Raw genomic sequence first — 69,206 nt, 5'->3', positions numbered from 1 at the left:
GGGCGGCGGGGTGCGTTCCCCCGGCTGGCGGCGGCGTGCGTTCCCCCGGCGTTCCCCGGTCTGGCGGCGTCGCCCTCGCGCTGCGTCGCCCCCAGTGCAGCTTCTTGCCACTAGGCCACCAGAGCTCCCCTGTTCTAGCCATTTTTATAAATTATTTTTCAGAAGTATTTTGCTTGCATGTGATGTTAAAGACATTGTTTGATAGTTTCCACACTCTGTAGAATCACTTTTTTGGGGAATGGGAACAAATACAGACCTCTTTCAATCCACTGGCCAGACAGCTATCCTCTAAGTTGCCTAGCACAAACTGGTGAGCACATCCAGGGCTGCATCTGCTAACTGAAACAAGTCAGTTAGCTTTCCATCTATTCCTGGGCCCTTATTTTTTGCCAATGCCTTCAATGCAACTTCCACTTTCTCCATCGTTACCACTGGCTCTTGCTCCTATGATACTTCTTGAAATTTTTCTGTCTGTCAGGTGGTTTTTTTGTTGTTTTGGTTTTTTGTACAGTGACTCCGTATACTCCCTTCATCTTCTTCTGATACTTTCTGGGTCATTTGAGATTGGGATTCCTGGTCTTCTGAATGTTACCATGGTTTATTCTGATCCACACAGGCAAACATCTTTTCACAGTGAGTAAAACACAAACAGACATCCTTCTGGTATTCTCTGCTTTCAGCCAAGATCCATCTGACAGTAGCAATGAAATCAATCCCTCGTTCTCTGGCCTTTTCTGAATACTGTTTGAATTTCTGGAAGTACTCTGTAGATATACTATTCCAGCCATTTTTCAATAATCTTCAATAAGATTTTGTTTGCATGTGATATTAAAGAAATTGCTAAATAATTTCCACATTCTGCTTGATTATATTTTTTTAATTTTTTTAAATTTCCATTCATTCATTTTTGCACACTTTCCTCCCTGCCCACTCCTCATCCCCAGTTAGCTTTTCTCTTTGACAAGTAAAAAAAAAATTCTTTCATTGTTATACAATCCCCCCACCCTTGATTTTATATATATTTTTTTTAAGTGGGAGCAAATATAGATGTCTTCCAGTCAGTTGGCCAGGTAGCTGCATTTCAAATTTCTTAGTAAAAAAATAAATTATTATTTGTCAACTTCTTATTACAGGGTAGTAAGCAGGTCCAGGGCTACATCTGTCTATTGAAACATGTCAATTGGTATTCTATCAATCTCTGTTGTTGCTGTTGTGTGCCATCAAATCAGAACTGCCTCATCGCTGACCCTCCAGCTGGTTTTCAGAGGCAGCTTTAATCTCACGGAAGGAGACTGACTACTCATCCTTCTCCCAAGGAGTATCTGGTAGATTCAAACCCTATGCTTTTGAGATTGTAGCACAGCTTTTTATCACTAGAGACCAGAACCCTCTATCAATTCCTAGAAAGCTGACCCAACAGTGTATGGAAATTATTTAATAATATCATTGATATCACATGCAAGCAAGACTCTACTGAAAATTATCAAAAAATAACTGGAACAGTACATCAACAGAGAACTGCCAGATGTGCAGGATCAGTTTAGAAGAGGCTATGGTATGAGGGATATTATAGCTAATGTTAGATGGATCTTGGCTGAAAGCAGAGAGTACCAGAGGAGTATCCATCTGTGTTTCATTGACTATACAAAGGCATTTGACTGTGTGGATCACAACAAATCATGACCAACTCCGAGAAGACTGTAAATCCCAGAACACTTGATTGTGCTTATGTGAAACCTGTACTTGGATCAGGAAATAGTCATCAGAACAGAGAAGGGAAACACTGTATGTTTCAAAATTGGAAAGGAAGTATATGCCAGAAGTGTGTCCTATCTCCATACCTTTTCAATCTATATGCAGAAGAGATCATCTGGGAGGCTGGGCTCTATGAGGATAACATGGCGCCAGGATTGGAGGAAGACTCATCAACAACCTGCATTATGCAGGTGACACAATTGTGCTTGCTGAAACTGAGGAGGACCTGAAGCACTTTCTGCAGAAGGTCAAGGACTGCAGCCTTAAATATGGATTGAAGCTCAACATCAAGAAAACAAAGATTCTCACCACTGGGGTGATTGGCAGAATCATGATAGATAGTGAAGAGATTGAGAGTGTTAATGCCTTTAGTTTTCTTGGCTCCACAACCAACACTCTTGGGACTAGCAGCCAGAAAATCAAAAGACAAATTGATCAGGAAAGTCTGCGGCCAGGAACCTCTCTACAGTACCGAAGGGCAATGATATAAATCTGGAGACTAATGTGCACCTGGCCCAGGTCATGGTCTTCGCACATACTTGATATTCATCAGAGATCTGTACAATGACTATGCATGACAAAGGATTGATGCCTTTGAGCTGTGGTGCTGGAGAAGAGTATTGAATATATCATGGGCTACTAGGAGAACAGGTTCATCCTGGAGAGGGTTAAACCAGGCTGCTTCTTGGAGGGACAGATTCTGAAGCTCCATCTGACCTACTTTGGGCATGTTGCAAGGAGGGACCAGTCCTTGGAGAGGGACATCATGCTTGGGAGGGGGGAAAGACAGTGCAGGAGAGGAAGACTCTCGATGAGATGGATTAACTCAGTAACTGGGATAATGGGGATTGGTGTTTCAGATACAGTAAGGTTGGCTCAGGATAGAGCAGGGTTCAGAGCTATTGTACATAGGGTTGCTATGAGTTGCAAATGACTCAACAGCATATAACAACAACAATAACCTTCAGTGTGGCTTGAACTTCTCCTTTCATTACCACTGATTCTTGATCATATGCTATTTTCTAAAATAGTTCAGGATCAAACAACTCTTTTGGGCACAGTGACTCTATTCCCTCCATCTTCTTTTGATGTGTCTCATATCATTCAATATTTTGCCCATAAAATCCTTCATTATTGCAATTCCAAGCTTAATTATTTTCCTCCAGTTCTTTCTGCTTGAAAAATGCTGAATGTTCTTCCCTTTTGGTTTTCTAAATCCAGTCCTCTATACATTTCATTATAATATTTTGCTTTATCTTCTCAGTCCAACCTTTGAAATCTCTTCATCTCTCTTCAGCATTTCTTCTTCCCTTCATTTTTGTCTCTTCCTTTTAATTATAGTGCAAGTTTTAGCATCTCTTCTGACATCCATTCCAGTTTCTTCATTCTCCTCTGTCTTTGTAATGCTCTTCTGTTTTCTTTACGATCCTTGATGTCACCCCACATCTCATCTGGACTTTAATCATTAGTGATCAGTATATCAAATCTACTGTCAAGAGGATTTTTTTTTAATTTGGTAGATTCGAGGTCTTGCTTTGATTTTCATGGACTTGTTGTAATAATACTCAGCTTCCATTTGAATATGCACATAAATTATTTTATGTTCCACTGTCAGCCCCTGGCCCGATTTTGACTGCTGGTATTCAGCTTCTCCATCAACTCTTTCCACAGAAGTAATCAACCATGCAGTGTTCCCTTGTTATGTTCAGACAACCGCTCCATGGTCTAGATATAGGTCCTGTATAAGTCCATCAGGTGAGGTCTATGTATATAATCACTGCTTATATATTTTTTTAAAAGGTAGTTGTGCTGAATAAATCATTCATAGCACAAAATTCTATTCTGTCACCAAGGTAATATTTTCTAGCTACTAGCTGTACTTCCAATTTTTAAATTCCATTTACTAATTATTATTATCATAACATCTTGATTATATATTTGATCAATTTCAAACTTCAAGAATTGGTAGGAGTTCCCAATTTCTTTATCTTTGGCTTTAGTGTTTGGTGAACATATCTGAATAATACGTGTATTAACAAGTCTTTCTTGTATGTCCATCAATAGTATCCCATCAGAGTATTGTACTTCAGGATAGACCATGAAGTATTTTTTTTATTATCAATTAGGTATCATTCCTTTTTAATTTGTAATTTCCAGCATAAAAGACCATAAGATTTTCTGACTAAAAATAGGCAGTACCAGCCCATCTCAGCCCATTAATGCCTAGGATGTCAATCTGTATGCACTTCATTTTATTTTTTACAACTGCCAATTTGTCTAGATCCATACTTTGTGCATTTCATGTTCCAATTATTAATAGAGGTTTACAGTTGTTTCTCCTCATCTTTTAGTGCCTTCCAATGGGAGTGGCTTTACTCTCAGTACATTGTCTAAAATTATTCCTCGGTTATTCATAGTGTTTTCAAAGGCCTGTAATTTCAAAAGTGGATATTCAGCACTGCTTCTTATTCTATCTTGATATGGAAGCTCCACTGAAACCAGTTCACCTTGAGTGACTCTGCTGGTATTTGAATACCAGTGGCATAGCTTGCAGCATGTCACCCCAGTATAGCAAACTGACAGAAATTATGTACCCATGAGATCACACTACAAAACAAGCAAACATACAAATATCAAGCAGACTTGCACATTACGAGAAATAGAAAACAAACTGTCTGACCTAGAATAGCATATCTTTTTAGCCCAACAGAAGATTGGAGTTGGAATGTCCTGTCAAGTCAGAGTTTCCGCTCATCTGAGTGGGGACCAAGGCCCATGAAATGAATCAGATCAACAGTAGAACTTCTTCTGGTCTAGTATATGTCATGGGTGTGTCAAGGGGTGGGGCACACAACCTGGGGTAGAGATTCTGCTGGCCTCAGAGGAAACTAGGCTAGTCTACCTGGCTAGAGACGGTGTCTTCGTCATACCAATGTTGGATGCAAGCCAAGCACCCAGTCAGAGATGGGTGCATTAAGAGACTGTCACTGCCAATACAACGTGTCCAATACAGGCAAATGGGCCTGTGGAGTGTGTAGGTAAGGTCGACCAGAAAGAGGGAAGGACCTAGTTAGAAGAGAGGGGGTTGTTCGCAGGTCAGGTGTGGCACAATCAGCAGACTGCAGGAATAGCTCTGAGAGTTTCCGAATGAAGATACAAGATGGCATGGGTGTAGTTTAAGGTCAAGCTGGGCTTGCTGGGGTAGGAGGATGGGGAGAAAGAGAACACTACTTGCCACCTAGTGAGTAGTGGCAGGGGAACACAGGGGACCAGGGGAAGATCAGATCTTTTCAGCTGTGTAGACACCAATGCATCTGCCACTGTGCTGCAGTTCTGGGTTCTCGCACCGTGTGGATTGCTGTTCAAGATGGCTGCACTGTGCTGTTTATGATTCTGTATTTTGCTGCTCTCCTTACTCAGTGTTTCAATTCCATTGCTTCCCTCTTTTCTTTCTAAACTGTGGGTTAAAGAATTAGCCATATTGGCTATCTTTCTTTTCTAGTGTCTTCAGTACAGTGTGTGTGTGTGTGCGCATACATTTTATATGTATGTGTAAAATACATGGTAAGACATTTGTGATTTGTGTGACATATTTAAAATATGTCTATAGATACACACAACACCATTTCTAAAAGTAGTTACTTTGGACAGAATGTCCAGAATAGGGACAATAAGGTACACACACTTTCAATATTGATAATGTGAGCCAGAAGAGTTCACAGCTATTAGCATTATTATGCATCACATATGTCTAGTAGCAAGAAGCTGTGCTGCAATCCCAAAGACATGCAGTTCGAGGCCACCAGTTGCTCTATGGGAGAAGGATGGGCAATTTCTTCCTATGCAATTATCTGCCTCTGAAAACTCACCAGAGCATATCTTTTTAGCCCAATTCAATGGTTCCAATTCAATGGTACACAACACAACATCATATTTGTTATATTATTTAGCATGTAGCAAATATTACATGAAAAGATAATTCAAAGAATTAGGAGAGCAAAATAATTGTGATATAATGTTGTTGTTGTTGTTGTTGTTGTTGTTGTTGTTGTTGTTACGTGCCATCAAGTTGCTTGTGACTCATAGCGACCCTATGTACAACAGCCCAGAGACCTGCTCTACTCGGTGTCAACTTTACTGTCTCAGACACACCTACCCCCATTACCCCAGTCATTGCATCAATCTCTCTAATCGGTGGTCTCCTTCTCTTTCTCCATGCCTCCACCCTTCCAAGCATGATGTCCCTCTATAAGGACCGGCCCTGCCTTGCAATATGCCCAAAATATGTCAGATGAAGCCTCGGAATCCTCGCTTAAAGCAGAATTTGTTGTTAGGAGAAACTGAGTTGCCTTTAATTCATAGTCACCCTATGAAGTGACAATAGATCTGAACTCTGCCCTACCCTATGTCATCATCACCATCGCTGAAACATAGAAATTTCTATGTAGCATGTATCTATTATAAGAAGCTTTGGTGGCAAGAAGCTGCACTGCAATCCTAAACACGTGCAGTTTGATTCCATCTGTTGCTGTGCAGGAGAAGGATGGGCAATAAACTGTCTCTGAAAACCCACTGAAGGGTCAGATATGGGTCAGTTCTGACTTGATGGTACACAGCAACAGATATCTGTTCCATTTTTTAAAAACACATATTTTATACATTAATATCTGTGTTCAGAGAAAAATATTAGATGACACATTAAAATACTATGAATCAATATCTCTGGATACTGGGATGGCAATTTATTTTTCATATGAATGAAGAAAGTTTATTCTTTTCAAATGAATTATAGTACACAGATGTTTATTAATTTTGTTGTTGTTATTGTTAGGTGTCATCAAGTATGACTCATAGAGACTCTGAACCACAGATCTGACCTCTGCCATGTCCTGTGCTATCCTAATCATCTGACACACTTGAGATCATTGCTGCAGAGTCTGTGTCCATCTATCTCATAGAGGGTCTTTCTTCCTCCCATTGACCTTTCAAATCATCATGTCCCTTTCCAAGGGATATCCCCTCTTATCAACATGTCCAAAGTATGTGTGACAAAGCTTAGTTATATTTGCCTTCAAGGAGCATTTGGTTTCACTCTCTCCAAGATATATATTTTGTTCTTTTGGCATTCCATAAAGCATTCAGTACTCTAACATCACAATTCAAAGACATCAAATTATTCTTCTTATTATTCATTGTCTAGTTCTTAGATGCATGATGGGAAAGACCATCACCCAAATCAAGCACACTTTAGTCTTCAAACAGACATCACTGTTCCTCTGTAATTTGGAGAGATTCATGACAGAAGACTTTCCCAGTGTAGTACATCTCCTGATCTCCTGACTGCTGGTATCAAGAGTGTTGACTGTGTATCCAAGGAACATGAAATTACTGACAATTTTTATCTTTTCTCCATCTATCATGATGTTGTTTACCAGTTCAGTGGTGAGGATTTTTGTCATAGAAAGTCTTAAATTTTATAGAAATTAATATTCAGATATTTTAAAATTCCTTTCATGAGCTCTCCTCGTCATGAGAGACAGACACTCACTATTGAAGATGATCTTGCTCCTCCTCTTGTCTATTTAAGAAAAAAATTGTTTTCATCCTTAATTTAAAAAAAATCCTTTTGATTGGCTAGCCAATATTCAGTATGTTTCTATGTGTGAAGTAACTTACAATGTTTTTAAATGAACATATAAAATTAACTACATGAGTGCATGATTGTAGGGTTTGGTATAGTTTTCATTCTTAAGCAGAATGAGGGTGAAACTAGAACAAAATACTCCCTCTTTGACTTTTGATAAACGTTAGGATTATGTCTGGAGCTTTGGTTACATGTAGTTATCCTATTGACTGTACAGCATTTTATTAATTTTCTGGAGGATCCCAAAATGTGATTGTAGTACCAAATGAAGCTGCCTCAAAATATGTGGAAGAAACAGTTCCCTCTGGCTCCAAAAAAAAATCTAATTTTATAGTTCTATTTTGTTAAGAAATTTTTTTTTCAACAATGAACCACTATTCTGAACATTTCTAATTTTCCATTTATTTAATATTTATTAATACATCAAAATTACCTTTGTATTTGTTATTAGATGCCGTCAAGTTGACTACGATTTATAATGATCCTATGAACAACAGAGCTGAACTAGCCCTATCTCACACCATCGTCAGTTTCTGCTTTGTTTGAGCCCATTGTTAAAAGTCATTGTGTCATAAATTTTCATTAAAATTAATAATAATAATAATTTAAAAATTAAAAAGTCATTGTGTCAACCTTTCTTCCTAAGGGTCTTCCTTTCTTTCTCTGAACTCCACCTTACCCAGCATGAGTCTATTTTCCGAGGGCCAGTCCCTTCTCACAACAAGTCAAAAGAATGTAACAAGAAGTTTCACCATCACTCAATTGTTAGGTGCAATCAAGTCGAGCAAGACTCTTAGTGACCAGCAATTTTTCAAAAAATTCTTAAGTCACTGTATTTGGCGAAAACTGCAACACTATAATGTTAACCTTAATATAAAAAAACATTGTCAGCAAAATTCCCAAATAACAATAAATCCTCTGAGCTCGATGAAATCAACCCAGCGCCCAGCCTCCTCAGAATCTAAGGCAACGGTAGTCAAGTTCTAAGCTTCAGAACCTGGTGGATAAATTCTGGTAACAATAAGTAGAACAAGGCCTGTTCAGTTTCGCTTATTTTTCTTCATTTGTGTAGTTGTCATATGGCAAGCGATTTATGGGTATCACAGAACAGCTCAAGTGAGGACCTGCAACCTGGAGCCTTTTATCACCTCACCTTTGCTCTGCTTTCCACCTGCTTTAGGAGAAAAAAAACACAACCCCCATTAGGCCTTTCGCCACTGGGGGGAGTTCCCGTTGATTGGTTGTCTGGTAGTCCCAGCCGGGCAGTGATTGGCCGTATCCAGAGATGGGGTGGGGCCAAAGCAGAACGTGGGAATTGAAGCGGTGACAGAGAGAGCAAAGAAGTCTAGTGTTTAGGTCCAAATTCCAGGCGCGGACGGGCGGCGAGGACTCCAGGAATCATGGCCCGGCGATACGTTTGCGTGCTGGCCCTAGTGCCTTTGCTGCTCCTAGGTATCGCCACTGTCTCCAGATCCGAGGGCCCGCAGGACAAGGCGCACCGAGAAGCGTTGCGAATCCCCTCTCTGTTCACCGAAGAGGAGCGGGTCAAGTTGAAAGAGGCGCTGAAAGGTGAACCTGGGTTCCTGTCGCCCACCTATGCGCAGATGCATGTCCCTCCCTCCTGGGGGTCACAACTCAAGACCTCTCACTCTCCCTCCACAGAGCTCAAGCCCGAGCTCCACAACCCACCCCCAGTCCAGCCCCAGCCCTTGTCTGGGGGGCCTCGCACCCACCTCGAGGGCGCCACTCTGCCCCAGCCCCGGTTCCCGGGGAATCTGGGCGCTCCCTGTGTGGCACTATTTACTCTTCTTGTCACTACTGACATCCACTCTATCCCCTGCTTCCTTGCCAGGAGTGTCACAGCTGATTTTATTTGCGTGGCACTTTTGACAGTTTTCACTTGTTGCTCTCTGTGGCGTTTTAACACTATTGTTCTCTGCCTTGTCTAAGGGAAATCGAGTGTTATGTCAGTTAAATGCTCCTTTTCTAGGTCACTAAGGCCTGTAGGGCTCACTGAGCTCTGCCTCGTTCTAAAAATTTTGTCCAGACTGATCCTAAGGTGTCCATGTTCCTAATTCCATCTCCTAATTGAAGAACATCTCTCTAAATGAAACCAGGACGGCTCTCATCTGCTGAAGCCATATTTGGCAAAAGGATAGTTTCTATTGAGTGCTGGAACCTGTGGGATAATAGAACCCTTCCTCAACACCGGCGGTAGCTCCAGCTTTTTCCCTCTCATAAAATACTGGATTAAAAGAAACTGCCTACATAAACATGTACAGGCAGATGCAGCGACCAAAAGCTAACCCCTGCAATTAAATGTAAAATGTGTGTGAACTGGATGACCCTGCTCAGAGGCACGCAGGGCTTACCCCAAAGCATAGGAGGACCTTTGCTGGCCAGAGAGCAAGCACAGCAAAAACTAGATCAGAATCTCGAGGAGGGTCTGGGAGCAACATAGCTTAGAACTCTGAGTGCAGGTCTTTGGTCTGTGCAGTAGGTGGTGGGATAGAGCCTAGCTTTGTCTTTGAGAACCTGTCCCACAGTCCCAGACTACCCAGGTGCACTTGCTCCCATGGTGTTCTTGGAAAGCTAGCTAAGAAAACAAGATTAATTGTGCTTCCACCGCAGTGGTGTTTGTATTTGATAATAGACTCAAGAGGGATAAGCCAGGAGTGGCAACTCAGAAATGGAGGCATCCAAGGAAGATGTTATCATAGGACTAGGGAGGGAGAGGAGGTTTAGGGGAGGGAGAGTTTATGCGGAAGCTTCTAAATCCACCTCCTGACAGGCATCATCTTTTTAAAAGAACTGGGCACTCAGAATCCGCAAAAGGAGTATGTTTTCTGAGGCAGAGAGTGACACTTAAGGAAAAAATGTATTTTTGGCTCTGACCTTATACATGATCAGGGTCTGAATCTACTACTACCCCTCAGATCTTGGGCATTGTTTTTCTTTAAGAATTCTATTTGTCAAAACCAACCCAGGGAGTTTTGTTTGTCTTAGGAGACTACTGAAAACTGAGGTTTAAATCCCAGCTCTGTGGCTTGTTGTGGGGAAATCTTGAACACCTCTTTCAGGATTTCAATGCCCTCTGCACTAAGATGCTGAATGTGAAAGAGCTGAGCGCACAGCAGAGGACCAATGCCTGTTAACTTTAGCCTTCCATCTCTGACTGCAGGTGCCATTCAGATCCCAACTGTGTCTTTCGGCCCAGACGACTTCAATACGACAGCCCTGGCTGAGTTTGGCAAATACATCTATAAAGGTAAACATATTCTACCTCACTTAGACTGAGAGCAAAGGTAGTAGGGGGCATGCTGGAGGCATGGTTCTTTTGCAAGGGATAAAGAAGTTTATTTTGTGACTGAGCCAGAAGACACTTAATCTCCATAGTTTCTTTTTAGTTTTGAACATAGTAGGGAAGTACAGAGAAATTGGGAGTTAAAAATGGAGACAGAGTAGACACTAGAGCTTTTCCCTTTGAAGAACAAGACACATAGATAGTCAGAGTTTAAATTCTCTTAATCTTTGCCCTGTATGTGTGCCAGCCAATAAATACATAATCACAGAGGTAGAGGGGACTCCTTTTATCTGTACAAAGTTCAGGACTATGTCCCAGCTCCTCCCACCTTAACCTCCAAACACACATACACGCACTCCACACACTCAGGCCTTCTCCACATTCATCAATACTACAATTCTAAGCTTCTGGGCAGTTAAGAACTTGGAGCTATCACATCAGTTCTCTCTCCTCAGCCCCAGAATCCATGGAGTACCTATCTGAGAGGGGTCAAGTCAGGAGTAAAAGGAGTGTACTGAAACCATCTTCCTAAATCAAATAAAAACCAGCCAAAAAACGTCACAGGGAGAGGGTGGCTTAGAAGCAACATGTGGCCCTGTCTCTAACACTCTGGGATGAGGTAGATCTGGGGTTAGTTCTCAGTAACTAAACTGAAGTGAGGTTAAAGTCTTTACTAAGAGATAGACAAACAAAACAAGTCAGAACTCATGGCAACCCACCACGGGTTCCTAAGGCAGTAAAGCTTTCTCCTGTCTTTCTCCTGCAGAGCAGCTGGTGGATTTGCACCACTGACCTTTCGGCTAAGAGTCAGACCTATAACCCACTATGTCACAAGAGCACCTTTTACTAAAAACTAGGAGGCCAATTACACAGTGATAATAAACTAGATAATCTGGCTGGCAAGATGAAAGCGTGGTCTTTAGGTTTCTGTCTTCAGTTGTCCACTGAGCTACATGGGGAATTTTTTCCCATTCCAAGAAAAAAAAATCCAGTGAGAGATAAAAATGTTTGTTTCATGAATTTCATAATGACCCTGGGAACATCAACACTTGTGCACACAAATGTGGCCTTGTGAAGGATGGAATAATTTTTATCTCCATATAACACAAACATTATAAGTGTTTTCTGTTGAAAGAACCCTGAAAAAAATTATTTTATATTTATATTAGGTATATATATATATACACACACACACACCTGGGTTGCTGTGATGCTGAACCTTGTACCATTGGACTATCAAATACCAGAATGGTTGCCCAATGTGGACAGTGTTTGGTGGAGTTCCCAGTTGTAAAACAGACTAAGAAGCAGGAGTGGCATCCACTTCCTAAACCGCATGCTTCTGGAAACTCTATGAACTTGGAATTGATGATAGTTATGGAAAGGCATTAGATCTTTTGTTCATAGAGCCACTATGAGTCGTGCTTGACTCCATAGCAATCAATAATAACATAGATAAGATAATCTTATTCTAAGCAATTGGGATACTATAACCTATTATCTTCAAAACTTGGCATACTCCTGGTGAGTTACACTTTTAGCTGCAAACCAAAAGGTCAGAAGTTTGAATCCACAGGCACTGCATGGGAGAGAGACCAGCCACCCAGTCTGTTTCTGTAAAGAGTTACAGGCTTGAAAACCTAGGAGGTATTTCCCTCTTGCCCCTGCCCTGTAGGGTCAGTGTGAGTTGGAATTGATTCTCTGGCAGTTCTTTTTCTGTCTATATGGCTCTATCCCCTGTATTTGTAAAAATACGTTATATGTCAGACTGAGCCAGATCTTGAGATAGTGGTTGTCTTAATGGTGTAGCTGCAATTCCAAAAGCATGTGGTTCAAATCCACCTACTGCTCCGTAGAAGAAGGATGAGTCATCTCCTCCTGTGCAACGTATTGCCTCTGAAAACCTGCTGGGAGGTCAGCTATCAGTTAGTTCTCACCCAACAGTACACAGCAACAACAATTACATTACTAAGAGTATATTAAAATATGAGAAAGAATAATTTCCAAGGTTCCCCAGGAAGATTAGGAATTAGAGCTTCCAAAAGAAAGGCTGATTTAAAAAAAAAAAAACAAACAGACAAAAATCCAAGGGTCAGGGGAGTGCCAAATGGTGCTTTAAAAGAAACTTCACCCTGTCTTTCTGTCCTTTCTTTCCATCCCTCTACCTCTAGCCTTTCCTAAAGTATTCAGCGCCACCTTTATCCAGCATGAAGTCGTGGGAGGATACAGCCACCTGTTCACTGTCCGAGGTTCAAACCCCAGACTGCAGCCCTACATGCTGATGGCTCACTTTGATGTGGTTCCTGCCCCGACAGAAGGCTGGGAGGTGCCCCCGTTCTCCGGGATGGAACGTGATGGCTTCATCCATGGTCGAGGCACACTGGACAACAAGAACTCTGTGATGGTCTGACACCATACATCCCCTCTGCCTTGAGACCTTAAAGATCAATCCAGAGTGGGTGGGGTGCCTTGGATGGTCCCTGAGAGGCAGGAGGTTATGGGAGAGAGAATCCTGGCTCCAGGAGATCTAGGTTCCAGCTGTCAGTGTTGCCTCTCCCTCCTGGGCCTCAATTTGTCATCCTTACAATAGGGATTAGAGGGAATGATCACCAGAGATCTGCTCAGCTTTGACATTGATAAGTTTATACTATTCTCCAGGTGGTAAAAATGTTATGCTTCCCCTCCTCCAATCCCCTGGGGCCATTTGAATTTGTTCCTTAAAGAGTCTCTTAGAGAGCCCTGGTGGCTTACTAGTAAATTATGCAGCCAACACAATATGTGTTTTGAATCTATTAGCTGCTCTGGGGGAGAAACATTAGCAGTCCCCTCCCATGGAATTTACAGCCTCTGAAAACTTGCTGGAGGGTCAGCTTTGGGTCATCAGACTCAATGGCACATAACAAAGAGTCTCTTAGATTGTAGGCCCAGCAGCCCAGCTCTAGGCAGCTCAACGTCTCTGACTCCTTGGTACACATAGGCAGAAAATAAGCTTTTCTCCTTTCCCATTGTGTTTCTGTTCCCAGGCAATCCTACAGGCCTTGGAGCTACTGCTGATCCGGAACTATGTTCCCAGAAGATCTTTCTTCATTGCGCTGGGCCATGATGAGGAGGTAGTGTCTTCTCACCCTGCACCCGCCTCTGGGCCTCTCACAGGGCTGGGGGCACTTTACCCTAATCCAGTTTGCTCCCTAGCTTTAAGGTGTCCATGATGTTAATGTGGTGGTTTGAAAACTTCTCTGTGTCTTTGCCAGAAATTTCTGAGAACCTTGACCAAAATACAGATTTCCAGACCCTGTATAGTAGATCTCAACTACGCCTTAAGAACCATTCGTGTGGTGCAGAGAACTGAACAGGAAGTTACATGTCATATCCCCAGTGAGGCCACTTATTTTAATGTCAGGCAAATCACTTCACTCTTTGGGTTCCTGGTTCTTCATTTGTGTGAAATGAGATGGGGCAGCCCTTCTAACTCTGATATTCCAAGATTCTGTGAAGCAGGATTGTCTAGGTCCTTGCCCCACAGGTGGGGAGGGGTGGAGGTGAGGCTGAGGACTGTGTGTGAGTCTGGGTTCAATGTCCACAGGTATCAGGGGAACACGGGGCTCAGAAGATCTCAGCGCTGCTACAGGCAAGGGGTATCCAGCTAGCCTTCATCGTGGATGAGGGTGGCTTCATCCTTGATGGCTTCATTCCCAACATCAAGAAGCCTTTTGCCCAGTGAGTAACACCTCTCCTTGGCAGGGATTCTCACGCCCTGTGAGGAATGATCTCAGCCTGGTATGTGTAAGTCATGCTGAGACAACCTCTTCTTTGTCCTATTTTTGGCTAGCTCTGGGCTCCCCATTTCCATCCTCTTCTAGTGTAAACTTTTTCAGCGACATGAAGCTGACTTCCCAGCCTACTCAAACTAATAGACCCAGATCCCCACAAAGAGATAAACCTGGCTGGGATTACATCAGGAGGGCTATCTCTGATCCTACAGGATTGCAGTCTCCGAGAAAGGTAGCATTAACCTCAAACTACAAGTAAACATGGCTCCAGGGCATTCCTCAGCACCTCCAAAGGAAACGAGCATTGGGATCCTTGCAGCTGCTGTCAGCAGGTAAGCAATTCCTGGTCACTTTCCTACTTTGAGTTTGAGGAGCTAAGCTCCCTGGCTTGCAGCAAAATTCGCAAGGCATAGTAGGGGTTTCACAGCAGGGGCAGACGCTAGTACACATGCAAAAGGTAGGGATCAGAAGATAAACTCCTAGTACATTAATATGGTAGCTGGAGTCATCTAGAGTCCAGGCAAGCAATTAGACTTGACAATGACAGTGCCTAGAACTATCTATGGTATGTTAATCAAAAAGGCCTGCCTTCCATATCCCAACTGCTTTAAATAAGAGACCCCAGCTCCTAACTGACTGTTAACCAAAAAGTTAGGTATGTTGCTAGGAGAAGCTATTCCTTGGATAGAGACATCATGCTTGGAAAGGTGGAGGGTTGGAGAAGAGAGGAAGACCCTCAACCAGGTGGACTGATACAGTGACTGCCACAACTGACAATAGTGTGTCAGAATGTGTGAGGATGGCACAGGGTAGGACAGGGTTCAAATCTGTTGTTCATAGGATTGCTGTGGGTCATACTTGACTCTATGGCTCCTGACTACAACAACAACAACTAACAGAGCTATCTAAATCTACCACCTGCCCTGGCAATGACTCAAAGGACTGCTGACTGTGATAGCTGCAGGGTTAGGAACAGCCGAGCTCACTGTGTTGCTGGTTTCTAATCTTGAGACCATCATTTCTCTTAGTCCTTAATCACATATTTAACTGAGTACATATAATGGCCATGGCTTTATGCCAAGTGATAGCTTTTACATTGAGAATGAAAAGGCTGCAGTGCCTGTCCCCATGGGCCTCATTGTTACTGGAGGAGACCGACAGTTCTGCTGCAGTGTGGCAAGAGACGGCTTAGGAGAAACCAGAGGAAAAGAAGATGAGGTGTCCTGACTTACATTTAGTAGCCCAGGAAAGCTTTGGCTGGTGAACTAGCGGTGGTCTTGCTGATACTCTAAGACCTCCAAACGTTTGGGTTGATGGAGGTTAAAGAATTAGAATTAGTGACCTTCCAATCAGTCTTGCTGAAACTTCCTGTCTCTTTCCTTCTCTTCTTTGGGTTGCTGATCTTTATGTGGAGTGAGTCTTGAGAGCATCATTTCCCTTCCAGGTTGGAGCAGACACCATTGCCTAACATGTTTGGAGATGGGCCACTGAAGACAACATTGGAGCTTCTGGCCAATGAGGTGTGGGGTCGAGTATCACATATTCTTAGTCAGTCATGGAAGAGGAAGAAAGGGTGGCAGAGTATTAACCTTCAGAGTAATGGAAGGGTCCGGTTGCTGTCCAGTGTTCTGTCCGTGCCCAGACGATTTATTAAGTCAAGAGGGGGAGTTTGCTGATTTAATGGGCTGTGATGTTGATGCTTAACCAAGACCTTATGGTCTAAACCCACACAAGCACTTTTTGGGAGCTGTTTCCCACCCACCCTTGAAGCTGCTCTGTAACTATTCTAACCAATAGATAAGTCCAGCTGGTATTGGCTCTTTATCCCTCCCCTCTAGCAGAGAGCTGCACCCCTGACTGCCAGAGAGGCTCCCAGATAAATACATATGGGAGCCTAGGTGAGAAGTTGTGACCCTATCCTGCTGAGTCCTCTTAATTCTCCTGACCTTGTTCTTTCTCTTTCAGTTTCCCTTCCCCACCAGTTTTATCTTGAACAACATCTGGCTGTTTCGGCCTATTGTAAAAAGGTAAATTATTCTCTTCCCCACCTCCCACATTCCCTATCCCAAACTTACCTATTCCTGAATTTCCTCCTCTTAGTTTAATTTGTTGTTTGATGTCAAGCTGGAAGTGGTGCGCAGATTTTCAGAGGCACTTAATTGCAAGGGAGTTCATTGCCCATCCTTCTCATGCAGGTCAGCTGGTGGATTTGAACCACATGCCTTTGGAACTGCAGCACACCATTAGGCCACCAGAGCTCCAGAAACAACACCTAATTTCATATACAAGATATTAGACTAAAAGATGTCTAAGAAACTCTTTTTTTTTTTTAGAAACTCTTGACTGTTGCTACAATAGGTGTTGATTTTGGATCCAAGTAAAATTAAATCCTTGACACATCCAAGGAAAATGGAAATCCTTAACAACTACAGTCATAAATTTGTCTACTGGTCCAAGGATTTTTATTTTCTTGATATTGAGATGTAATCCATATTGAAGACTGTAGTCTTTGCTCTTCTTTAGTGTCTCAAATGTTTACTTTCTGCAAGCAAGGTTTGCATTTTTCTGAATTAAGCCAAGAAATCTGGAGAACAACCACTTGGCCAACTGACTGGAAGAGACCTATATTTGTTCCCATTCCAAAGAAAGGTGACCCAACTGAGTGTGGAAACTACAGAACAGTGTCATTGATTTCACATGCAAGCAAGATTCTGCTGAAGATCATCCAAAAACGATTAGAACAGCACATCAGCAGAGAACTGCCAGAAGTCCAGGCTGGGTTTAGAAGGGGTCGTGGTACTAGGGATATTGTTGCTGATGTTAGATGGATCTTGGCTGAAAGCAGAGAATACCAGAAGAATGTCTATCTGTGTTTCATTGATTATGCAAAGGCATTTGACTGTGTGGATCATAACAAACTGTGGCTGACTCTGAGAAGAATGGGAATCCCAGAACATTTAATTGTGCTAATAAAAAACCTATACTTGGACCAAGAGGCAGTAGTCAGAACAGAGCAGGGTAACACTGCATGGTTCAAAATTGGGAAGGGTGTACGCCAGGGATGCATCCTGTCTCCATACCTTTTCAACATGTATGCAGAGCAGATTATCCGAGAGGCTGGGCTCTGTGAGGAGAACTGTGGCATCAGGATTGGTGGAAGGTCTATTAACAATCTCCGTTATGCAGATGACACAACCCTGCTTGCTGAAACTGAGGAGGACCTCATGCACTTGCTGCGAAGGGTCAAGGACTGCAGCCTTCAGTATGGACTGAGGCTCAATGTCAAGAAGACAAAGATTCTCACCACTGGACCAATTGGCAGCGTCAGGATGGATGACGAAGAGATTGAGATTGTTCACAGCTTCAGTTTGCTCGGCTCCACAGTCAACACTCTTGGCACCAGCAGTCAGGAAATCAAAAAGCATATCGCGATGGGAAATTCTGATGTTAGGGACCTCTCTAAAGTACTCAGGAGCAACAGTGTCTCTCTGGAGACTAAGGTGCACCTGATACAGGCCATGGTATTTGCAATCGCTTGTTATGCATCAGAGAGTTGGACAATGACTAGGGAGGACAGAAGGAGAGTGGATGCTTTTGAGCTGTGGTGCTGGAGAAGGGTACTGAATGTACCCTGGACTGCCAGGAAAACAAACGGATTTGTCTTGGAGAGGATTAAACCAAGCTACTCCTTGGAGGCAAGGATTCTGGGGCTTCGTCTGACATACTTTGGACATGTTGCCAGGAGGCACGGGTCCTTGGAGAGGGACATCATGCTTGGGAGGGTTGAGGGACAATGCAGGAGGGGAAGACCCTCTATGAGATGGATTGATTTGGTGACTGGGGTAATAGGGATGGGTGTGTCAGAGGCGGTGCGGTTGGCGCAGGATAGAGCAGGGTTTAGGGCTGTTGTGCATAGGGTCGCTATGAGTCAGAAACGACTCGACGGCACATAACATAACAACAAATATAAGTTCTTGCTGAATCTTCCTCCAAACCTAATGCCACATTCTTCTTAGGGTCCAGCTTCTCAAATGATTTGCTCAGCACACAAGCTGAGTAAGTATGGAGAAAGCAAACAACCCTGATGCACGCCTAATTTTAAACCATGCAGTGTCTTCATATTCTGTTGAAATGACTGCTGCCTGGTCCATGTATAGGTTTGTTTTTAACTGGTTTTCATTCAGTCAGTCACTCACGAGGTATAGATTTTTGGTTCAACACAATTAAGTGTCTTGGAATTCCCATTATTCTCAATGTTGTTTGTAATTTATTATGAACCACACAGTCAAATGCCTTATAGTCAATAAAACACAAGTAAATGTCTTTCTGGTATTCTCTGCTTTCAGCCAAGATTCATATGACCTCTGTGATGATATCTCTTGTTCCACAATCTCTTTTGAATCCAATTTTAATTTCTGGCAGTTCCTTGTTTATGTACTGTACCAACTCTTTTTGGATAATCTTCAGCAACACTTTACCTGTGTGTAATAGTAATGATACTGTTCTACAATTTTTGCATCCTGTTTAATCACCTACTTTTTTTTTAATGGGAAAAAATGTCTAGATCTCTTCCAGGCTCTAGGCCTCTCTTGTGAATTTCTTGGCATAGACTAGTAAGCACATCAAGGGCTGCATCTGTCTGCTGAAATACCTCACTTATTGTTTCATCAGTTCCTGGGCCTTCTTCTCCCCACCCCCCCACCCCCCATGCCTTCAGTTCAACTTGAACTTCTTTCTTCAGTAGTCTTGGTTCTTGAGCACATGCTTCTTCATGAAATGGTCCTGTTTCAACCAACTGTGATTTTTTGGTACAATGAGTCTGTGTATTTCATCCATCATCTTTTGATGCTTCCTGTATCATTCAATATTTTGCCCATAGTACAGTCTTCAATATTACAACTCAAGACTTGAATTAATTTTTTTTATTCAGTTCTTTCAGCTTGAAAAATGCTGAGCATGGTCTTCCATTTTGGTTTTCTAACTCTTGGTCTTTGCACATCACTCTGTCTTCTCAAGCTGCCTTTTGAAATCTTCTCTTCACTGCTCTTATGTCATCATTTCTGCCTTTGCCTTTGGCTTTTCTCTACTTGAGGCTAAGTTTGAGTTTCTTCTGATATTCATCTTAGTCTTTTTATTTTTTTTAATATATTTTCACTTTTTGCTTTTATAAGACCTTTCACTTTCCTCATGGACGCTGTCCTGGATGACATCCCCCAATTCATCTTTGGTCATTAGTATTTAACTGCTTAGAAGTCTAGCAGTGTGGATTCAAGGCTGTAGCCCTGTGAAAAGGCATTTTTTTTTCTCTTCCAACTCTGTAGAAAATCCTTGTCATCAACATTTCCAAATCTAGGGATTTCTCAGTGCAGGAACTGTCCAAAGGACGCATTCTGCTCCAGGATCTTTTTTCTTGGTGGTAGTCAAGTGCTTCTAACCTTTTCTGCTTGTTTAATCTCTTTTATATATCAAAAGTGGTTAAGTCAGGATACAGTCCTATAGACACATCCTGTATTCCAGCAGTCCATGGTATAGTCAATATCCTTTACCGACACCATAATTCAAAAACATCACTAATTCTTCAGTCTTTCTTATTCATTTTCCAGTTTTCATATACATATAAAGCAACTGAAAATACCATTACTTGACTCAGGCACACCCCAGTCCTTAAAGTGATGTCTTTACTTTTTAACAATTCAAAGGAGTCCTTGGCAGCAGACTTGCCAGTGCAACATATCTTTGATTTCTTACCTGCTGCTTCTGTGGTTGTTGCATAAGGACAGAGGTAAAACGAAATCCTCGACGATTCAATCTTTTCTCCATTTATCATAATGTTACGTATTAGTCCAGTCATTAAGATTTTTGCTTTCTTTACCGTAAGATGCTAAGTGCCTCGAGTCCTCTTTGCTTTCAGCAATCAAAGTTGTGTCACCTGCAGGTTGTTAACGAGACTCCCTCCAAGCCTCATGTCTTGTTCTTTATCATGTAGTTCAATTTCTTGAGTTCTTTTCTCAGCATCCAGATTGAGGAAGTATGGTGAAAAGATAAAGCCTTGATGCACACCTTTCCAGATTTTAAACTATGCATTATATCCCTTTTCTGTTTGAACATTGCCTCTTAGTCTGTATACAGGTTCTACATGAGCACAGTCTACTATTAGGCACCTCAAAACACTTCCATGCTCCACTCATTATCCGCTTCCCAAACCACTAACATGTTAGAAAAGCAGCTCCACAGGATAAAGATGGCCACTCTCCTCCTGTGTGATTTACAGCCTCTAAAAACCTGCTGCAGGGTCAACTACGAGTGGCTTCTGATTCCAAGGCAATAAGCTAGAGGGTTTTTTTAGTTAGAATAGCACCTTACTCTCTTTTTTTTTAATTTTTTTTTTAAATTTTTGTGTGAGTGTACCGTCAAATCAGATCTGACTGGTACAGGAGGAGATTGTCCCTCCTTCTCCCGGCAGAGCATCTGGTGGATTCGAACCGTGTGCCTCTGGGATTGTAGTTGCAGCTCCTTGCCACTAGGCCACCAGAGCTCCCCAGCACCTTACTCTCTTGTTACTAATTTTTGCCTCAGGAATCGAGTGTTGCTATAAGAGAATACCACAAGTGGATGACTTCAACAAACAGAACTATATTCTTTTGTTGTTTAGGAGGCCAAGAGTCTGAGTTCAGGGTTCCAGCTCTGGGGAAACGCTTCTCTCTCTGCTAGATGTAGAGAGGGGTCCTTGTCACCAATCTCCCCCTGGGTCTAGAAATGTATCAGCATAAGGGCACATGCCACCCTTGATTCTTCTTCCCTCATGGGAGTCTGAGTCCTCTGATCTCTGCTGTCTTGTCCAATCTCTTTAATATCAGAGAAGGTTGATTCAAGTTATAGCCTAATTCTGTGGATATATCCTGCTTCATTAACATAACTACAACCCCTGTTTCATTAACATCATAGAGGTTAGATTTACAATATGCAGGATAATTACATCAGCTTACAGATTAGAAGATAATTACAGAATTATATTGTTGTTAATGTGAGTTGAGTATGACTCAATGGCCCTTTGAACAACAGATCTGAACCTTGTCTTATCCTCTGCCAACGTCATCATCTCTGATATTTGAGCCCATTGCTACTACAGTCACTGTGTCAATCCATCTTGTGTAAAGTATTCCTCTCCTTCGCTGCCCCCCATATTTGGAGTAATATCCCTCTCCAAGGAATGTAAATAATAATCTAGTGGCCTAGTGACAAACTTTCATCACTTTGGTGGGTGACTCTAATTGGCGGCCCTTAGGCCCTTCTTTTTGGTCATATAGCCCTCGTCTGTCCACTTGCTGTACAGAAGTAACTTGTGGTTGCTGTGAAGTTGAACACTGTGACACTGATGTGTCAAATGCATTAATGGTTACCCATGATGGACAGTGTTTGGTGGAGCTCCCCCATTAAAACAAGCTTGGAAGCAGGAGTGGCATCCACTTCCATAATAGCTTGCCTCCAGAAACCCTATGAACCTGGAAAAAGGAGGAAAGTCATGCAGGTGTCAAGGACTTTCATCCATAAGTTCGCTATGAGTCGCCAACAACTTGACGACACTTAACAACAACATAACAGTGACAAACTATGCTACAGTTCCAAAGGTAGGAGATTTAAATCCACCAGCTGCTCTGAAAGAGAAGGATGGGCGGTCTCCTCCTGTGCAATTAATTAGCTCTGAAACCCCACTGGAGGGTAAGCCTTGGGTCGGTTCTGCCTTGAAGATACACAACAGCCAGGTCGGCACATATTTTTGAAGATTCAATTCAGTCTATAACAGTGAGTGATCCTCCAACCCTCTTCTTTCTCTCCATTGGACAGTGCCTTGTAACATTTTACTCTAATCCTTTTGCTTTAGGTTCTTGGAGAGAAGCTACATAACCAGTGCACAGATTAGGACCACCACGGCCCTCACCATGTTCAATGCAGGAGTCAAGGTAACATTGCCTGGTGCCTCTCATCTACCTTTCTCTTACTCCCCAGCTCCCCGTCTCTCCTCAGGCTTTATTTCTTGCCTCATCCTTCCTTCTTAGGCAGGGACTTTTAATAATAGGAAGGATTGGTGCTGATTTGTCCTATGTCACTAGTTGGCCAACTCTCAAGAGCCAAGGGCCTCACCTAGGTTTCTGCACCCTCTGAAACTGCTGGTTATACTGTGTATATGTACACTGTGTACACTGCTGGTGTGTATGTGTATTTCCATGGTCTTCCTCAAGTCCTCTGAGTCTGTGTCCCTACCAGAAAACCCAGCCTATCACACTAGTGTAAAATTAGAAGGTAGTTCTTATGGCCTATGTCCAGATTGTGACTCAGTATGTTTTACTGAATCACTCTGCCATTTGGATCATACAGACTCCTCTCTTTCTTCTACTTTCTAAGACCAGCCTTTCCCTACATTTTGAAAGATTTACCTGGTTAACTAGTTGAATGAGTGATTAATGTATCTTCCCTCAAGTATAACTGGTATTACCTTCTATTGTTTTTGTTGCTATGTGCTGTCAAGTTGGAACCAACTCCTAGTTGACCCTCCAGCAGGTTTTCAGAGACAATAAATCCCATGGGAGTAGATTTCCCATCCTTCTCTCACAGAGCATCTTGTGGATTCGAACTGCATACCTTTGGGATTGCAGCAGAGCTTCTTACCACTAGGCCACCAGAGCTCTTACGTATGTGATTTTTAAAAACTGTTACCATCAACTCAGTTCCTATTCATATTGTCCCTAATAAGACAAAGTAGAACTGTCCATAGAGTTGCAAGGCTGTAAAAATTATTTTAGGTTGACCTATGACCTCAATGAAATAATTAAAATAAATGTTTTGGGGAAAATTAAATCACATTAGTAGAGAGTATAATGTATTAGAATACCACAATAAGTGACAGTGATTTAATAAATATTAGCCAAGATTTTCTAAATATAACCAGTGATAATCCTGAAAAATAATTGGTTGATTAGAAAATATAACTTGGGGAAAAAAAAGAAAATACAAGTTGAGGTGAAAAAAAATTATTATCTATTAACTCACTGAGTGAGAAAAACATTTTTTCAAGAACTTGCTAGTAGGATAGATAGCAGTAAGATAGAATTGGTGATATCGTCTATGCATGAATCATAAATAAAGAAAATAAGAGAGTACAAAGCACCTTGAGTATAGTAATATCTGTTCTTCATTTGTGACTCTGAAAGACAAAGAATCATTAACAAAAATGAATATTAAAAATTAAAAAACTAAAAAAAAAGGCTTCACAAAACATTAAAAAGAGGCAGGGGGATACTCAATATCTAAGGAGCTATAAATCATTAGTCTGAATAAAACATTTGAAACTGGCATGTCCAAAAATGAATTTTTCATCTTTCTCTGAAACTTTCTGCCCTTCTATTTTCCACCTCAGAAAACTCCATTCTATCACTGATTTAGTTCCTAATTCTTGGAACCCTCCTGAACGCTGATCTTTTTCCCACATTCCAGGTCAACCTTGTCAACTCTTCCTTTAATATATATCTTGAGTCCTCTAACTTACCATTTGTAAATCCTTATGGAAGCAAACTACTTCACCTTTCTCCCACAGAGCTTCTGGTGGGGAGTTCAAACCATCAACCTTACAAAGTTGATGCACTTACAAGTTGAGCACTTCACTACCAGGGTACCTTTCTGCACAGTTAAAATAAATACGTCGTAATTTCTCGAAAAAGAAAAATATATATATGTCTTAATTTCTCAAAAAACTACTTAAAATATACACATTGTCATTTCTCCCAAAAACCCACACAGTACAGAGATAGATAGATAAGAGAGATACAGATATAGTGATTTCTCACAAAAGTGAAATAAATACTGAGTGGCCTTAATAAGCATAAATTAATGTAAACACTATATGAGATCTCTAAAAATGAGTTTTGAATGATTCATACTTGGGATAAATGTTTCACCATCTAATTGGTCTGCTTCCTATTGACTGGACACTGAGTAGCTGCTGTTAAAAGGATCCAGCTGCTAGCACACGAGTTAGTTTGAATGTAAACCTTTTGAAAACTAGAATATTGAACAGACCATAGACTGCCAAGAGAATGAAAAGATCTGACCTGGAGAGAGTGAAACCAGGATGCTCCTTTGAGGTAAGGATTTTGAAGCTCCTTCTCACATACTTTGGGCATGTGGCCAGGAGAGATGAGTCCTTGGAGAAGGACATCATGCTAGGAAGGATGGAGAGACAGCGAGGAAGACCCCAGATGAGATGGATTGGTACAATAACTGGGTAGATGTGGAGACAGTGAGATTGTCTCAGGATAGGGCAGGATTCAGAGCTATTATACTGAGGGTTGCTATGAGTCACAGGCACTTTGATGGCACAGAACAACAAAAGTTCATACCACTTGCACATAGAATACAGTGTGATCCAGTAACTCAATGTGTTTCTGTTGAGTCAGAATTGACGTATGGCAGGTCTCCAAGGCTGTAAGTCACACAAAAGGAGATTTCTCAGCTCCCTCCCTCAGGGCTGTTGACAGAGCTGACCTGTCAGAGAGGTGCAGCCTTTGGGTGAGCAGTGCACCCCCTAGAGACCCTGTCACCAGACCTCCCTTGTGACCACCTGGAGCACTCATGATCTCAAGTCCAGACTGTGATCATCATTGTTGTTGTGTACTGTCAAGTCAGAACCAACCCATAGCTGACCTTCCAGAGGAGTTTTCAGAGGCAATAAGCTGTGCAGGACTTGAGAGCCCAAAATATGGGATCAGTGCCTCTGAATTAACTCCTGGAAAAATTGACTAGATTTTCCAGTGTATTAGCTCGAACTGGACCTTCACCAGCTGCATATAGTCATGACCAAAATAATTGTACAACGTCATTGCATCTGACTAACCTTCCCAGCGTGCTTTATACATGTGTTGATACATTTGATCTCCCTACTCTCCTCCCATGCGATTAACTGCCTCTGAAAACCCTCCAGAGGGTCAGCTACGGGTCAGTGCCTACTCTACAGTACATAACAACAGATGGTTAGGAGTGCAAATGACTAACATGCTCAGTTCCTAAGTAAAAGGTTGATGGTTCAAATCTAACCAAAGGCACCACAGAAGAAAGCCCTAGCAATCTAATTCTATAACATTATGGGCACTGAAAACTCCTTGGAACACATCTCATCTCTGACACACATGGATTTACCATGAGTCGGAATTGACTAACAAGCAACAAGGAAAAAATGCAGCCTTATGAATACACTGCTTCCCATTTGACAGCTGAGAAAACAGAAACTCTAAGAAAGTTATTATTAAAGCCATGTAGTTAATTAATAGGGAACTCTGGTGGCCTATTGGCAAGAAGTTGTGCTACAATCCTGAAGGCACGTGGCTCAAGTCCACCAGCTGCTCTGTGGGAGAAGGCAGGGCAATGTCTTCCCATGCAATTAACTGCCTCTGAAAACCCACTATGGGTCAGTTCCGATTCAACGAAACACAACAACACAGTTAATTTATAAAAGCCCAGTTCATTTGTCCTTGTTCTCAGGATACCTTGAACCATATAAATTTATAGTTGAGAAATCTGACTATGCATAGCCTTTGAGGAAAAAAACCTTCTGTAACCCAACTTTCTAATGGGTCCTGAGTTCTTCTTCCTGATCAAGCCAAGAATAGGGTCAGATTTCACAACTGGATTTGGAAACAATTATCCCACTCTCATTACCCCACCATCTCCCCCAAGGGATCAAACAGGGGCCTGCAGGCCTGTGCTAGGTTCTAGTGCCTTGGAAAGGGGGAATACAAAGAGAAGAATAACAATGGCACAGCACAGAACCTCAAAAGAGATGTCTGTCCAATCACAGAGAAAGCAGTCTTGTTCTCAGCACTTCTCTGCAATCTCCTCCAGGACAAGGATTATGATGGTCTGGCCTAACACTAACACACTCATGTACTCTGAGCATAACCACATGTCAAGGGTCCAGAAAAAAATAAAAGGCAGACAGCACATAACAACAACAACAAAGGAGTCTCATCCTCTTCCTAAACCACATGCCTCTGGAAACTCAATGAACTTTGAGAAATGACAACAGGTATAGAAAGGCTTCAGGCTTTTTGTTCATAGGGTCTCTATGAGTCGTGCTCGACTCAACAGCAATTAACAATAACAACAACAAAATAAAATTAGATCCTGGACTTTTCTGTCTAATCAGCTGCTTCTGCCCCTGCTGGATGTGGCTGGCTTTTCCTGGGCAGGGGTCTGATCTGGAGGACTTAAAGTTTACTCAGATCAAGGTTTGTGGTTCTCTCTCCAGGTGAATGTCATCCCCCCAGTGGCCCAGGCAACAATCAACTTCCGGATTCACCCTGCACAGACTGTCCAAGAGGTATGTAACCCCTGAGCCATTGTCCTGGTTCAGCATCAGGAATAGGACCCCAGTTTAGCTGCCATCCCAAGGCTGGTGCAGTTTCTTCCTTGTTCAAGCAACAGTTTTCAGACACTTTCTTTGAAGTAACTATTCAGCTACAGAAAGAAAATTCTGCCTGAGGAGAATGTGCAGTCTGGAGATGGGAAATGAATACTTTTAAATGATAACACTAACCACAAATACTTGTAAGATGAGCTTGTCATGTGTTTGGCACTCTTTTAATATATGTATTGAGTTCTTATACTCAACTGATAGCATCTTCATTTGGCATAGGAGGAACTAAGGCACAGAACAATTAAGTAGCAGGCCCCCCCATTACACAACTAGCAGTCTGCTTCCAGAGTCTGGTCTCAGCCACAACATCCTCTGCAAGTATAACAATTGTTGTTAGGTGCCATCAAGTTAACTAGGACCCATAGCAACCCAAAGGACAACAGATCTGAAGCTTGTCCTATCCTGCACTCTCTTCACAACCTCTGTCAGGTTCAGGCCCATTGTCGTAGTCATGGCATCAATCCATCTTGCTAAGGATCTTCCTCTCTCTTGCTGACCCTCTATTTTCCCCAGAATGAATGATATCTGTCTCTGAGGACTGCTTTCTTCTGAAAATATACCCAAAGTGAGACAGAGTTCCACCATCATTGCCCCTAAGGAGCATTTTGGGTGCACTTCCTACAAGATAGATTTGTATAACAATTTTTATTGTTATGCACCATCAAGTCACCAGGGACTCAGCAACTCTATGTACATTAGCTATGAACTTTGCCCTATTCTGAGCCAATCTCATCATTTCCGACAGATCTAAACCCATTTCTCCAATCACTCAGTCAATCCATCTCATCCGGGGTTTTCCTCTTCTGTGCTGTCTCTCTACCTTCCCAAGCATGATGCCCTTCTCCAAGGACTGGCCCCTCCCGGCCATGTGTGCAAAGTATGTGAGATGGAGAGTCAAAATCCTTTTCAGTACAGACCTATTTGTTCTCCTGACAGTCCACAGTATGTTCAACACTATTCTCCAGCACTAGAATTCAAAGGCATTGATCCTTCTTCTATTATCTTTAGTTATTGTCTAGCTCTGGGATGCAAAGCAAGTCATTGCAAAGACCATAGCCTGTAACAGGCGCACCTTAGTCTCCAGACTGACATCATTGCTCTTCAGTACTCTGGAGAGATCCCTGACAGCAGACTTCTACAGTGTCATTCTTCTTTTGATTTCCTGACTGCTCATGCCAAGAGTGTTAATTGTGGAACCAAATAAGCTGAAGTTGTTAGCAATCTCAAACTCTTCATGTATCATGAAGCTTCCAATTGGTGCAGTAGTAAGAATCTTTGTTTTCTTGATGTTGAGCTTCAATACATTTTGAAGACTAGAGCCCTTGACCTTCCGCTTTTAGGGATGAATAAATTACCACAGGTTTTTGTCGTGTTCTTGTCAAGTTGCCTGCGACTCAGCGATGCTATGTACAACAGCCCTAAATCTTGCTCTATCCTGTGCCAATCTTATTGTCTCCAACACACCTACCCCAGTCACTGAATTAATCCATCTTATCGAGGGTCTTCCTCTCTCACACTGTCCCTCCACCCTCCCAAGCATGACATCCTTCTCCAAGGACTGGTCCCTCCTTGCAACATGCCCAAAGTATATCAGATAGAGCTTCAGAATCTTTGCCTCCAAGGAGCAGCCTGGTTTCATCCTCTCTAGGAAAAACCTGTTTGTTCTCCTAGCAAACCATGGTACATTCAACACTCTTCTCCAGCACCATAGCTCAAAGGCATCAGTTCTCTTTCTGTCATCCCTAGTCATAGCAAGAAATAGCAAAGACTATGGCCTGGATCTGGCACACATTAGTCTTCATAAGACTACTGCAAAAATGGAGAAGTGGAGGATCAGTGAAGGAGATGAAGACCCTCAACAGAGTGGATGAACCCAGTGATTACAGTAATGGGATTAAGCACAGCAGAGATTGTGAGGATGGCACAGGATCGGTCTATTATAGAGGGTCACTATTGTATAGAGGGTCACTGAGTTGAAGTCATCTTGATGGCACCTGACAACAATAACTGAAAGAAAAAAAAGAAAGATACTACCTCTGAGGATTAAGAAAGTGTTTGTTTTCCTGAGTGCTGGAAATTCAAGTGAGGACTTAAAGGACAGATAAGACTTTTCTAGAAGTAAGACAGTCAGGAGCAGAATAAATTGGGAGAAAATATTGGGAGGTGAAAATGGAATTGTAGGTAGAGGAACAGCTGTGTGCTGTATATTATATGCTGAGGAAGCTGGGCTTGAATCTGTGGTCAAGAGAAAGCTGCCAAAAGGCTTCAAGTGAGAGTGATATACTCAGTTTCACTTCTAGGGAAGTAATTGCTAATGACTGAGCAGAGGACATGCTGTCGCAGGAAGAGGGGAGGAAGCTGTTGCAACATCACAGGCATTGGGTGTGAATATATGAATGGAGGTCATTGTAGTGGGGTGGAGGAGAGAGCACTGACGAGAGGTGAAAAAGATGGGTTAAACAGGACATGGAGGGTAAATGGAGGTGGGATGTGAGAGAGAGAGGGTGGCTTCAAGAATGTTAACCTAAATAGTGGGTCAGGTACAGATGCCATTAATTAAGACTGGGAATTTGTCATGAGTATAAATATTGCATAAGACCATTATTATAAAAATAAGTAACTAAGTAAAATGGTGTCACGCTGGAGACTAAGGTGCATCTGATACAGGCCATGGTCTTTGCAATCACTTGTGATGCATAAGAGAGTTGGACAATGACTAGAGAGGATAGAAGGAGAATTGATGCCTTTGAGCTGTGGGCTGGAGAAGAGTATTGAATATACCATGGACTGCAAAAAAAAAAAACAGATTCATCCTGGAAAGGATTAAACTGGGCTGCTCCTTGGAGGCAAGGATTCTGGGGCTTCGTCTGACATACTCTGGACATGATATAGGAGGGCAGGTCCTTGGAGAGGGACATCATGCTTGGTAAGGTGGAGGGACAGTGCAGGAGGGGAAGGCCCTCTATGAGGTGGATTGATTCAGTGACTGGGGTAATCGGGATGGGTGTGTCAGAGGCAGTGTGATTGGCACAGGATAGAGCAGAGTTTAGGGCTGTTGTACACAGGGTCGCTATGAGTCGCAAGCGACTCGACAGCACATAACAACAAGAAGTAAGATGCATATAAATTCCCAAAACGGGGAACAGGCAAGTGGGAAAGGGGTAGAAAAAGGGAAAGGAGGGAAATCACATGGATAGATCAGAGAACAGGTGAGGCAGGTGAAGGAATAGGAAAGATTCAATGGGGACTTAAAAAGATGGGGTAATAATAGGCATAAATCAGCACTACAGCTTTCAAGAGCATCAGTTCTTCTGTAATCCTTATTCATTGCCCAGCTCTCAGATGCATAGCAAGTGATTGGAAAGACCAAAGTCTGAATCTGGCACACGTTAGTGTTCAAGTTGACATCATTGCTCTTAAGTCTTTTGGAGAAGTCCCTGACAACAGACTTGCTCAATGCAATATGTCTTCTCATCTGTTGACTCCTGGTGGAAAGGATGTTGATCATTGATCCAAACAAGATGAAATCATTGACAGCTTCAGTCCTTTCTCCGTTTATCATGATATTATCTGTTGACCTCATGGTGAAGAGCTTTGTTTTCTTAATGTTAAGATGTAATCCATACCAAAGGCTGTAGTCGTTGATCTTCTACAGCAAGTATTTCAAGTTGTCCTCACTTTAAGCAAGCAAGGTTGTGTCCTCTGCATAACACAGTTTGTAATGATGAGGTTTCCTCCAGTTCTGATGCCACATTCTTTACAGGAATTAGGTTGACTATATCTGCACAAAGAATTGTTAGAAAAGTGCCATGTCAGCAATCAAAACCAGACCCGGTGTTGACTGTGGAACAGACCATCAATTACACATGTACAAGTTAAAATTGAAACTGAAGAAAATTAATAAGAGGACATCCAGGATATCAACCATGAAGAAACTAAAAGGTCAAAGACAGGAGAAAGAAAAAACCAATATGGATGTCAGAAGAGACTATGAAAATAGCATTAGAGTGTCAAGAAGCCAAAACAAAAGGAAGAAATGGCGAAGACAGCTGAGCAGAAGGTTTCAAAGGTTAGCTCAAGAAGACAAAGCAAATTATAACAAAATGTGCAAAGAGCTGGAGTCAGAAAATAAAAAGATAGCTCATTCAGCATCTCTAAAGCTGAAAGGACTAAAAACAAATACAAGCATCAAATTGCAACACTGATAGATGCTATGGGCAAAATTTTGAATGATCCAGGAAGCATCAAAAGAAGATGGAAGGAATACACAATCAATGAACCAAGAAAAATTAGTTGACACTGAAAAATTTCAGAAAGTACCATACAAACAAGAGCCAATGGTTATGAAAGATGAAGTTCAAGTTGTAATGAAGGCATTGTCAAAAAATAAGGTCCCAGGAATCAATGGAATACAGATTAACATGTTTCAACTAACAGATGCAGCCCTAGATGAGCTCCAGTCTAAGCCAGGAAATTTTAAGAAGAGCTATCTGACCAACAGACTGAAATAGAACTGTATTTGTTCCCTTTCCCACAAAAAGTGACCCAACAGAATGTAGAAATTATAAAACAATATCATTATTATCACATGCAAGCAAAATATTGGTGAAGATCATCCCAAAACGACTAGAACAGTACATTGATAGAGATCTTCCAGAAGTTCAAGCTGGGTTTAGAAGAGTCCATGGCACCAGGGATATTACTGCAGATATTAGAACCTTGCTGAAAGGATGAGGTACTGGAAGAATATCTATTTGTGTTTTATTGATTATGCAAAGGCATTTTTGTGTATCATAACAAGTTATAGCTAACATTGAAAAGAATGGGAATCCCAGAACACTTAATTGTGCTCATGCAAAATCTATACCTGGAACACGAAGTTGCCTTGTGGGAATGGAACAAGGGAACAAGGCATGGTTTAAAATCAGGAAGGATGTGCACCAGCGTTGTATCTTTTCCCCATATCTATTCAATATTCCTTACCAATCAGATGAATAACAGATGATTTAAAATCCGATAGTTTAAAATTAAGAAGGGCGTGTGTCATTTAGTCTCTCTCCATACCTAGTCAATCTGTATGCTGAGAAAATTATTCCAGAAGCTGGACTCTATGAAGAGGAATGTGGCATCAGGATTGGAGTGAGACTCATCAGTAGCCTGCATTATGCAGATGACGTAACCTTGCTTGCTGAAAGTGAGGAGGACTTGAAGCATTTCTTGCAGAAAATCAAGGAATGCAGTCTTCAGTATGGATTGTGTCTCAATATCAAGAAAACAAAGAGTCTTACCACTGGACCAATAGGCAACATGACGGATGGAGAGGAGATTGAAACTGTCAACAGTTTTATCTAGTTTGGACCCACAATTAACATCCTTAGTACCAGCAGTCCTGGTACTATTATTTCCTAATAAGGAGACACATTACACTGGGAAGATCTGCAGTTAGGGACCTCTTCAAATTATTGAGGAGTAATGACTCCAGTTTGACAACTAAGGTGTGTCTGATTCAGGCCATAGTCTTTCCGATCATTTGCTGTGCATCTGAGAGCTGGACAGTGAATAGGGCTATCAGAAGAAGAATTGACACCTTTGGGCTGCGGTGTTGGAGAAGAGCCCTGAACATCCCATGTACGGGCAAAAGAACAAACAGATATGTCTTGAAGAGAGTGCAGCTGGAGTGCTCTCTGGAAGCAAGAATGATGAGGCTTCACCTCACATACTTTGGATATGTTGGTAGGAGGGGCTATTCCTTGGACAAAAGACGTGATGCTTGGAAGGGTGGAGGGTCGGCTAAGGAGAGAAAGACCTTCAACCAGGTGGATCAATACAGTTACTGCTGCAATGAGCTCTTGTGTAACAGGATGTGTGAGGATGGCTCAGGATAGAACAGGGTTCAAATCTTTTGTCCATAGGGTGGCTTTGCATCATAGTCAACTCAATGGCACTTAACAACAACATTCAATATTCTTTACCAGTCAGATAACACATCCTAAATGTAAGCAGTAGGGAGTTCTCATGGCCTAGTAGTAAGAAATTGCACTGTTACTAAGGCACATGGTTCAAATCCACCAGTTGTCCTGTGAGATAAAAATGGACAGTCACCTCCCTTGCCATTTAAAGCCTCTGAAAACCTGCTGGAAGGTCAGCTGTGAGTCATTTCCAACATGATGGCACATGACACACACATATGTACACACAAATGTAAGAAAAGATTTGAGCAAGGTGTGTGTGTGCTGTCTTTGATGCAGGCTGAACATCAGCCAGCCTTTGATTTATCCTCATGCAGGAGTGGGGGGAAACATCGACGGCCTCTTGAATCATTCATCATGTGGGCGGAGCTGGGGCAGGTGTGCGTCTACACTTTGCTGCTTTTCATCAGACCCTAACCTCTGTCCTTTTCCTGGGGACTCATGTGACCAGTAAACCACACAATTCCCCTGAATTACCTTCTTTCCACTAGTTGTTTTCCAGCCTCATTCCAGTTCCATTCCCTTTCCAAGGCTATTTTCCACCCACCGAGGGCTTTCATCTCCCCAGGTTCTGGCATTCTTTCCTCGTGTCCATTTCCCTGCCACAGCAGCCTTCCTTTCTGGTCGGATAAAATCCCTGGAGTCCCTGCCCATCCTGCCCTCGCACCCAGGCAGGAATGGAAAGCTTCAGTGAGCTGTAATCTCCTGGTGCCCAGTCCTGCAGGATGCTCCTCTGCCTCATGCCCAAGGCCACGTACCAGGGCCCATCCCTGCTGCACTGAGAGCTGAGTGTGCAGGCCTTGATCTGGGCAAGATGGAAACAATGGCAGCTCCCAGCATCCTCTTCCTCCTCTGCTACCTGGTCTTACCTGTGTTCCAGACATAGGTCTCTAACACCTCTCTTTTTTGTTCCTTTTATTTTATATTGGTTTCCATACAAAGTTCATATACATCGTGTTTCACAATATCCTTCATTCACACTGTGTTTCATACAATCATTCTCATTCATTGTTGTTGTTGTTGTTAATTGCCATCAAGTCAAATATGACTCATAGCCACCCTATGAACAAAAGATTTGAACCCTGTCCTGTCCTGTGCCATCCTCACTCTTCCTGATACACAAGAGTTCATTGCAGCAGTCACCATGTCAATCCACCTGGTTGAGGGTCTTCCTCGCCTTTAATGACCCTCCACCCTTCCCAGCATCATGTCCTTCTCCAAAGAATAACTCCTCCCCCCAGCAACATGTCCAAAGTATGTGAGGTGAAGCCTCATCATTCTTGCCTCCAAAGAACCCTCCAGCTGCACTCCAAAACATAGCTGTTTGTTGTCCTGGACGTGCATGGGAGGTTCAGAGCTCTTCTCCAACACCACAGCTCAAAGGCGTCAATTCTTTTTCTATCATCCTTATTACTTGCTGTTGCTGTGATGCTGAAATCTTTGCCACTGATGTGTCAGGTTCCAAAAGGGTTTCCCATCGTGGACAGGTTTTGGTGGAGCTCCCTGATTAAGACAGACTAGGAAGCAGAAAAATCTTCACATGCAAGCAAGATTCTACTGAAGATTATACGAAAACGACTGGAATAGCACATCAGCAGAGAACTGCCAGAAGTCCAGGCTGGGTTTAGGAGGGGTCATGGTACTAGGGATATTGTAGCTAATGTTAGATGGATCTTGGCTGAAAGCAGGGAATACCAGAGGAATGTCTATCTGTGTTTCATTGATTATGCAAAGGTGTTTGACTGTGTGGATCATAACAAACTGTGGCTGACTCTGAGAAGAATGGGAATTCCAGAACACTTGATCGTGCTAATGAGAAATCTATACTTGGACCAGGAGGCAGTGATCAGAACAGAGCAAGAAAACACTGCATGGTTCAAAATCGGGAAGAGCGTATGCCAGGGATGTGTCCTGTCTCCATACCTTTTCAACCTGTATGCAGAACAGATTATCTGAGAGTCTGGGCTCTGTGAGGAGAAATGTGGGGTCAAGATTGATGGAAAATCTATCAGCAATCTGCGTTAAGCAGATGACACAACCCTGCTTAATGAAACTGAGGAGGACCTGAAGTGCTTGCTGCAGAGGGTCAAGGACTGCAGCCTCCAATATGGATTGAGGCTCAATGTCAAGAAGACAAAGATTCTCACCACTGGACCAATTGGCAGCATCAGGATGGATGGTGAAGAGGATTGAGATTGTTCACAGCTTTAGTTTGCTTGGCTCCACAGTCAACATTCTCGGCACCAATAGTCAGGACATTAAAAGACGTATTGCCATGGGAAAGTCTGCTGTTATGGACCTCTCCAAAGTATTGAAGAGCAATGGTGTTTCTCTGGAGACTAAGGTGCGTCTGATACAGGTCATGGTCTTTGCTATCACTTGTTATGCATCAGAGAGTTGGACAGTGACTAAGGAAGATAGAAGGAAAATTGATGCCTTTGAGCTGTGGTGCTGGAGAAGAATGTTGAGGGTACCATGGGCTGCTAGGAAAACAAACAGATTCATCCTGGAAAGGGTTAAACCTGTCAGTTCCCTGGAGGCAAGGATTCTGAGGCTCCATCTAACATACTTTGGACATGTTATGAGGAGAGACAGGTCCTTGGAGAGGGACATCATGCTTGGTAGGGTGGAGGGACAGTGCAGGAGGGGAAGACCCTCTATGAGGTGGATTGATTCAGTGACTGGGATAATCGTGATGGAAGTGTTGGAGACAGTGGGGTTGGCACAGGACAGAGCAGAGTTTAGGGCTGTTGTACATAGGGTTGCTATGAGTCGCAAGCCGCTCGACGACACATAACAATAACAACAACAGGAAGCAGAATGGGCCATCTACTTCCTAAAGAAAAGGCTTTTGAAAACCCTTTGAAAACTAAATAAAGAGGATAGTTCTTATTCGTTATACTTTATAAAATGAATCACTATTGACCTATGCCTACGTTACGCTGTCTTTCCAGATCCTTGCTGAATCTTTCCCATTTCCTTTAGCCCTCCATTCCACCTACCAAATTGTGCAAACGTATGATTTCCCCCACCATCCTCACCCCGTTGTTCCCACCCTCCCATCCTTAGAGATTCATACACATTCTATTATCTATTTCTACAATAATGGTCTTATGCAATATTTGTCCTCATGAGTCTGACTTAGTTCACTCAGCATAGTACTTTCCAGTCCCTCCCATAATTTTCAAAATTGTTACTTCTGAGTGCTGTGTAGTATTCTATTGTCAATTTATCAATACAACACCTATCTTTGAGGAGCAAGAGTTTTCAGGAGTTTAGTCAGCTTCCAGGTGGAAGAGAGTTGGTTCTGTCATCATTGACCTCTGTTGAATCTTGTTATGTCTTTTTCATTTCTTATTTTGGTTCTTTGAATTTTTTTTTCTTTGTCAGCTAAAGGTTTGTCATTTCCACTCATCTTTTCAAAGAACTAACTTTCCGTTTTATTGTCTCCATTTATTTTTTTCTGTTTTCAGTTTTATTTTCTTTCTATTCAGACCTTTGCTCTTCCCTTTCTTTTGGAAAGACTAGACCAGTTTTGCTCTTCTTTTTTCTAACTGCTGACATTACTGAGACCAGCTGTTCAGTCGAGTCTTTTTTTTTCAGGCATTTATTGCTTTATGTTTCCATCTGCCGGCACTACATCCCGTATGTTTTCACCTGTTGCGTTTTCATTTTCATTTGACTCGAGGACATTTGTGATTCCTCCTTTTATTTCTTCCTTGACTAGTAGTCAATACTGTAGTTCTATAGTGTGGTGTTTGATTTTCATATACTTGTCTTTATTCCAGGGTGGTTTTTTATTTGGGTTTTTTCCCCTAGTTACTGATTTCTAACTTCACTCCGTTGTGGTCAGAGATAAATGCCTTGTATAATTTCAGTCTTTTTAAGTTGATGAAGATTTACTTTGTGACCTCGCTGTGTTCTGTCCTGGAGAATGATCCGTGTGCACTGGAGGAGAATGTGTGCTATGCTGCTGTAGGTATAGTAGGGAAAACTGGTTCCGATCGGGCTTCGGAGAGTATCAGAATGCCAATGGGATGTCTCATAGACCCTCTGCTTAAGGGAAAATTTGGAAGTCTGCTGCTGGGGAAGATAATTGGCTTCTTATCACTCAAAGAACTCAACCCGAGGCTGCCTGAATATCCGCCTATCCAAAATATCATAGAGAAGATTGACTTTCTCCTTCATTCATTCACCAAGTATATCCTGAGTAATTCCTGAGTTCAGACACACCAGTGACTGAGAAGAGGTGCAGGATCCAGCAACGTTTTGCTGTTGTACATAAGACTGCCAGGACTTGGAGCCAACTTGGTGGCAACTATCAAGCTAAGCTTGTCATTCACTTGGAATAAGGGTGAGCAAGACAGAGCACTTCCATCCCTTATGCAGGAGAGACAACCATAGCAGGCAATCAAAGGTAGGCTTTTAAGTATCAAGTCGCACAATGAAAATAATGGGATGATATATCAAAGTGACTGTGGGGAGGTAACAGCTAGCTTCTACAGTTTGATTTATAGATTGCTGTTACATACCATCAAGTTGGAACCAACTCGTAGCTGAAACCCCTCGCGTGGGTTTTCAGTGGCTGTACATCTCATGGGAGGAGAGGCCTCTCTGAGATGTTCACACAAAACAAAAGCCAGCCTGCAAAGGCCGGGGAACAGCATCCTAGCCAGCAAGCACTCCAACTGAGAGACAGAGTGATATTAGATGCGCTGTTATTCCCAGAAGTGAGATTCTGATGAGTGTTATGTCTAGTGCTTATTGTATCCTGCAGATTATAAATAATATAAAAAATTAAGAAGGAGGGAGACAGGTGGTAGACATTACAGGAAGTTAAATAATGCATACAGAAGATCAAAGAAGAATGAATGCCTTTGATTGTAGAATTGGTGAAGACTATTGAATATACAATGGACTTCCAAAGAACAGACATATCTGTCCTGGACCAAGTACAGCCAGAGTCCTCCTCAAATGCAAGGATGGTAAGAGTTCATCTCACTTGCTTCAGTCATACTGTCAGGAGACGTCAGTCCCTGGAGAAAAGCAGCATGCTGGGAAAAAAAACAGAGAACCAGCGAGTGAGAGGAAGCCCTGCACTGACTCAATGATAGCAACGATGGGCTTAAACACAGTTTTGTCAGGATGTTGCAGCATCAGGCAGGTTTCATTCTGTCATAGCTAGGGTCGCCTTGAGCAGGAGACAACTCCACACCACCTACAACAGCAACACATTCCACTGCAGGCTTGTAAAACCAACTTCCTCAGAAATAGAACAGTGTCTGACGCGTGGTTGTGAGCTGCCTGCCCGCCGAGAATACTCTAACAGAGGCTGCATGGCAGCCTGCTGTGGTCTTTTAATAAGTCGTCACACAGCAAGATCCAAGCTGGCACCTGCTGCCTCTAAGACCTTATCCATTTTAAACTATCTGTGGTTGCCCTCAATAAATTTACCATTTGCTTGAAAGGAAAATAGATAAACACATAAAACAATTACAGAGTGACATCGTAGTTTACAAGCACAAATTGTGAGGATCTTGTACAATGACTGTGGAAAACCAGAGAAATCAGCCAAACGTGTTCTAAAGTAAGCATTGATATCTCTCCTCCTGGTCCTGGTCCCAGCCTAGTGTCTCTGATTATGATCCAACCTGATGATACAAAATATATTATTAATTCAAGTAACCTCTTAAAGTTAAGTGTTGTTATAATTCCCATTTGAATGGATGAGCAAGCGGAGGCAGAGAGGTTAAAGACCTTTCTCATGGTCACAGTTAGAAGTAGCTGTCTAGAAATTTGGTGTCACTACTGACGTTTTGTTCTTGATGCTTTCCATGCTCATAATTGTCTCTTGCCTCTTCTCCATCAGTTTCTTTCAACTTAAGGTTCAAAGTTGATGCCACTAAGAATCTCTCTTAGATAAATTTCACCCTCTCTCTGCCTCTACTCCACACTGTCTCAACCTGTGTATTCTTAAAGAGAAGTATCGCGTAGATTTGTGAGATCAAATAAACCTTGTGAGACCCAGCCCAGTGATACTAGCTGAATAAACTTAGGCGAGGCATTTAATGAAACGGCTCCTGTTATTATTTTTATTGGTTTACATCTGTTCCATTTCATGGAGCCAACATTTCTTGCGTGCCTTTCATGTGCTTGGCACTGGAAATAAAGAAAGTGGGCTTACTCCCTGCCCTTGAGCCAGGGTCTGGCCTAGCAGCCAGTGGGAAATCTGGGCTTCTGTGACCTTTCCACTGAAAAAGGTCTGATCTCTGCGCCCTTTTCAGTCTCTGGGGCCAAGCATCTCCAAGTAGTTTGGGCAGGGGATGGTACACACAGCTTCAATCCACTTTATAGGAAATTACTTAATGGATCTAGAAGATGCTAAGTTGTTGTTATGTGCTGTTGAGTATACCAAGAATATACGTTAACATCTGTCCCCTACCTGAACCACCTGAGTTGGGAGCATTACCCCAAGAGTACTCCTTTCAGATCAGGGCTCCCTAGACTAGACATATGCTAGCAGCTGGGGGTGGGGGGTGGGCATGGGGATGTGGATATCTTTTTATGGCTTAACCAGTTGCCATCAAGTAAATTGTGACTCATGGTGATCCCATGTGTGTCAAAAGAGAACAGTATCCCACAGGGTTATCAGTGGCTTGGTGTTGTGTGGTTTTTTTAATATAGATTGCCAAATTTTTATTCTGAGGATGCGCCGGGTGGACTTGCGCCCCCAGTCTTCCATTAACAGCTGGATGTGATAATCATTTACACCCCCTCGGGGCGCCTATGTTTGCCTCTGGGTGGTATATTAACTTTTTTGGCTCGTATGTGCGAGAGAGAAAATGAGCTCTGGACGTCAGGTCTCCAGTCCAGCTCAAAACAGTGCCATCAGAAACGAGGTCCTTGCACAAGTTATACAGCAAGCAAAGCTGTCACACGTGGCAGGAAACCAACAGCTGTGCCCTGCTCTAACATGGCAGTCGGTCAGGCCCCCCTGCATGTGGGCTGCTCTCCAGAGTCCTGCCAATAACCCGCTGTCCCTCCTCAAGCTCCAGAGGCTATCAGGAGGAAGGACTGTGTCAGGCCTTTAGGAGAGCAACAGTATCAGCAGGGATTTACCATCTGATGGCAAGAAATGTGGTTTGGCCCAAATGGTGGTTTTTAAGCCCATCATAGGAATCTCTGCATGGTGTAAATGGTTAACACATGCAGCTGTTAGCCAGGAAGTTGGAGGATCAAGTCCACCCAAAGAGCCTTCAGAATAACAACTGAGTAACCTACATAAAAAAAAAAAAAAAAAAATCAGCCATGGAAAACTTATGGAGCACAGTTTTATTCATACATATTGGGGTCGCCATGGGTCACAGTTGACTCAATGGCAACTGGTTAAGCCAGAAAAAAAACCAACCCAGCCCACCTATTCATTCCAGATACAGTTCCTAGCATATAGCTAGGGAGCTCTGGTCTGAAAAGGATGCATTTGGTATAACGCTCCCATTACAGTGAGCCAGGTAAGGGACTTTCTGAACAGAGCAGTGTTGAACTATCAATTAAACAGGCTGGGATTGGTTCTAGTTAGTGCGAGAGTTTTCCCTAAGTGCCAAGGTAAGTTTTGGGAGTCACCTTAAACCAGCTCCCTGGTCCACCCGTCTCCACGTGGCTCCATGTGACCTAATCCTTACAGCCTGGTCTACATCCTATCTGGGACCAGGGATTTTGCTGGATCCAGCTCTAGTCATTTCAGACTAAATTTTCTAGGAGCTTCCTGAGGTTCCTTCCTGAGGAAAGGAGGCAGAGCAAAAGCTTGAACACAAGCTCTCAACTCCTGACTTTTTGTCTGTGTTGAGCTCATCTTCCTGCATCGAAGGTGGTTGGTCACAAACAGGAAGCAGGGATGCCCAGAGAGGAGAAAGAAAAGCAAATGACCTCTCGGCACCTGTGTGAGACTTCCCCGGTTTGCAATGAGGTCACTAAATCCATTCTGCTTCAAGGGCATTGAGATTCACACTCACTTTCTCCCCTTCCTCACTGTTGCAAATCCTGACTCCACTCTTGCTAGACAATAAGCCTGCTAACTTCGAACCTAAATCTATTATGCTCTGGTTTCCTTTTTATTAACACGAGTTGGTTTTTATTTTTTATAGATTTTGCACATATACATTATACTTCATTTTTACCTTTTGCTTCATACAATCTTTCATATATTTCATGTTTTATATAATTAATTACTATTAACCAATGCCCTTTTTTATTCTTTTTATTTTTTTAGGGTTTTCCATTTATTCATTGTTACACTTTTCTCCCTGCCCACCACCCCCCCTAATTTGCTCTTCTCTTTGAAAAGTAAAAGAAAAATTCTTTCATTGTTAAATAGTCCCTCCCCCCCAAGTCCATAAATTTCAGCAATGAGTCCCTTATCAATAGATATGTCACTGCCAAATACTTTTTCCCAGGCTGTGGGCTTTCTTTTTATCCTGTTGTGGAAGTTTTTTGATGTGTGTAAGGATTTTATTTTTAGAAGTGCCATTGACATATTCCATCCTCTCTGTAGGAAATTATAGTGATTGCTGAAGCTAGGTTTATCAACCAGGCTCACTATATGTTTGAACTTTAAAAACATTTTTTCCTTCATTTTAATGAAAGTTTACAGAGACTTATGGTTTCCAGTCATTCATTGTTGCACTTTTCTCCCTGCCCACCCTCTCCCCCCACAATTCACTCTTCTTGAAAAGTAAGAGAAAAATTCTCATTGTTATAGAATCCCTCCCCTCAAGTCCACTGTACTGTGTAGCCTTCATTCTGGACTCCTGTAATGACAATAATACCTAATCATGTATCCCTTTTAAAAAGTTCTCTCTCTCATCTGTTTCAATGCAGTACACATTTTTTTATCCCCTCTTTCTCAGTCTTCCCTCAACCCTGATGTCAGTCCCATTTTACAACAGTGCCACTATGCAATATTTTTCCTTTTGTGACTGAGATATTTCTCTCAGCATAATGTCTTCTAGGGTCACCCATTTTGTATAATAATTCATGAGTTCCTTGTTGTTCAATGCAGCGTAGTATTCCATTGTGTGAATATACCAATACTTCTCTGTCCATTCATTTGTTGATGGGCACTTGGGTTGTTTCCAACTCTTTGCTATTGCGAACAAAGATTCAATAAACATGGGTGTGCATATATCTGCTTGGGTGGTGGTTATGGTTTCTTTAGGATATATTCCCAGTAGTTTCCTTTTCTAGAAGGCTTAGCCCTTAAATCTTCTAAACCAGTCAACCAAAATTGGGGTCTTACTGCCAACATATTGAGCTCCCTGTATACTTTCCCAGGGCTTTGCTCTACTGAAGTCAGGACTATTTGAATTCTTATGTCAGTGAAACCATGTTGTTGTTGTTGGGTATTGTTGGGTCAGAAACGACCCACAGCTGATCCTCCAATGGGTTTTCAGAGACAGTTAATCTCACGAGAGGAGATTGCCCATCCTTCTCCTGCAGAGCAGCTGGTGGCCTCAAACTACATGCTTTGGGTATTGCAGCGCAGTTTCTTGCCACTAGGCCACCAGAGCTCCAATGGGACCATGTTGTTGTTGTTATGTGCCGTCAAGTAACCTATGATTCATAGCGCCCCTATGTACAACAGCCCTAAACCCTGCTCTGTCCTGTGCCAATCTCACTGTCTCTGAGCACCTACCCCCATGACCCCAGTTACTGAATCAGTTCACCTCATAGAGGGTCTTCCTCTCTTATGCTGTCCCTCCATCCTCCCAAGCATGATGTCCCTCTCCAAGGGCTAGTCCCTCCTTGCAACATGTCCAAAGTATGCCAGACAAAGCTTCAGAATCCTTGCCTCCAAGGAGCAGCCTGGTTTAACCCTCTCTAGGACAAAGTTGTGCCAACAAATCTGGATGACAACCACTTGGCCAACTGACTGGAAGAGATCTATATTTGTTCCCATTCCAAAGAAGGGTGACCCAACAGAGTATGATACAGAACAATATCGTTGATATCACATGCAAGCAAGATTCTACTGAAGATTATCCAAAAACAACTGGAACAGCATATCAGCAGAGAACTCCAGGAAGTCCAGGCTGGGTTTAGAAGGGGTCGTGGTACTAGGGATATTGTAGCTAATGTTAGATGGATCTTAGCTGAAAGCAGGGAATACCAGAAGAATGTCCGTGTTTCATTGATTATGCAAAGGCATTTGACTGTGTGGATCATAACAAACTATGGCTGACTCCGAGAAGAATGGGAATCCCAGAACACTTGATCATGCTAATGAGAAACCTATACTTAGACCAAGAGGCAGTTCAGAGCAAGGAAACACTGCATGGTTCAAAACTGGGAAAGGTGTATGCCAGGATGCATCCTATCTCCATACCTTTTCAACCTGTATGCAGAACAGATTATCTGGGAGGCTGGGCTCTATGAGGAGAAATGTGGGGTCAAGATTGGTGGAAGATCTATTAACAACCTGCGTTATGCAGATGACACAGCCCTGCTTGCTGAAACTGAGGAGGACCTGAAATGTTTGCTTTAGAGGGTCAAGGACTGCAGCCTTCAGTATGGATTTAGGCTCAATGTCAAGAACACAAAAATTCTCACCACTGAGCCAATTGGCAGCATCAGGATGGATGGTGAAGAGATTGAGATTGAGATTGTTAACAACTTTAGTCTGCTTGGCTCCATGGTCAACACTCTTGGCACCAGTACCCAGGAAATCAAAAAATGGGGAAGTCTGCTCTTAGGACCTCTCCAGGGCGCTGAAGAGCAATGGTGTCACTCTGAAGACACTGAATCAACCCACCTCATAGAGGGTCTTCGCCTCCTGCGCTGTCCCTCCACCCTCCCAAGCATGATGTTCCTCTCCAAGGACTTGTCCCTCCTTACAACATGTCCAAAGTATGTCAGACGAAGCCACAGAATCCTTGCCTCCAAGGAGCAGCCTGGTTTAACCCTCTCCAGGCTGAATCTGTTTGTTTTCTTGGCAGTCCATGGTACATTCAATACTCTTCCCCAACACCACAGCTCAAAGTCATCAATTCTCATTCTATTCTCCCTAGTCATTGTCCAGCTCTCTGAAGCATAGCAAGTGATTGCAAAGGCCAGAGCCTGTATCAGGCGCACCTTAGTCTCCAGAGTACAGATGAATAATAATAATAAAAAAAATTAACTCCCTTTGTTCCCTCCCTGAGGTCCTAGAACTTGTGAAGAACATTGTGGCTGATGATCGAGTCCAGTTCCATGTGCTGAGTGCTTTTGATCCCCTCCCCATCAGCCCTTCTGACGACCAAGCCTTGGGGTACCAACTGCTCCGCCAAACCATCCAATCTGTCTTTCCGGAAATCAGTATTGTCACCCCAGGTATGACTTCATCAGCTAGAGGGAGGTACAGGGGAGGTGGAACTGTTTCCTATCTCGTGTCTGCTGCCCCACCCCCATGCCAGCTGGCTAGCCTGGAAACAGCTGGCTACTTCCCCCCCTGATGGGACTGGAACTGGATTTTCCCCTCCGAGTGGAAGTGAGAAAGCAAACAGGAAAGAAGCAGAAACAATAAAATAGGTCAGTGAAGTCTGGGTCCTTGACAGGACAACCACTCTGGCATGGAGGGAAAGCTTGACCTAGACTTCTCCCCTGTAGAAGTCACAGAGGGGATCAAGTTCCTCCCAGATTCTGGTTCTGACCCATCCAAAGACAACTGCTCAGCAGTAGGATTCAGGATTCTCGGCCCAGAAAGGCCTCAAGGCTCACACTGTTTGCATGAACCCGATCTTTCACTCCCAACCAAGGCCAGGGCCGACACTCTGCTCCTTAGCCCTTTCCCCAGGCTTCTAGCCCACCTCCCAAGTCTTATGTGGTGTAGACAGATGTTTGGGAACTTTAAGAGTGGGAAAAGTCACCCAAGGAACTTGCTAAAAATCCAGATTTTCGGATTCTGGCTAATCAAATGGTTTCCAGCAATGAGGGAGACAGAGAAGAGATTGCCTCTTGGGCTTTATCAGTAAGTTCACAAAAATATGTAGAATTGACCCCAAAATTTGCTTTTTTTAAAAAAAATTAATATCCAAGGGATCTTTACACAAATAATGGTTGGCCAAGGGAGCTCTGATGGCCTAGTGGGTAACTAGGACAACTGCACTATCAATCCAAAGGTAGGCAGGTCAAATCCACCAGCTGCTCCTCTTGAGAGAGATGGGGAATCTCCTCTCATGTGATTTATGTTGTTGTCATTAAGTGCTGTAGAGTCATAGGTGACTCATAGCAACCCTATGAATCAAAGACCTGAGCACTTTTATAAGCTTCAGCATTTCTCCAACTTCATAAGAGTTTCCAGAGGCAAGCTATTTTGGAAGTGAATGCCACTCCTGCTTCCAAGCTTGTTTTATTCTGGGAGCTCCACCAAACACTGTCCACCATGGGTAACCATTTTAGCATTTGACACATCAGTGTCACAGTGTTCAGCATCACAGCATCCACGAGTTACCTCTGTAGAGCAAATGGACAGACCAGTGCTATACCACCTAGAAGAATGTTGGACCAAAACCAATTAAAACCAGGCCTGAGGGCCACAGATTAAAATCACCCACCTTTGGCTTGGTAGCATCACTTTCTATCCACTAGGCCAACAGAGCCCTCTTTATGTTGTTGTTGTTGTTGTTGTTGATGATGATGTGATTTATAGCCTCTGAAAATTCCCTCAAGGCTCTGCTGTGATTGCATCTAACTCCACAGCACATAACAACAACAATGGTTGGTCTCAGCTCAAGAATCTCTGAGCTATGATGTTAGAACAAGATATGCTAATATTAAAATCTATTCTCCTTAATTTGGGTCCAATCAAAGATATCCTCAGACATTTGCTAAGCTCATACTCAGACTTATTCTGTGTTATGCATAGGCTCTAAGATTTTGTGCTGAAATTTTCAATCACAAATTGAGGGGTGCAAAGAGCAGCTTTTTTCTTTTTTTTTTGGTTGTGAAACTCAACAATTTAATTGATGACATTAAATTGAATATCTTAAACACAAGATATTTGGTTGCTGTGAAAGAGTAGATTTTTAAAACAGAAACAAAAACAAAATTAGCTGAAGTTGGGCTGGAAGCCCCACCCGCTCCTTTAGACTTTCCGTCTCGGACATGGTTGAGGCCTCTAAGCTCACCTTGTATTAGGTTTACAGGGTCTCGTGCAGCAGAGTTCTCAGCCAGTGCTCATTGGTTCAGTGGTTACCGCCAAGACGTCCATGTCCTCGCCACATGTTGTTTCAGGTCAGAAGTTTGCTAAGTCTCTGATCTGTTTGAGGAATGGATTCTTGTTTTTCACTCCAGACCTACATCTAATGTCTCGTATCCCCTCTGAGGTTCTGTCGTCTCGCCGGCGTCCTGCTACAGAGCGGGACCAGGGTCTGCACTGTCCGAGGGCCCTACCCTCAGTGTCCTCAGATTCTCCTCTCTTGGCACTCAAGGGCTCCATCTTCTGAGACACATGCTGTAATTTTGCCAGTGGGGTTAAATTTATAGAAAATAGTTGGGTAGAAATCCCATAAAGTAAAGAATGGTGACATTTTGAAACTAGAGGAAGGAAATAGAACAGAACACAAATTCTTACCTCAAAGCATCCACCATGCTTGAATTGAGGCTCGAGGTCACCTTTTCCTGAAGAACATCACTAGTCTCAACCCCACCTGGGGGTGACATCGCCAGCTATATCACCTTTAATTGAAGAAAACTAAATAGTGAATATTCTGGGACTTTCCAAACCCAAGGTTTGGATTCTAGGAAGAAAAAGTCACCCTTTAAAGAAAAAGAATAACAGGAAATTATGTCCTGCTTCAAGAGGGTTACATTTTACAACAATAAAGTTTCCCCAAGGGGCTTTGGTGACACAACGATTAAGCACTTGACTGGTAACCAAAAAGTTCAGCAGCTTGAAGACCAATTGCTTTCTTGGAGAAAAGGCCTGGTGATGTGTTCCTGTAAAGACAGCTGCCGAGGAAACTCCACAGGGAAGCTCTGTTCTGTCCTACAATTTTATCTGTAGAGTTGTCATCAGTGAGAATCAGCTCAAGGACACAGAGTAACTATAAAGATTCCCCAAGAGGGTTTACTTAGGATCTAGGGTTTGAGAGCCTAAGGGTCAAGTGGTAAAGAAGTGAGAGCTACTTCTCAAAGTCAAACAATAATTTGTCCTAACTAGTAAGAGAGTGCTAAGAAGCTGAGCTACAATCCTGAAGGCACGCAGTTCAAATCCACCAGCTGCTCTCAGGAAGAAGGATGGGCCATCTCCTCCCACATGATTAACTGCCTCTAAAAACCGGCTAGAGAATCAGTTGTGGGTTGATTCTGACTTGATGGTACACCGCAATAGTAACAGTAAAGGATGACTTCCTAAACAACTACTCTTTTTTTTTTAAGATAGATTTTTTTTATCTTTTATTAATTGATTTTCCTTTCAACAAATAGCTCTTAACTATCTCCCAAGTGTCAGATACTGTTCTAGGATGAGGTGTACAAAGATAAGTTAGGCTTGAGATTGGAGGCATATAAATAATTATGGTATGGGGCAAATATTAAAATAGAGGCTTTTATTAAAACTATCCATACTTTGGGTATGTTGCCACGAGGGACTAGTCCTTGGAGAGGGACATCATGCTTGAAAGGGTGGAGGGACAGTGCAGGAGAAGAAGACCCTTATAGAGATGGATTGGTTCAATGACTGGGGTAATGGGGTGGGCGTGTCAGAGACAATAAGGTTGGCTCAGGATAGAGCAGGGTTCAGGGCTGTTGTATCTAATAAGGTCACTATGAGTCACAAGATAGTCCACAGCATGTAACAACAACAACCCACAGAGATACATTAAACAAATGCAATCTCCTCGGTATAGTCCCAAGTTTAGTCTGTGTGCTGCTGGAGTAAGCCCAGAAGTACATACTTTTTTTTTTTAATTGGTTTGCTTAGAAAGTTATTCATTGTGTTTGGAAGTACTACACTCTTGAAAACTATCTACAAGGAATCAGATTGACAATAACTCAAAAGATTAGTAGGAGACCTTAGGGGGAAAATAATTTATGTTAATAAGGGAGGAACAACTCAGAAAAGGAGGGTGAGAATGGTTGCATAACTCAAAGAACATCTTCAAGGCCTGAAATGTACATGTAGAAACAACTGAGGTGGAGAACGTTTTCCTGGGTATATTTTCAGCAATAAAAATAACTACATGAACTCAACTGTATGGCCTTTTGAGTGAGTGGCACCCACTTCCTAAACAACATGCCTCTGGAAACTCTATGATCTTGGAAAAATGTCAATAGTTCTTGAAAGGCTTCAGGCCTTTTGTTCAGAGGGTCACTATTAGTCGTGCTCTACTTGACAGCAATCAACAACAAAAACAGTTTCTAAAATAACAAATATCCATGGCTATGGGTACAAAATTAAGATAACCATCCAGTCATCATAGAGAGGGAATTTACTCAAAGAATCTCTTACTGAGGTTCTCACAAAGCTTTACTAAGGGGTACCCTGGACAAAAATTCATAGCTACAATCCCCCAAACGACCAACATTGCCCTGTAATAATGGTGCATACTCATTTGTCAGACCTCCTCCCACAAGGCTCACATAACATCGTTCTTCTTAATCCTCCCTTTCTAGGTACTTGCATTGGCAACACAGACAGTAGACACTACACGAATCTCTCCAAAGGCATCTACCGATTCAACCCAGTCTATCTGCAGCCTCAGGGCTTCAGCAGGTGAGTTGAAGCATTTCAAGCAGCAAGGGGTGGGAGGAAGAGAGAACAGACAACCTACCTGTCTTTTCCACACCCTGTTCACTTGAGAGTCCACAGAACATTGGAAGCCTGATCTGTGCAAACTGAAATGGAGGCATTTGTACAACCCAGCTGGCCAGTGGTGCTCACTGCCCTAATCTTGACATTATCCTAAGAACCTGTGGAAACCACGTTTCAGAGAAATTAGGTCATTGATCACAACCTGGTGGAACTATGACCCTTGAATGCCAATCCCAGCTCTTCTTCCCTTTGGGAAAACATGAACCCTCTGGGCTTCATTTTCTCCACCCACAAAATGAGGAAGCGCTCACAAGTTGCTCAATGAAATGCAGACGTGAGGAGGTCAAAGATAGGCTTGTGGTTTAAATTCTCAGAAGAAAACATGCTATGGAAACCTAAGGCATAATTACTGTATGTTAATTACTATCTTATGGTTTAGAGTTTATGGTTGCACAGTTACAAGAGCTCTTGTGGTGCAGTGGTTAAACATTCAGCTGCTAACCAAAAGATCAAGGTTTTAAACCAGCAGATCTCCATTTGAAGGATATGGCAGACAGTTTACTTCCATAAAGATTCCAGCCTTGTGAAGGGCATCAAGTTAAATTGGCAGAGCGCAGCCCACAAAGACAATGTTCTGTACCCTCCTTTGGTGAGTGGTAACAAGCATCTTAAAAGCTTTTAAACAACCCACCAAGGCACAACTACTGGTTTCTCCTTGTCCAGAACAAAGAGGGAAAGAAACAAATATATACTTAAATAATTGGTCCAAAGGACTAATGAACCATGAAAATCTCAACCTCAATGACTCTGAAACCAGAAGAATTAGATGGTACCCAGCTACCACTGAAGGGAACACCTCTATAAATTCAGAGTAGGGTGAGGGTAATGTGGAAAAACCTTCAAAAACAGCAAAAGGATAGGCTTACTCACATAGAGACTGATGGAACCTACAAAATTATGACCCTTTGTCACACTTTGAACCTTGAACAAAGCCCATCCCTATGCATCTCACATACTTTAGGCATGTGGCCAGGAGGAACCAGTCCTTGGAGAGGGACACCATGCTTGGGAGGGTGGAGGGACAGTGCAGGAGAGGAAGACCCTCGATGAGATGGATTGATTCAGTGACTGGGGTAATGAGGGTAGGTGTGTCGGAGACAGTGAGATTGGCTCAGGGTAGGGCAGGGTTCAGAGCTGTTGTACATAGGGTCACTATGAGTCACAAGCACCTCAATGGCACATAACAACAGTATGGCTCAATTGTCAAACAATAGATAGGTGACCAGTAGCACCAAAGGGATACTTGCTTTGAGAACTTTCACTAAAATCACAGAGAGAGAGAGAGAGTGAGTGCTTGATTCTTTAAATAGCAACTTACTTAGTTGCTATTTAAAAGGTTAGAGGTTTGAACCTGTCCAGAGGCACCTTGCTTGTAACCCGCCTTCTGACAAATCAGCCACTGAAAACCCCTTGAGACTCAGTTCTGCTCTCACACACATATGGTGGCCATGAGACAGAGTCAATTCCATGGCAACGATTCCTTTTTCCCCCCAGCAAATTCTTGTTCTTAGGGTGGAGAGTGATTTCCGTTTCCCTCTTTGCTTTTTATCACATCCAGACCTACTTTCCTCATTATGAATCAGTTGCCAACAGAATGAAATCGTTGACTATAGGCTTACGAATCGCTTCCATGTTTTGTTTTTGTTTTTAAAGGAGGGCAGGTAAACCAAACCCCAGTTACTGCTCTGTGTGGGAATCTGTTCTGACTCATAGCCGCCTGCCTTACAGAATAGGGAGAACTGCCTCGTGGTCTTCCCTCTGCTGTAAATCTGTAAATCTCTACGGAAACAGGGCACCACACCTTCCCCCTCTCCCCCTACAGGGGGGGCTGTTGGATTTGAACCACCTACTTTTGGTTGGCAGCCAGGTTCTTGAACTGCTGCACCACTAGGGCTCCAAGTCAAGCAGGTCCAAAACCACCAAATCAGCTGCCACTGACTCCCTTCCCATGCACAGCACACATGCGCGCGTACACACACACACACACACACACACACACACACACACACACCCTTGGCACCCCAGGCTGTACATATCTCTATGAGAGGAGTTTGCCTGTCCTTCTCCCTGGAAGTGACTGGTAGGTTAAAATGTACCACCTTTTGTTAGCAGCCCAGCATGTAACATATGTGCCACCAGACGTTGGAAGTGGTGCGGGCCCTTAATTCCCTTTCATCTATGCTGTTATATGTGTGGATTAGTTAGTATTGGCTTGGTTGTGCTGTAGAGAAGCCAGATGGTGGGTATGAAACCTGATTGTAAAATTCTTAAGTGAAGCAGAAAATCAGTTGGCTTCTCCAGACAGTTGTGCTCCCTATGCTCTCATACCCCTACTATGTGGGCAACATGGGAAATTAACTGAGAAGTAAAACTGGAGACACTGGTGAAAGAGAACTTGAAAGGTCAGACTCCAGGAGGAGAAATTATCACCTCTAGTTCAGGAGTTGATTCTGGACTCCCTGGGTGTTTCTTCCACCCCTTTGTTCTTTGCCATGAGCAGGACTCCTGGAAGAATAGCCCACATGTCTGCTTACACATGTAAGCACTTCCCACATGTCCACTTCCTACCCCTAAGGGGCCAGGGGCCTGTGATTTTGGGACTGGAGGGAGGGAGGTGAAAAGAGAAGCTCCTCTTTAATAACACTTGTCCTACTGCAGTTGGCTCTCCCTGTTCCCCCGGAAATGCTTCTCTTTCCTCCTCTTAGCATCCATGGCATCAACGAGAAAATCTCAGTCACGGCCTACGAGACCCAGGTGAAGTTCATCTTTGAGTTGATTCAGAATGCCGACTCCGACCAGATGCCCATGCCTCATGTGCACGAACTGTGAAGCAGGCCAGTCGTCAGCAGGCCTGGAGCAGCCAGCCCTGGACCAGGACTCACCTGAGGGACGAGAAAACCACTCTTGATGAAACTGCTGGCCAAAACCTCACTGTAACACCTTGCCCGTCTGCCCTGCGCACACCTAGATTTTCTTGTCTTAAAAATGTCTCACTTGTCTCTTTAATGGTGGTTATGTAGCTGCCTCTCCCTCTGGGCTTGATTTTACAAATGCCAAATCTCAGCCAGACTTTACCTGGTGAAGGTGTGTAAGGTCCTCTTGTTGAGCCGCTTCTGCCGGGGGTTTGTCTACTTCTCCAAGCTGTAGCCTCCTACCCACTTCTTTCCATCCCTGTCCTTCAAGGTCTCTAGGTGGCACAAATGGTTACTAGCCTAAAGGTTGGCAATTTAAACCCACCAAAGGTGCCACGGAAGAAAGGCCTGGGGATCTGCTTAGGTTAAGATTACACCGAGAAAACCCTATGGAGCAGTTCTACTCTGTAACAGGTGGGGAGTTGGAATCAGTTCGGCAATGGGTTTATTTTGTTTGTTTCTTTCCTCTTAGATTCTTTCTGTCTCTTCCTTGTTTCTCTCCCAACCATGCATCCTCCTGCCACATTCTGATTTATGGACTGTGCCCAGGTTAGAGCACTGGCCCTACGGACCACTCAGAGTTGCCTTTTAATATGTAAAATTTCCTTCCCCTTGAAATGATGGTGCCCACAACAAATTCTTCATCACAGCGACCTTCACTTGCTGTGCATGCAGCAAGCCGTTGGAAAGGCTTCCAGCCTTTTCTTGTACTTAATAAGTAAGGCTAAATAAGAACCCTTATTAAGCCCTTGTTCCAACTTAATTACAAATCCACCTTGAAGACATGCTTGGGAATAGGTCTCGTTTGTAATACGAAACTGCTCATATTCTACCTCTGGGGCCAGAATCAAACTGTGATGTTACCATATTTGCCACAGTTGGTCAAATAAAATGAGGTCTGCAGCACCAACCAGACACTAAGGGGTGAAACTGAGGCAGAGGGCTCAGAGGAACCTGAAGTGGCAGTTTCCGGAAGCTGGAGGGCCTTTGTCCTTGGGCTGCTCCCTCCCCTGCCCTGTTCCTGTCACCTGCTGCTGCTGTCTCACCCCAGGAGGCACTAATCTGTGGAAACATTTCCCTGGCACTGACTGTGGGCTGAGCTCCCAAGGGAAGGGAACTCCATAACCCAGCCTCTCGGTGGAGCCCAGGACCAGCGGGGCCCTGGCCCAGGCATCCGTGTCCTGATTCAGACTGATCAGTGGGTGAGGGGGTGGTGGTGAAGGTTTAAGGGGCTCTGCCCTGGCTGGTGAAGTCGGAGAGGGGCAAGCTGGCCTCCTTTGAAGAACACCAGCACGCCTGTCTTTATCCTCCAGATCTAACCTTGAGCATATTTGAATCTGCTCAGTAGCTGCCAGGTGGGGGGCATTAGAAGGCAGAATTTCTTGGCTCAAGGCTGGGAGCTGAGCTTTCTGGATCACGAGGGACTTGGAGTCAAGGAGGGAGACACAGTGTGGGCTGGGACTTAAGAGACTCCTTTTTTTCCTCAGTAGACAAGGACTGTCAGCACCTTCCTGAGGTCTGACAGTAGTTCCTGCCCCCAGCTACTCACGGCCCCCTGTACATGTGAACTACTCCTTGGCACACAGGCTTAATGCAAAGAGCTCACCACAGTATGGAGATTATTCTTCCCCATGGGTCTCATTCTTTCCTTCACCCCTCCCATTTTTAGCCTATCTAGGACTTGTTTGGCCTTTGTTGCAGGGTCAGCTGAAGAACAAAAACAATCCTTCGCATTTGTTCAGAGCTGTACAAAAAAACATTTTTAATGTACCTCATCTTTAATATACCTCATCTCCGAGTCTCACAGGGACCCCACAGAGAAGGTATCACTACCCTTTCTTAAAACCAAACAACCCCCCCAAAAGAAACCAAAAACCCCCAAACAACCCACTGTGGTCCAGCTGATGACAGAGGAAGACTGTCCTGTAATGATTCCAAAGCTCTAAGTCTTTATAGAATCGCACCTTCACATGTTTCTATCTACTGTAGCTAGTGAGATTCAACCTCCTACTTTGGCATTTACAAATTTATTCATTACCCCCAGCAGCCTGGCCGCTTCACGCTTTCTTACACATGAGGAGTTGGATTGGAAGCTACACAGCTGGCTAGGGACAGCCAACTTGATCTCGTGTCCCCCGGCTCTACTGCTGTTCTGTGATCTTAAATTACTAATAGAATCTGCACCATGTTGTTGTTGTTGTGTACCATCAAGTCAGAACCCACCCATCACTGACCCTCCAGCGGCTTTGGGTTTTCAGAGGCAGTTAATCTCACGGAAGGAGATTGTCCATCTTCCCATGGAGCAGCTGGTGGACTTGAACCACGTGCCTTCAGGATTGCAGCACTGCTTCTTGCCACTAGACCACCAGTGCTCTGTGTTGCTTTAATTGCCCTATTTAATCAGTGGCAAGAAGCTTCACTGCAATCCTGAAGGCATGCAGTTCGAGGCCACCAGCTTGCTCTGCAGGAGAAGGATGGACAATCTCCTCCCATGCGATTAACTGCCTCTGAAAACCCACTGGAGGGTCAGCTGTGGGTCAGTTCCGACTTGATACACAACAACAACACTCCTCACAAAAGGAGTCCTGGTGGCGTAGTGGTTAAGCCCTCAGCTACTAACTAGGAGGTCAGCAGTTCAAACCCACCAGTCAGCTTCCCTAATCATCTATCATCTTCCATATCTTCTGTCTTCTTAGGGGCTGACTCAATGGTCAGGAGAAACTTGATGACAGTGTAGTGGTCAAGCTTGTTTCTCCTAGGTGTGCTCTTCCCAGAGTATTTGGGCTGCCTTTGTGGGCAGTTCTGCTCTGTCCTGCAGAGTGGAGAGGAGTCAGGGTGGCCTGATGGTAGTGGGTAATCCTCACAAAGACCCTTAGGTTATTGTCCTTGTTTTAAGATCAAGCAACTGAGACTCTGAGGTTAAGTAACCTGTCCAAATTGTGCAGATATTCAGGCTGAGTACCTGAGTCCAAAGTCTCTGTTAGTAATACTCAAGAGGAAGCAGAGACTCAAAGAAGTCATTGACAGCAAAGACAAGGGGGGAGTGGGGAATAAAAAAACCCAAGTCTTTTTTTCAATTGCACCACGATGCCAGCACCAGGGACCTGCGGTATGTGGCTCACTGACACTGACCTAGGTAGATCTCAAGGACAAAGGCTGTTGTTCTGCTGGATTTAGTTCTTAGCTGAGGTTCTCTGTGTTCCTCTGGCTGACCTTTCCCCATTCACACCTCTCCCTTGGTCTGCCAGCTGGTTCTCACCACCACCCCCGCCCCAGCTCTTGGGTTCAGCTCTCTTCCCTTCGAGCTGAGGACAGTCAGGTCTCTAATGGGCCTTGGAGTAACAGGGAGAAAAATGAGCAGTGGCTTCTATCCGCATCCTGACCCACCACCATCCTCCAACCTCAGGAAGACACTCTCCCCGCCCCCCCTTATAGAATGAGGAAAAAATGTATTTTGAATTGACTAGCTGGACTCAGTTTGGATGATCCCAATTGTGCTGGCAACATCCAAAGCGCCATAGTCAGGACCAAGTCAAACATAGGCCCTCTTTCTCCATCAGCCTCATCAAGGTGTTGACTTGGCCACATCAATGTCATAGAGCTTCTTTACAGCTTGTTTAATTTGGTGCTCGTGGGCCTTGACGTCCACAATGAACACAAGTGTGTTGTTATCTTCGATCTTCATAGCTGACTTAGTGGTTGGGACATTTGACGATGGCGTAGTGGTCAAGCTTGTTTCTCCTGGGGGCGCTCTTCCAGGGTTATCTGGGCTGCCTTCGGAGTCTCAGTATCTTAGGCCATAGGAAGGTGGGTGACATGTGGATCTTTTTTTTTTTGGCTGTGGCCGCCCTTCAGGACTGCCTTCTAGGCCTTTAATACCTTTGCTTTGGCTTCAGTTTTGGGAGGGGCAGGGGTTTTCTTCTTTGCTTTTAGCACCGTCCTTGTAGGAAGCAGGAAAACCATCTTGCAAGCTCAAAAAGTGTGGGCACTATTACAGAGCCCAGCTCTGAAAAAGCCCAGCCCTGAGGGCTTCTGCAGAGAGCGGCTCAAACTCCTGTCCTAGATAACATGAGCCCCAAGGATCTGGACAGGACAGAGTAAAGACTTCAGAACTTTCCTCACACCATCCGCATCCACATAAACCAGTTCCTTTTATATTGATTCTGACTTGTGATGACCCCATGCAACCTCATGTCAGTCAGATTAGAACTGAGCAGCTTAGGGTTTTCAATGGCTGACTTTTCTGAACTAGATCACCAGACCCTTCTTTGGAGGCACCTGTGGGTAGACTCGAACAGAGGCTGTACCCTCATCTCCCAGTTGTTCTGTGTTCGGAGTCTGAACCAGCTCTTAGCTGACCCTCTGGCAGGTTTTCAGAGGCTGCAAGTTTCAAGGTAGGCACTTGCCCATCTTTCTTCCCTGAAGCAACTGCTGGATTCGAACCACCACTCCCTAAATCCACGGTGAGAGAGCTCCGGTAGCGAATCACAGGTGCATTCTATACCTGCGCCCCCAATCAGATATGCAGCTCAAGCTTGCAACACCTCACTGGTTTAGAAGCAAAGAAAATGCGGAAAGAAAGGAAAAAATAAAGTTTGGCTGGAATCCCTGGTGATTCTGACCCCGGGTTGCTAAGCATTTGGACTATTCTGAACCTAGCATTCTTTTCTTTTGGAGGAAGTCAAAGAAGACAAAGTTCCTGCTCAAGAGCAGAACATTTTATTAAAATGCTTTGAAAGTTAAAGAAATGGTTTTGTAAAAATGAAAGCACACAATTGTACTGTTTCAGTGTCCATCTAGTTATTAGTGGAGTGAGCCAGTAGCATATGTCACAACTGTCACATCAAGGCCTGCATGCCCCCAATTTAAGAATAATATAAATGCTTAATTTTACACAATTTCCTTCAGCCACTTGGAAAGCTTCTGCAAATGCTGTACTATTTCTAATTCACAATCAGAAGCAGGAATTTAAAGATAATTTTTAAAAAGGCCTCTACACTGAGGATGTTATGACTGAGAATTCAATGTTAAATTAGAATTAACCAGGCAAAGAACTAGGGGGAAATTGTGCTGCACAAAAATTAAAGCATGAGAAGAAATCATGATACTCACTTGGGCCTTGTAAAGCAGGAGAGGAAGTTTGAGCTTTGACTTAGGACAATGCGAAAAAGATGGCTAGATATGAGGTCATTTCCTTTTCTCCCTCCCTCTGTCTCTTCCTCCTTCCTTCCTTTTTTCCTTCCATGTGAGAGTTTCAGTACTGAAGCACTAACTCTTCAGATAACGGCCTAGGTCTGGACCTTAGCACCATCTTTGTTTATTTCCTCTGCTACTGTCAAGCTCTTAGACAGACTCATGATACATGACAAAGTATCTTAGTTATCTGGTGCTACTGTAAGAGAGATACTGTGAGTGTATAGATTTAACAAACAGAAATTTATTCTCTTAGTGTTGTTGGTAAGTGCCGTCAAGTCGCTCATGACTTATAGAGACCCTATGTACAATAATAGCTCTGAACTCTGCTCTCTCCTGAGCCAGTCCCACTGTCTCTGACACACTTTCTCCCATTACCCTAGTTACTGTGTCAATCCCTCTCATCTGGGGTCTTTCTCTCCTGTGCTGTCCCAACTTCTGTGTTCCAATCACCAATTATTATTAATGTATTTTGACTGAATTTTTGATAAATTTCAGACAACAAAAGTTGATAGACATCCTCAATTTCTACATCTATGGCTTTTGTAGTTGGTAAGTATATTTGAATAATGGTCATATTCACAGAACTTCCTTGTGTGCATATGGATATCAGCCTACTACTAACAGCACTGCACTGCTGTGAATGTCAAGCCATTCCTCTTGAATTTGTCATTTCTAGCAGAGTAGATCATGTGACTGTCTAATTCAAAGTGCCGGTACTGGCCCATCTGAGCTCACTAATGCCTAGGATGTTGATCTTTTTGCATTTCATTTCATTTTATGCAATTTCCAACTTTCCTAGATTCATACTTTATATATTCCATGTTCAAGTTGTTAATAATGGATCTTTGCAGTGGTTTCTGCTCACTTGGAGTCGGGATATGGCAGCAAATGAAGGTCCTTCATGGTGAAAGCTTTATTCCATCCCTGTCATTTCAATAGACTCGACTTGAAGGAGGCAGCTCTTCCCCAGTCACATTTTGTCTTCCAACCTGAGAGACTCATATTCGATTACAATATCCAGCAATGTTGTTCTGTTGTCCGTAGAGTTTTTGAAGGTCTGTTATTTCAGAAGTGAATGACAATTCCTGCTTCTTAGTCTAGAAACTCGCCCATTGTGGGTGATCCTGCTGGTATTTACTTGAACTATAAAGTGTGTCTGATACAGGCCATGGTCTTTGCTATCACTTGTTATGCATCAGAGAGTTGGACAGTGACTAAGGAGGATAGAAGGAGAAATGATGCCTTTGAGCGGTGGTGCTGGAGAAGAGTACTGAGAATACCATGGACTGCTAGGAAAGCAAACAGATTCATCCTGGAAAGGATTAAACCGGGCAGCTCCCTGGAGGCAAGGATTCTGAGGCTCCGTCTAACATACTTTGGACATGTTGTGAGGAGAGACCTGTCCTTGGAGAAGGACATCGTGCTTGGTAGGGTGGAGGGACAGCGCAGGAGGGGAAGGCCCTCTATGAGGTGGATTGATTCAGTGACTGGGGTAATCAGGGTGGGTGTATCAGAGACGGTGAGATTGGCACAGGACAGAGCAGAGTTTAGGGCTATTGTACGTAGGGTCGCTATGAGTCACAAGCGACTCGACAGCACATAACAACAAGTGGCATAGCTTCCAGAATTACAGCAACACACAATCCACCAGTATATGGAAAACTGGCAGATGAGTGGTAGCTGAGAGGAATGGGAATCAGAATGCTTAACTGCATTTATGCAAAGCCTATACATAGATCAAGAGGCATTTGACAAACAGAACCAGGGAACATTGCACAGTGTAAAATCAGAAACAGTGGGTGTCAAGGTTATATCCTTTCTGTGTATCTATTAAATCTGTATGCTGACCAGTATAGATTTTTTTGAAAAAAATTAAAGAAGTCTGTATGCTGAGCAAATCCATTTAGAAAGCTGGACTATGAAAAGAAGAATGTGGCATCAGGATTGAAAGAAGACTCATTAACAACCCACATTGTGAAGAGGGTGCAACTTTCCAGAAAGTGAAGACAACCTGAAACACTTTCTACAGCAGCTTTCAGTATGGCTTACAAATCAACATCAACAAAACAAAAATCTTGACCTCTGGACCGATAGGCAACATCATGATAGATGGAGAAAAGATTGCAGTTGTCAATTATTGTATTTTACCTTCATCCACAATGCATACCCATGACATCAGCATCAAGAACTCAAAAACAAGGGTCTCCTCCTCCATATTTCAAGGAGGAAGGTCTGTCCCTTTGGGGATATGATTTTCGAATAAATTTATCTTTACTATTTTACCATTTAAAAAAATAAGAAATCAAAAGAAAATCTGCTGCCAAGGAACTCTCCAAAGTACTAAAGAGCAAGAATATCCGTTTAAAGACTAGGGTGCACCTGATCCAAGCCATGGTCTTGTCAACTGCTTCCTATGTATCTGAAAGTTAGACAATAAATAAGGATGACAGAGAACTGTTGCCTTTGAATTGCGGTGTTGAAGTATTGAATGTACTGCCAAAAGAAAAGACAAATCTATCTTGAAGGAAGTACAACTACGGTGCTGCTTTTAGAGGCTAGAATGGTGAAACTTCATGGGCATCTTCTAAAGGGCATTCAGCCCTTGGAAAGGGACATGATGATGGGAGAGGTGGAAGGGTCAGCAAAGGAGAGGAAGGCCCTTCACAAGATTAGTTAACATAGTAACCATCACAGTGGCCTTGATCATGCAGAGAACATGAGGATGGCATAAAATAGAGCAGGGTTTAGATTGGCTGGTCATAGGGTCTGTGTGAGTCATAGTAAACATGACTGCGCCTAACAACAACACAATGTAGGAGACTAGAAGTCCAAATTTAGGGTGACTGCTCTAAGAGAGTGGGAGGGCCACTCTCTTAAATAAAAGATGATGCATTCCACACTTGGTCTTTTATAAGGATTTGATTTATCAGGTAACAGGGGACCATTACAGTTTGCATAATATCATTACATAAATGGATTGAGGAAGAGCACAACTTAAAGAATTCTTTTTTTCTCTGTGGTTAAAGATATGGAAAGAATGTTCCTATAGGAAGATCTTTATATAAACCCTTTATCAGAAATTCCCTCCACAAGAAATGAGTGGCTAGCCCTTGGACTATAGTTTCTGAGAGATCAAGTTCAATTGTCCACAAAGACAGTGTTCTACATCTTATTCAATGAGTCTTAAAAGCTTATGAGTAGTCATATAAAAAGCAAATGTTGGTCCAGTCCCCTTCAGAACAAAGAAGAGAGAAGAATAGAAAAGATGTACATAATCAATTAGTACAAAGGACTAATAAAACCATGAAAATCTCACCTTCTTTAATTTTTTTTTATTGTAAAAGACATGTGGGGGATACAAGGGGCCGGGGGTTGGGAGCAGAAGAGTGAGGTTGGGCAGGGATGAAATCACAGGGCTGCACAATTTGGTGGGTGGAGGGAGTGAGCAAAGGAAATGAGAAAGATCCAGTGGGGGCCAGAAAAAAAGAGGGTAATGGTGAGCATAGTCCAATGATGATTAATTGTGGGGTTTTTTTAACAAAGAAATTGTCTTGTTCACTTGTGGGTTTCTTATTTGGGAATGAGGCACAGACTTTCTGTCTTCTTCACGCTGAACAGGGGTGCTGAGGTGAAGGAGAAAGGGGAGCCCACATTCACACTTTACTGATAGTCCTGGGTTGAAGCTGCATGCCTTCTTGATAAGTTAGAAGATATTTTCCTGACATTTTCTGCCCTCTGGACTGCATAGTGTTTTCCCAGGTGGGTCCAGTGGGGATGGCTGGCTGAACCCTAAGGCTCCATCCTCCTTTGCTTCCTTAGCTGGTAGTTATATTTCCCTTTTGTCTCTGGAACTGGGCTCAAGGTTCAGGTCCGGAACAAGACACACTGTTAAGGTTACCTGTAGGAAAGGGAGTAAACCTAGAGAAAACAGATTTTTGAGTTACAAAGAGAAGGGCTTTGGAGGTGTAACTTACAGATGTACTGGGGAATGATATGGAGAAAAGTGGCTTTGATAAAGTTCCTTGTATATAGTAGATAGCTCTCCAGGATGTAGGCAGCAAATACCAGGGGCCAAGCAGCTCTCCCAGGGGCGTGGGGGGCGGGGAAGACAGCACTCCCTGGGGGCTGGGTGGCAGCCCTCAGGGGCCAGGTATACTCCCCCTCACCAAAGCCCCCCAGGTCTGGACCTTGCACCCCACTTAAGACCATGACCAGGGACAGCACCCCAGACTCCAGCACTGACTCCATCACCCCCCTCACCTCCACCAAGTGGTCCAACTGCAACTTTAAGTAGGCATCACTACCTCCCCCTCTAAAAACAGAGAAAGGGCTTTGAGAGTGGGGAATGGACCCACCCTAGGTCGAAACAGTTCTTGGAAGCAGCAGTCAAGAAATCAAAAGATGTGGTGCATTGAAGAGATCTGCTTGCCAGGATCTGTTATTGTTGTTGTTAAGTGTTGTCAAGTTGTAGACAACTCATAGCGACCCTATGAATGAAAGATCTGAACACTTGTATAACTTTCATTGTTTCTCCAAGTTCATAGTTTCCAGAGAAAAGCTATTTCGGAAGTGGATGCCCCTCCTGCTTCCAAGCTTGTTTTAATTGGGGAGCTCCACCCAACACCGTCCACCATGGGTAAACATTATCGCATTTGACACATCAGTGCCACAGTGTTTAGCATCACAGCAACCATGAGTTACCTCTGTACGGCAAGTGGACACACCAGGGCTATATCACTTAGAAGAAAGTTTGACTAAAACCAGGCCTGAGGGCCACAGATTAAAATCGCTCACCTTTGGCTTGGTGGCATCACTTTCTATTCACTAGGCCCACAGAGCTCTCTCTATGGCTCACTACAATTCTATGAACCACATATCTAACCCTTGCCCTATCCTACGCCATCCCCACAATGCAAGGTATGCTTGAGCCCATTGCTACAGTCACCATATCAATCCATCATGTTGAGGATCTTCTTTTCTTCTCTGACCTATCCAAGGAACTCTTCTTCATTGACAGCGAGATGCTCTCCTGTATCTAGTCCTTCACCTTCCACGGCTCCATGGTGCTGCTGCCACCACCCCACCTCACCCCTACCCTGTCACTGTCCCCTCCCGTGCCAGGGGCCCGCAGCCGCTGGCATCCACCACCCCTGGCTGTGCAGGGGCTCTGTTGCAATGGCCATGGGGCCTGGAGCCAACCACCCAGTTCACACTAGAGACCTGTGGGCTCTGGCCATGGCAGCCCTGCAGGGTCACAGCAGCATGGGCCCAGCGGCAGGCAGTGGGTGGAAGCGGGACTCACCCATGTTTTTTCGAGAATCTTTGTCCTCTTGATGTTGAGCCTCAATCGATATTGAAGACCAACTGTTTGGCTGTTTAGGTATAGATAAACTGTGGGCTGTGGAAGGCCATGGTGGCCTATTTCAGTTTGGCTTGTCACGTCCTTAGCTCCTCACACTGTTTGTCCTGCCACCACCATCTTGGTTTGAAAATCTCAACTTCTATGATCCCAGAAGAACCACTCTAAAAAGGGTAACAGTAGAAGGTCCTAAAGAAAGTAGGCAAAAAATGTGGACCAACTCAGTAACACAAAAAAGCCAGGCTTACAGATCCAGTACAAACTGATGGAACTCCCTAGATTATGTTTTAGTCACTTTTCAAACTTCGAACAAAACTCACCCTGTGACTCAGTAAAAAAATAGACACATCTCTGTGGGGAACAGCAACACCCAGGAGACACTCCTTCACTCCTTAGAATAACCAACCATGGAAGATCAAAAGAGCAGCACTTGCCCAAAGGTAAAGACCAGAAGTCAGAAAGGTATAGGGAAGATGGGTTAATGGAAATGAGACTCACAGGGACTAACTGGGAAGAATGTGCTTAAATTGAAGGCATTGTAATTGATGCTATAAAATAAAATGTACCTGAATGGTTAAATGGAAAACCAATTTGCTTTATAATATTTCACTTGAATCACAAGTGGCTTTTTTTAATGTGATCTAGTTTAGAAAAATAAGGTTTTTCTAAATCATTATTTTTCCTCCACTACCACCACCAAATACATAAATATACACTCCCTCAGCAGCTCAGGATATGGTTTAATATACTTATCATATGGCTACCCAGTCAAACCCCTTCTAGAAGTGCTGGGTGATGAGGAGATGGGAAAGTAGGGGAAGGAATCAAGGATGACTATTAAGCAGCTAACTCAAGCAAACTGAAGGATGGCTATTAATTGAGATAGAAGAAAAAAACAGATATTTAGGAGATGAGGAACCTCATTTTGGATATAACGTGTTGGAGATGCTGAGATGTTCAACTATGGAACTGAAAAGAAAGGTCTAGGAACAAGATATTTGAGGGTCATCAACACAGCACCACAGTTGACACTATGAGAGAGAATGAAGCCCAATAGCCAAAAGTCTGATAGAGGGATAAGAGTCAAATTAGTAAATACAAATTAGAAAGTTTCCATAAACATCACAAATGTGAAAGCATAAAAAACAATAACGTCTAAGTATAAAGTCTTTGCACCTAAGGATCTTATAATTTAGTTGAGAACACAAAAGTAGGCCCTAAAGTAATTCAGTCAACATGAAAGAAATCTTACACTGAAGCTCCTCTCATCGAAGACCTCCGTGACATCAGCACCACCTAGCATTCCATCTTTCATCCCACATTTCTCCACCTACGTCCTGTCACCTCCTGAATAACATGCTGTTCTCTGAAAGCACCAATCTCTTCTTGGCCTCCTGATATTTTACCCTGGTTCCTAGAACTACTAAGATCTCCTCTTCTGCTAAACCCATGTAGAAAGATTCAGCTGAAGCATCATCAGACCTTGGAAGACCTTTTGAAACTTCCCAAAGTTTAGTTTTCTTCCCAGGACAAGGTGATATATTTTTTGTACGGTTTTGTTTGTTTGTTTGTTTGTTTGTTGGGGTTTTTGGTTTGGTGTTTTTTTGTTGATTTTTTTGGTTGTGGTTTTTGTTTTTTTGGGGTGTGTGTGTGTGTGTGTGTGTGTGTGAAAAATTTGTATTTAGAATTAGCCAGCTGGACTCAGTTTAGATGATCCCAATTTTGCTGGTAACACCCAAAGCAGCATAGTCAGGAGCAAGTCAAACATAGGCCCTCTCTCTCCATCAGGCCTCATCAAGGTGTTGACTTGGCCACATCAGTGTCACAAAGCTTCTTTACAGCTTGTTTGATTTGGTGCTTGTGGGCCTTGACATCCACAGTGAACACAAGTGTATTGTTATCTTCTGTCTTCTTCATGGCTGACTCAGTGGTCGGGGAAACTTGATGATGGTGTAGCGGTCAAGTTGTTTCTCCTGGGGGTGCACTTCCATTGGTATTTGGGCTGCCTTTGGGGTCTCAGTGTCTTATCTTGGCCTTTAATGCCTTTGCTTTGGCTTCAGTTTTGGGAGCGGCAGAGGTTTCCTTGTTTTTGGTGCCATCTTTGTAGAAAGCTATGTTTTGTGGTTTGCTTGTTTGTATATTATAACGCACTTGCTGTGGTTGGGAATAAACACAGCAGAACATACCAATGCAAGTTTCTACAGGTAAAATTCAGTGACATGCATTTACACTTTGAATTGTACAGCCCCTTTTACCTTCTTTCTCTGAGTTGTTCTCAGAGAATTAACATCATTTCACTGCTCCCTAAATTTCCAGTAGACTTTAGGAGAGCTTATTATCCAAGGCAGACATTCTTTACTAGTGAAGCTAAACTATTGTTTGGTTTTAAGGAGACTCCGTTGCTGCTGTGTACTGTTGGGTTGGAACCAACCCATGGTTGACCCTCCAGCAGGTTTTCAGGGGCAGTTAATCACACAGGAGGAGCATGCCTATCCTTCTCCCATGGAGAGCTGGTGGAACTGGAGACATTTTTGGTTGAAGATTTAAAGATTATGTCAGAGCAATAGTTTTAAGGGATGACACAGCCTCTATGACTCAAAATGTCTTGGTCCTATGATAATTTTAAATGTTGTGCCTTTTCTCCCTTTTGGTGAGAATTCTTCTACAAAAGCTTTGACCAAAATGTCCTGTAATGGTAACCAGACATCCTCAGTTCTTCTGGCATTGTAGCTAAAGAGGGAGTTGTTCATAAAGGCAAGTAGCCATTTCCTTCTATGTTTAAGTTTGTGGAGCTCTGGTGGCATCGTCCATAGAGAGAAGCACTGCTAATCTAAAAGTAATGCCTCTCTGTGGGTTCAAATCTACCAGTGACTCCAAAGGAGAATCATGGGTAATCTTCTCTCATGCAGCTTGTTGTCGTTATTATGTACCATCAAGTCGCTTACAAGTCATAGCAATGCTGTGTACAACAGCTATGAACTCTGCTCTTTCTCTCTATCTTGAGCCAATTTCATTGTCTCTGACATACTTTCCCTCATTACCCCAGTCACTGAATCAATCCATCTCATCCAGGATCTTCCCATCCTGCACTGTCCCTCCACCCTCCCAAGCATGATGTCCTTCTCCAAGGACTGGTCCCTCCTTGCAACATGCCCAAAGAATGTCAGATGGAGCTTCAAAAATTCTTGCCTCCAAAGACCAGCTTGGTATATTCATGGTCCATGGTATATTCAATACTCTTCTCCAGAACCACAACTCAAAGTCATTGATTCTCCTTCTATAATCCTTAGTCGTTGTCCAGCTCTCTGATATATAGCAAGTCATTACAAAGACCATGACCTGCACCAGGCACACCTTAGTCTCTAGGCTGACATCACTGCTCTTCAGTACTCTGGAGAGGTCCCTGACAGCAGATTTTCCCCAATGCAATTTTTCTTTTGAATTCCTGGCTGCTGGGACCAAGAGTGTTGATTGTGGAGCCAAGAAAGCTCAAACTGTTAACAATCTCAATCTCTTCACTGTCATGATGCTAACAATTGGCCCAGTGGTGAGAATCTTTGTCTTCTTGATGTTGACCTTCAATCCATACTGAAGGCTGTAGTCTTGACCTTCTGCAGCAAATGCTTCAGGTCCTCAGTTTCAGCAAGCAAGGCTGTGTCATCTTGTGTGGTTTATAGCCTCCAAAAATCCACTACAGGGTCACCTTAAATCAGTTCTGATCCCATGACAATGACACACTCCTACATTGTCTCCCTTTGTTACTTTAAGTGAAAAGACTATTTATTGTGCCTTTGGTGGCCACTTGAAAGTTTTAGACAAAGCTATACTTTTGTTATGGTGACCCTCCTTCAGATTTCTGAGGCTGTAAATCTTCTCAGGAGCAAAAAGCTCTCTCATGGAGTAGTGGATACATTCAGTCTGCTTATCTTTAGGATAACTACACACACAAAATACACTGAGCCACCCCTGGAGGTTCTAATATGTAGCCAGGGCTGAACACCACTATCTTAGAGACTTTAATGAGCTCAAAACCTTTGGTATGGATTACATTTCACCATAATGAAGATCATTCTCACAACTGGACTGATAAACAGCATCATGATAAATAGAGAAGAGATTGAAATTGTAAAGGATTTTCTTTTACTTGGATCCATAATTAACATCCATGGAAGCAGCAATTAAGAAATCACAAGTCATGTTGCATTGAGAAACCTACCAAGTACCTCTCTAAAGTACTAAAAAGCAAAGTTAGGGAACTCTGGTGGCCTAGTGGCAAGAAGCTGCACTGCAATCCTGCACACGGTTCGAATCCACCAGATGTTCTGCTGGAGAAGGAGAGGCAATCTCCTCCTGTACCAATCTGATCCGATTTGGAGGTATGCACGCGCGCGCGCGCACACACACACACACACACACACACACACACAAATAATAAAAATTAAATTTAAAAAAAACAAAAAGCAAAGTTGTCAATTTAAGGACCAAGGTATTCAAGCCATGGTATTTTCTATTTCTTAAAATGCATGTAAGAATTGGACAATCAATAAAACTGAAAAAAAAAAAACCCATATATATATAGAGAGAGATATACACACACACACACACACACACACCTTTGGATCTTTGGATTGTGGTTTTAGTCAAGACTCTCGAATACACTAGGACCACCAAAAGAACAAACAGATCTGTCTTTGAAAAAGTGATCAGAATCCTCCTTAGATGAAAGGATGGTGAAACTTTGTCTCACATACTTTGGGTGTGTTATTAGGAGGGGCCGGTCCCAAGGAAAGGACATCACACTCAGAAAAGTTGAATGTCAACAAAAGAGAAGAAGACCCTCAATGTGATCTAGCAACACAGCTGCTGCAACACCAGGCTTATAGCGTGGCAGAGATATGAAGATGATATAGGCTCTGGCCAAATCCTGTTGTGTGGTCACAGAGTCCCTGTGAGAGATAACTTGGAGGCATCTAACAGCACACCAGGCTAGAGCCCTGATTCCCAAATTGGCTGGATTGTGGAAATGACCTGGGCCCTGATTAAAAAGGGTGGACTTCCTGACCCCATACCAGAGTTTTGAAAACAGAATTTCCAGGAGAGATGCCTGGAAATCTCTATTTTAATGCCCACATGTGACTCCTATGATCTGGCCAGTTTAGGAAACCCTGGGCTACAGGGATAATCAAAAGGCAGTAAAAACAGAGTCATTTAAAACTGGTTTTCAGGAGACAATCTTCTAGTACCCTGGTTCTCATCTTTTCCTTGTGACCTAGAGTGGGGATTCTGCCTCGCTTAGCCCCCCAACAGCTTCCACATACCCAGCAGTGTCCACCTTTAACCCTTTCTACATAGGAGTTCTACCACATTCTGCACATTCTAGACTTCATTGTGAGGTCCAGGGAAAGTCAGAAATATCCCTTCTAAAGGCTTCATTCCTATTGGTGCTTTCTTTCTGTTGATACTGAAATCCTAAGAATCCTCCAATGTGCAGGGAAAGTTCCAAAAAGTGAAATAGCTCTAATCTTCCAAATAGCTCAGAAAATGGGAGTTAAAGGAGCCCAGAGACATTAAGTAGCTTCCCTGAAGTCACACAGCTTATATGGATTCAAATTGGGATCCTTGTGATTACAAAGCTGTCATACAATTCACTACACATGCCTCATCTCAAAGAGTACTTTGTTCCCACTTAGAGTTCACCAAACTATTTTGCTTGCTATGATGGCTTCTCAGCTGTACTCAGGACAGGCAGTCTCTAGATTACAAGTGAGTTCTGTTCTAAAGACAGTCTTTAAGTCTTGTGTATAAATAAAAACAACTACAGTTTGTATGGAATGTTAGTCAAATGCTTGAGTATATTGTATAGAATAGGACTTCTTACAACAAAGAATGTTAAAGAAACATTTCTAGATACACTAAAGCATTGCTAACATAACACAGTAACAATAATTGTATGAGACACAAAGTAGCACTTGTTTATTTTTAAGAACCATTGCACATACCTTGAGTTTTCTACAGGGAAGTGTTTGTAACTATTAGTTGTTCATAAGCCAGAGGTTCTTAGCCTGGAGACTGCTTGTAATTTCAGAACTGTAGCTTCCAAACCCTTGAAACCATCCTGCCCAGTGGAACCCTAGGTTGGGCATCCCACGGACTCTGGGGGAAAGGAGCTCTACGGGAGAGAAGGGAAGAGAATGACAAGCACAGCCAGTGTGCACAGATGGCCATGCTTCCCTATCCCACCCCCATCACTACATCCTCCTGGGATCGAATGAAGCCAGAAGGGGATGTCACCTCTGCTCTGGGCAGCAGGAAAGAACTTGACCTCTGGGAAGGAGATAACAGGGGAGGGGTTATAGCAAGAGGAAAAATGGGGGTGGGGAGCACCCTCTCTTAGCAGGAACAAAGGGAAGAAAAGTTTCCAGCTATAACAGGTCAGTCTTGTGACTGTGCCACGCTAGGATCTGTGAAGCCCTGGAATGTTATTATTGCAGGATGGGTATCCAGATGGTCAGGAGTCCCTGGGTGGTACAAATATAGAAGCACTTGGCTAATAACCAAAGGTTTGTTGGTTTGAAGCTACCGTTGGAAGAGATGACTGGCAATAACTTCCAAAAGATCATAAGCTTTGAAAACTCAATGGAGCGCAGTCCTATTCTGAAACTCATAAAGTCATCGTGAGTCCAAACCAACTCAAAGGCAATGAGGAGCTAGAGAGCAGCTGGCCTGGAGGCCTCAGGATATGGGGCTGAGTGACCCCCAGCACTTGAGGAGCAAGCAAGGTTCAAGAAGGCTACTACTCCACATGCAAGCAAAATACTGCTGAAGACCATTCAAAAATGGCTAGAACAGTATATAGACAGGGAACTGCCAGAAGTTCAAGCAGGATTTAGAAAAGGCTGTGGCACCAGGGATATTATTGCTGATGTGAGATAGATACTGGCTGAAAGGAAAGAATATCAGAAAAATGTCTGTTTATACTTCATA

The 69,206-nt window shown here is 43.1% G+C and overlaps 1 protein-coding gene across 1 annotated transcript; it reads left to right on the top strand.

Moving 5' to 3' along the window:
- Positions 1–8,799: 8,799 nt before the first annotated feature.
- Positions 8,800–51,584, top strand: PM20D1 (peptidase M20 domain containing 1). Its single transcript, XM_006887922.1, has 13 exons — positions 8,800–8,968; positions 10,581–10,667; positions 12,875–13,107; positions 13,727–13,813; positions 14,287–14,420; positions 14,686–14,805; positions 15,918–15,993; positions 16,439–16,500; positions 22,356–22,434; positions 26,772–26,843; positions 44,104–44,272; positions 48,557–48,656; positions 51,461–51,584. Exons 1-13 carry the CDS (start codon positions 8,800–8,802, stop codon positions 51,582–51,584), a joined length of 1,512 nt encoding a protein of 503 aa, XP_006887984.1.
- The last annotated feature ends 17,622 nt before the right edge of the window (positions 51,585–69,206 follow it).

The sequence above is a fragment of the Elephantulus edwardii genome, unplaced genomic scaffold (genome assembly GCF_000299155.1).
Source record: "Elephantulus edwardii isolate Elephantulus edwardi_28Jun2011 unplaced genomic scaffold, EleEdw1.0 scaffold00063, whole genome shotgun sequence".
Classification (NCBI taxonomy): Eukaryota; Metazoa; Chordata; class Mammalia; order Macroscelidea; family Macroscelididae; genus Elephantulus; species Elephantulus edwardii.
This window is presented reverse-complemented; position numbering and strand designations above follow the sequence as displayed.

What these genes read in the sequence shown, in the direction of transcription:
- PM20D1 (XM_006887922.1), top strand. Translation starts at nt 8,800, where the DNA reads ATGGCCCGGCGATACGTTTGCGTGCTGGCCCTAGTGCCTTTGCTGCTC. An exon ending in TGGCAAATACATCTATAAAG is followed by an intron (nt 10,668 to 12,874) that starts GTAAACATATTC and finishes CTCTACCTCTAG; the next exon opens with CCTTTCCTAAAGTATTCAGC. An exon ending in CTTGCAGCTGCTGTCAGCAG is followed by an intron (nt 14,806 to 15,917) that starts GTAAGCAATTCC and finishes TTTCCCTTCCAG; the next exon opens with GTTGGAGCAGACACCATTGC.